Source organism: Harpia harpyja, chromosome Z, assembly GCF_026419915.1.
Source record: "Harpia harpyja isolate bHarHar1 chromosome Z, bHarHar1 primary haplotype, whole genome shotgun sequence".
Classification (NCBI taxonomy): domain Eukaryota; kingdom Metazoa; phylum Chordata; class Aves; order Accipitriformes; family Accipitridae; genus Harpia; species Harpia harpyja.
In genome coordinates this window covers 114,228,716-114,299,470 of record NC_068969.1, presented here as the reverse complement: position 1 = coordinate 114,299,470, position 70,755 = coordinate 114,228,716, and the positions used below count along the sequence as shown (strand labels likewise).

Genomic DNA, 70,755 nt, shown 5'->3' with positions numbered 1-70,755 from the left:
CTCCATTTTTAGCGAAGCGCTTCAGTTGTCACCATTAAGAAGCAGAAGGTCTTTCTATTTCAATTAATTTTATTTATTTATGCTTGTCAACCACACTTTTACACCAGCTGTCTCTGTTTGGGACCATCTTTATTGACTGCTGTCAAAGGACTCCGAATAAGTAAAAGCCTAATAAGTAAAATAAGTAAGATTCATATTGCTATATCTGCAGCCCAGCTTCACCAGGGGGAAGCACTACAGTACCAGGGTTTACATTTATTTTCCTGCCCATTCTGCCACCTCAGTGTGCAGTCGAGAAGCCAGAGATGGAAAAGATATACTAGAAAAAGTTGAAGTCAAAGATAAAAATACCATGTTAACATGTAAAGCGTGTACGGAGCGTACAGAGCATCTTGCCAGCAGCTCCATCCTCGGGGTGCAGCGTGGAGAAGAGCACGCTCTGTACGCCGTCCCCCATCACCAGCTGGAGAGGAGCTGGGGAAAATGCTATTATTCATTTCTGGAGCTGCAGAATTGTTTTTCACTCTTAAAACAGCAGCTTTTAAGACGGCGGTGCCCAGCCTGCTCCTCCTCACCGCTATATCCGCTACTCAAAAACAGTCCCCGTTTGTGGGAGATGTATTTACATATGTATTTTTCAGTGCTCATCCTCTGCCCTGGGAAATTCAAGGACTGAAGAAATGACATTAGCATTGGCCAAAATATTTATGAAGAGGCTGCACACAGCAATAAAGAAAATAAATATCTCCCACTGAGGCCTGCAAGACACTTAGTAGTGAATGTTTGCTGTTGGTTATTAAATTTCAGAGTTTACCGAAACATTTATGTCCATAAGGGTCTTAAGGGTCTTTTCCAACCTAAATGATTGTATGATTCTATGATTAACGTGTATCCTGCTAAAGGCTACTCCACCTCTGCAATATTGGCCGCTGCTCAGGTGGAAGCTTTGTTGGATGAGAGGAGAGAGGACAGTGCCCAAATGCATGATCCCTATCTCAGAACCTATTTTTATCATGATTATCTCCCGAAAATGCGATATCTGACCCAAACACCGTGGGGTTCACGGGAACAAGTCCAATCGCTCCAGTGGGTTACGCACCAAACCTCCCAGGGATGTACCGATCCCACTGAAGCCAAGGGGGATCTTTACACCTTCCCCAGCAGACCTGGCATCAGCCCCTACGAGGAGCTAAAGCAGCTACCCAGCTATCCCAAAAAGCTATCAAAGCCATGGCAACAGTTTCAGTGATGCGGGTTAATTATTTAGGGCTACATGCTTGCTGGAGAAGACAGTCAGTCCAGCCCCATCTCCCTGGTGGTTCTTTCCCCGGGACATCTGTTCACGCCGGTTGCCACTTGATTTCTCAAAATAATTTCATATTACTGCTGTGTTTTCCAAGCTCTGTGTACGCTGAGCATGGCTAGCTTCTGGAAACAGTGTCGGGAGGGGACGTGAGCAAGGAACAGGCCATCTCAGATCACAGAAATTGGAGTGGTCGCCTTCCCGAGGGAGCTCTCCCACAGGAACCAGCAACTCCCACATATGGCAAATGTCCTGATCCTCCTTCTCTTATTTTTAAAAAAGGACTTCAAGTGAGGTTTCCTCTTCCCCGGCCTCTGACATCCCAGCTGAGAAACGCAAAATAGCAACAGCAACACTGGACCTATGTCTTCTTTAAAAACAAAATTATTTGTATAAAGTCAGCATCACAAATCAACACTTTTACTTGCACAATAATGTTATTAGTTTGCATATTCATAAGGCAGAATAAGTTTATGCATCTTCATAAATATTAGGGAAGAACAAATTTTCTATTCTTAGGAGAAAAAATAAATATGGATCTGGGTAAGTGCCTTCTTAAATGAAGCTGTTAAGAAGTGTTCCTTCTTCCAGCACTGTGCAAAGGGGGTTTGGCTCAGAAATTCTTTTAATTTCTTCATTTGGAGGTGGGCTTGACTCCTCTCACAGCTAGTGTAAGTGTATCTCAGGGAGTTTCAAGCTTTCGACCCAAATAACAAGTGAACAAGCACCAGGTCAGCTGGCACACCCCGACACCTCCTCACGCAACAGCACCGAGGGAGAAGTTTTAGCCGGTTCCTGGGATTTTGGTGCTAACGGCAAAATCATCTTTACCTGCAACCTAGGAAAAACTGAGCAATTATGCAAATACCAGCAACATCTTGAAAGTATGTAATTACATTAGTGTGTAATTTTCAGGATTTAGGTCAAAATCCTGTATGCAGATGCAAATAGCCTCACTCACCCCTGCAGCACAGCGTAAGTTCTCCTTCGCAGGAACGAGCCACTCAGCATGGGTCTCCTAAACATACTAATGAACAGCACTTGGCTGAAAACAATTCATTTGTCAAAGATTTCCAATCAGCTGAGGCAAGGCAGTATTTTCTTCATGGCATCTTGGACGGAGGTGGTAAGCTTTACTTACCTCTGGGAAAATGAGTTGATTTGTGCGTCCTGTATAGGCAGTTTCCTCAATTTACAGTGGGATCCCATTAATCTTATATCTGTGTTTCTTATCCGTACCGGGATAAAACATGATGGACATGATTATCCTTGTGGGTCCCTTCCAACTTTAGATATTCTGTGATTCTATGACGTAGAAAGACGGCACCTGGAAACAATATGAACGCCAGGAACACAAGGAGGTGACTGTCCCCACGCAGATGCCATGGGACGAGTGGCTGAGTCCTCCCGCTGCCACCTCGGGCATTGCAATGGGAGGTCCATGTCTGCTGGGACAAGAGACCCAATGCCACCTCCCCTTGCCAGGCCAGGCTCCAGGTGCTGAAGATGAGGGTAGGGATCAAGACGGACTTTCGGGAGGAGAAATAGAAATAATATATATATAATAAGTCCCTGAGTAGGTTTTGTTTGGATGTTAGCATCTGTTTATCACAGACTGCACAGACACTTCATTCCCTTGTATATATACTCCCCTGGATCGCCCATTTAAGTTCATTTTTATCCTGTTTCTAAAGGCAGAGCAGAACCCCTGTTTTAAAGGTGCCGATTAAGTATCAGCGCAATCAACCCCTAGCAGCCCGCTTCAGTGGAGCGCTTGATTAGCTGTGCTCTAATTAACCTCTTCACCTCCCCACTCATTAGCAGGTAAATGTATTTACACTCAGGAGTAGGCACAACTTCACGTATTACCAGACTCTGAATTCCACGATTTTAGGTTTCTGTTCATCATCGCCTACTTGGAGGCCAAGATGTGGTATTTGTACACACGTGGCTTTTACTGGACCCTATGCCAACAATTCAAATCCCCCTGAGCCACCACTTGGAAATCAAAAGCTAAGACTGAGCATGATTTTTCGGAGGTGAGGACTCTTCTCTGCCTAGCAGTGATGGCACCCTAATTAAAATGGGTCAAAAAGACATCCCCATCCCCTGCTCTTTCCATGTATGAGACCAGAGTTGAACTAGTGTGGTTGAAACAGTTACACACAGAGTTGAAATAAAAACAGTACGTAATACAGAATAAGAAATAATATAGAATAATATAGAAATAATAAGAAATAATACAGTAATATGGAATAAGAAATAATAGCAGTTGAGTAATATTTGCTCTTAAAAAGAAGGATTTGGGGTCTTTTTTCATTTGGAAGCCATCCAGCCTCCTGTTGAGTTCGATACAGACCACAGTGAGGGGGGGATGAGACCAGGATCACCGATGGCTTCTGCTCTTTTCTGGTTGAACAGGCGAGGGTTGTGTCTGCTCATTAACACAGCTCCAGGCCAGACAGATTTGGGAAAAAAAAGAACCAACTTCCAAATCTAGGACTTTTACTGATGAAGATACACAAGCAGATGTTTTTTCAGATGTTGCTTGGAAAATAAGGATGTTGAAGCTTGCTACAATACCGTGGCTTTCTATATGGCTACAGGATGCTTGACTCCAGCATCCCGTGCTGGCTGACGATAACCACCCATCACCACCGAAACAGCTGATGGATCACAATGGGCTGCACTGACATGCACGAGTGGGAGGGAAGGAAAAATTCTGTGCCATGGTTGTGTCAAGTTGATTTAACTTTTCAAGCCATCTGTAACTGTAAAAACAAGACGCCGCATCCACAAATGAAGCAGGCAGATGGTGGATTTGGGATGGCAACTATCCTGCAGGGATGCAGCAGTGTGTGATGGCTTCCCTTTGAATTGGCTGTCCAAGAGCGGATCAGATGCCTTCAAAAAGCATAACTCCCTGGCATCCGTGCATATACACTCTTATATTAGCAGGATAAGCCAAAAAAACTGACTTCCTGGGCGTGAAGGACTTGTCTGGATACTTCTCTCAGCCTGAATATCTGGCCATGACTGCACTCCCTATCAGACAGGACAACCTGTTGTCCCTTTGTCCATCTCATTCTGTCACCACCGCAGCTTCCACAGGCACAGCCTGGGTTTTTCTAAGCAGCACTAGAGCTGGTCCTAGACTGATAGGAAATATCCCCAAATAAATCAATAAAACATGTTCACCAAAAAAAGGCTTCAGCAACGCCACATCATGGTGACCCTCTAAATTAAATCTCCCATGGAAATCCCCATCCTGCAGCAGAGGCTCCACCACCAGCAAGCATGGATCAGGCTGGCAGGGATGGGTGGCTGCATTACCTCCCCCTGCTTACTCCAACTGCTTATAAAAATGTCCTTCTTCATTGCAGAAGAAGCTGGATGCCTACCTAGCTGGCAGAGAAAGATTAGATTATTCAGGGTCGCTGCTAAATAACAAGAGGAGATGAAATAGGAAAATCCACCCCAAACTGGAGTGCAGATCCGACCAGTCAGCAGAAAGTTGAAAGGAATGAGGCAAACGGAGAATATCCCTGAAATGGAGAGGAAAAAGGCAGCCAGAGAGCTTAGTGGGTTTCAAAGATCAAGGAGAAATCCCACCTGATCAGCTTAAAAACTCCCAAGGCACTAAATATCATAAATGCAAGCCCTGGGTCTGGAAACTTTGTTTTTGAAGATAAAAGAAAACAGCTGCAATCCAGCCATCATCGCAGAAGCTGGGACATCACTAAAAACATCAAGTTTCACAAGCTTTTCAAGAAAAATCCTGGGGCTTGGCGAGGTTGAGGGTGCCTGGAGGGGAGGAGGACCAGACAGCGCTGCCGAGGCCGCGCGGGAGAGAGGGACCATATGGCACAGAGGGATGTTCGGGGAAGCAGAGGAGGAGGGGAGATGAGCAGATGGGAGGGGGAGCTGAAACGCAAACCGAAGGAGACAGCGTGTTTGGGTTTATTCTGCAGGAAGGGAGACAGCAGCGCAGGGGAGGCGGTTTGAGAGACGATGCTCCCATCCCCGCTGGGGCCGGCGGGCAGCAGGGTGGTCCTTCCCCAGGGTGGACTAAAACCACACCGAATGCAATCAGGCAGGGAAAATACCAGACATGTCTGGATTACCATTAAAACCACGCCCAAATTTCCTTTTGTTACAGAGATACTCAACCTCTCCTCTGCCCTAGCTTTATCCACGCCAGGTCCACAAAGCATCGTGGCAGCTTCTGGACCCCACGTGGGAAGAAAAACGAATGTGAAGTGTATGCTCAACCACAGGGTGCTTCTCTCCTGCCACACATCCTTATCACCAGCACAGCTCACCCTGCTTGTATTTGCTCAGAAAACATTGCTTTCAAAGCTATCATCGGAGCTGCTTTGGCTTCTGCTCCACATGCTCTTCCCAGCAGGAGCATCGCAGCGGGGCAGCATTCGGCAGAACTGGTCCCTTGGCATCATGGTGCGATGGGATCCGCTGCCCGTGGAGGATGCTCCGGCAGCATAAGGACCAAGCGGGTTCTAACCTGGTGCGGGGCATCTCTGATGCGTGGCGTTTCACGCCCCGGCTGGCCAGAGGCCATGCCTGCAATCCACAGCAAAAACCAAATTACATAAACTTAAATTCCTGGCATGACTAGGCTGCCTTGCAAACCCCGCTGCCCTGAAAGCTGAAACAATTAGTATACTGTTTATTCATAAGATTAAACTCAGTGAGGTGTGAAACAGCAGCTGTAGTGTCAAGCACAAGGCATTATTTCGCTGCCACAAAACAGACACGAGCCCAGGCTCCTGGCCGGGTCTCCAGCAATGCTTTTTCACTCACCTGGAATGAAGCTCACAGTCTTTTTTTTTTTTCAGACACACATGGATAAATCCTTGGCTTTAGGAAGGGACCGGGGTGGTCCATCCTCCACAAAGCCTTCCACTGGCAATGGATTTGAAGAAATATTTCCCTTTTATAACCCCATTAAAACTCCCTCCTTATGCAACAAGATCATTATGGGACAGGTGTAAGAAAAAGGATTATAATAAAAATTACATATGTAGAGTCTGTAGCTGGCACAGCCATGGTACACAGCTGACTAAACTGTTGATTCCGGGTTGATCCAGTTATTTATATTCGCAGTACACACGGCGAACTCCCACTCCCCGGCAAGCCGGGTGGTACAGAGCTTTCCGTGCCTTCCCAGGTCACCGCTGGCAGGCCACCCCACTGCTCTGTTTTACTTTAATGATGAGAATTATGTTTCCATAATGCCCAAGAATAAATCAAAAGGTCAAATAATACAGCCAGTATCAGTCATTTCTCAGCCTTCAGGTTAATGAAGCCAATTAGGTCAACCAACCTCATCTCCCATTCCCCATAAACCACCCAGTTCCTCCCTGATTACGTTGCAGTGACTGATTCTTGCCCGGCTGAGTTGGTTTTATTCTCCAGAAATTGAACTTTTGGGTGTGATGGGCAAAGAAGATGGGCTGAAGTGCCAGCGGTGCCTGAGCACTGCACCAGCAAGGACACTGCTGCACAAGCTATGCCTGGGGGACCGCATTTGTCCCCCTGCGCCACATCTTGGAGAAGGCAGAAAAAAGTCACTCCCGATCTGATTTGGGAAAAAACTTTGTTCTGTTCCTGTATCTTATATGGGATTGACCCAGGTCATGGGTCAGTATTAGCAGCTGGGGGGTCAGAAACGATACGCAAAAGCTTCTCTGCTTTGCCACCACATTAGCACCTCCAGGAGAAGACATCACCACCCCGGGGGAACCGGCTTCTGTACACGACCACGAGGCCCTGCTGGGCCCCATCTCCAGCTGCAACCAGCCTCGGATGCCTCCAGAAAAAACAAAACAGGAAAACAAACTCATAAACCAAACCCAGCAAATACCCACTAATTGTGCACTGGGGGGAAAAAGTCCTCCCTGACCCTCGCAGGCTGCTGGCTGGAGCCCAAAATATCACAATTGATCGTAGTAACTGTCAAGCCAAATGATCATAACAATCTCTTCTGACCTCAGAAATCTATTAAATATATTAGATAACAGCTGTTTCCATGCCAGGTGATGTCAAGACAACATCACTGCCCCAGGTCATTTGGATGGCAAAGAAAATCGCCTAAGGTCACCACCGCCTCTGCAGGAAGCCGCGCTCAGATGCTCGGCCGCCTGAAGGCAGAAAGAAACATTTTCTCTTCCTCTGTTGGCACCGATGTTGTCTCAGAACCCCTAGAAGTCTCCAGAATCAGTGTTTTCATCAGTGGTCTGTGCTTAAATACATAGTCATCCCTATATTCTGTATCAGGCTATCTTCTACGTCATGTACATGGTAGATTAAAACGAAGCTCGGGATAAATTGGACTACCTGAAAAATATTCTTACTGGTGGGATATATTAGTCTGTTCAGGCTACACAGAAGGTGGGGGCAGCATTGTTAATCAAACACTTAAAATAGGCTCAGCACTGTACAAATGCACGGGGCTGAGCTAAAACTCCATCTGAGCCATATTTTTACCAAAACAGGGTTTGGCTCAGCACAGCTAGCAAGGAAGAGTGTCAGAAAAGTGGCTTCAACAAAGCTGGCGGATTTTGGCTGAAAAATCAAAAGCTGGTTTTTTTTAACACACACACACACACACACACACCATTTTTAAGCCAGAATTGTTCTGGAGGTTGGCTGAAACATCATGGAAAAAGATATCTGCCTGTCCTACTGACCCCCCTGTGCCCAGGCAGGCTACATTAAGTGATGTGACTGTGGTTCTTTCACTTAAAAACCCAGGCTGTGCGTGTCCAGGACATCAGTGGCCCAGCAACAAAAAACCTGCTGCTTTTCCTATCATGCCGAGGGTGAGAAAAGGAGAGAGAGGCATCGGAGCCCACCGTCCCTGCAGAGAGCTCTTGCTGCCCACAGCCGCTGCCCGTCCGGGTGGCAGGGATGCAGGCAGGGATGCAGGCAGTTGTCACCCCGCGCTGGAGCAGCCTCCCATAGTCACCATAGTGCTGCTGCTTTCCTTTCTGGGCAACAGTTCACTTCACTTCATCTCTTTTATTCACCTTTTTACGAGCGCTTGCAGGGATGCATGCGTGTTTGTACATCTATCCGGAAAAGAGCATTTTTTTTTCCTGGAAATACCTGCATTTGCAAGCATTCAAACATGCTTATTGTTTGCTATGCCTTAATAAACCCCAGAAAACCTTTAGGTGTCCAATACAGGAAAGGAAGCAATGCTGGGTGACAGAAATCACACCTACGATGAATAATCAACCTTAATAATCCATACACTTCATCAACGGATATTAATTTGTATATAAATAGACCTTCAGGCAAAAAAATTAAGGACCCGCTGTTTAGGAAAAAAATCAACCCTCCGCAGAGACACATGCACAGAAAAAACAGGCACAATTTTTCAACAGGTCCAAATGAGATGATGAGACGAAATGGTGCCAGCTGACTTTTACACAACATAAACATTTTATCCCTGTTTTTCCACTGAAATCAATTGCAGGCTCTGATGTTACACAATTTCTTTCATTTTTACTTCTTTTCTTGCTTGGCTCTTTTAATACAGTTTTGGTGCTACAGCCTTGCAGAAAGAAATCTGCAGGCTGAAGAATATGGAGCTATTTCAGTTCGCTCTTTGCTACAAGAAGCAATCTGCCTCCCAGGCATAATCCCAGTCTACCCTTGGTAGGAAACCAGTTTGGTTGCTGGCCCTGTAACTGGATCCACACGGAGAGGTGGTTGGCCAAATGGTTTTCATGTTTACACCAACAGCCAGCCAGAATTACGCTTCTCTTTCCAGCAGAGCGGGTCTGGCTTTCAACCAGAGTATTTTTAATCAGGTCACTCATTAGCATTTCCTCAGGTACCTGCTACCTGCAGCTTTGGTCTCAAAAATGCAGAAGCCACGCTGAGTTTAAAGTCGTTCCGAAATGCTCCAAAGAGCTCACCCCTCCTCATACCCACACAAGATCTATGAGAAAGCAAATACTCCCTGAAATTATGCCTCTCTTCTGAAAGAAGTGAGTAGGAACAGTTTTCTCACCCTACAAGCTTCACAGCTCCTTTAAGTTCACGTAGTCTCCGAACTTTTGCTGCCAAAAAGATGCTGGAAAAGTCTGTAACCCACATCCCTCCTCTGCTTTGCCCGTAGGTACCAGGCAGCAACATTCAACCCCCAAATTTTCAGATGTGCTCCTTTGTGTTTCCTCCAACGCCGACTCCAAACAACTTCCCGGCTCCTCTGCACCCCTTTTCTGGGATGCGCTGAAGGGGGGTGATGCTCAGAGCATCGCATACTGAGGGCATTGCCTCTTGCCCCAGCGGGCTCCCATTGCCCCCCAGAGCTTCACCACCATCCTGCGTATCCACATGGACAGAAACACTCACACAAACACAAAACCGCACCAACGCCTTCATCCTGTTCCCCTCTCTGGCTGAGCAGGATAAAGGCTCATTAGTGGGAAATATATACATACATATACAATACAGGCATATCTTCACCAAGCAGCTAGGCTGCCTTGGTGTTTGCTAGCAATCCCACGCTGGCTGGCATACCCACGCTCACGCCCCCGACCTGTGGTCCCACTGCAGTCCTGGCACTCAGACCCCCATACACACAGAAGAGAGTCCCTCACCCAGGAAATAATTAGAAATGGGTTTTAATGAGCGCACAGGACAGACCGCACTGCTCACACGCAAGGCACAGCCGAGGGTGCCGACCAGCAACCTGCTTACACACAACCAGCTCTTTTCATCCTACTTTTCCACCCTTGTTCTCCCCTCAAAACACCTTGATCCCCGCCTTTGTTTCCTCCTCTAAACATCCCATAAGTCTTGTGCAATCCCAAAATGCTCTACCCCCATGTGTCCCATATCCCTAGGCAGTGACCCCCACCCCACAGTCCAAAAGATGCTCTGGAGAGGGGCTCCGTGGAGGCATCATTCGGGCTTCCCCGCCTGCCACCGCTCCTCTGCGCGCGCAGGGGAGGCTCCGAGGGCACCGCGGGGCTACGGCCGCTGGGTGCGACAGTCACGCCGAGAAGGAATTGCATTTTCATCCCGGATCTCTACGCAATGATGGCAGGAACAGAACGAGGTGACACCGGCTTTGTAGTCCTTCCAAGCCTTTGATGAGGATGTGATCAGCGTTGGGCTGCTCAAAGCACACCTGGCAGCCCCGAGCTGTTAGCTTCCCCTTCCTTTCCTATGTCGCAGAAATGTTTGTAGCCTCCGGCCATCTCCTCCTCCTGCTAGTGAGATCTTGCCCTTGGCAGGCGGTGGGACCGGGGCTTTCTAACCCAAGCGTCTTCCCGCTGCCACCTGCCCTACGTGCATGCTGCGGTGCTACCGAGAAAACGACCACTGGACTAGAGGAATGAAGGGGAAAAAATGGAGAAATCTGAAAAAAGCATGGAGAATTTGGGAGAAAGGAGCAGGGAACAGTTCGTGAAGAGCAGCCAGAGATGGTACGTTGGGGCAGGAGGTAAGAAAGTTAATAAATCCACTTGAAAAGCAAAGTTCAGCTACACAGCCACAGGACGGATTTTGATGCTCTGCAGAAACCGGAGAAGAAACCTCTTTTTCCCCAGGAGTCACTTCTCATGGCTAGGAGCCCTCAGGCACCCTGAGCACTGGTTTCAGGGAGGCAGGTACAAGGTTAATGCTGAAAATAGCAAAATTGTCAGCAGGGCAAATAGCATACCTCAGTAAGGAGATAAACAACACCTGGGCAGATGTCACCGAGGTTAACCTTTGTCTTTGGGAAAGCAACATCCTGATTTAGGGGCTGGCACCAATGGATTTAGATCCAAGAAATTTTTTAAGGTAAAAGCTTCTGGGTGGGAATTAGTTTGACGCTTGAAAAATCGGCAGGTCTTAATAGTGGAGGTGAAGGAAATGTTGTAGTGAGAGATCAAAGCGTACTTTGACTCCACTTTTACCTGGTGACTTAGGATGGACAGAAAGAAAATTACTACTTAGTAAACGGAAAGCAAACCATTGTGAAACAGCCTGACAGCCCAGCTCTAACATCTGGTATGCAATCTGGAAACAACACAAGAAAAATACTGTCTACAAGGCTCCATGATATCCAGAGACATTTCCAGAGAACTGGAAATACGGCCACCCCAAAGCCTTCAACCAGTCCAAAAAGCTCTAGGCAACACTAGTGCAAAGATTTGGCCAACATACATGACGGGCAGAGCGCAGAGGAGGGAAGGAGAGCAAGGAAATGGTCTGGAGAACATCCACTGCTGCACAACCAACGGTCAGCCTAACAATAGTTTTTGCTTATTCTTCGTGTGCTCCTCACTTGTTTCCTAACCAACAGCGATGGGCAGAGCTGGATGAAATCATGGAAACTTTGACAGAGTTCATCAGAAAAAAGGAGCTTTCAGGCCATCAAATCTAATAGCAGAACTTCACCCAGTTACCACGGCTGTAACCTAGTAATTCGTGTATAAATATCTTATACAGATCCACTATTCTTCATTTCAGGTCATCAAAAGCTGAAGACTCTACTGCTCCCCTTTAGTCTCATATTTAATCCTCTTCTCAATGTTTTCGCAAATGCTGTCAAAATAAATTTTAATTTATTTATCAGCTTTAGAGGGCTTCAAAAGCCATGACCAAAGAGCAGAGCTTGTCCGCGGAAGACAACGTGACTGCCATTTACTCTACTTAAGAAAGTCACAAAGAAATACTATATATAATGTACAGTTATGGTCCAGTTTCACTTTTTCCAACACAAAACAAGAGTTTCCTGCCACGGAGGGGACATGCCAATGGATCAGGAGGAGGACGGAGAGAGAAGAGAGCAGGGGGAGCGGCTGAACGGGTTCCTCTGGCTACCCCCAAACCAGGGCACTCCAGCTCCTCGGCTTGGGTGAACGCCCCGGCTGCCCTGTGATGTTATTTCAGAGCAAGACCTACGAATGCGTCAACTACCTCTTTTTCCCTGCCCACTCCCCGCAGCGCTCCCCTTCCCACGGGAAGAAAACCTGGGCGAACAGGGCAAAGGGAGCTGCCGTGCACTGCAACGTGTCCGGACAACGCAGAAATCAGCACTGTCGGGCATATCATGGAAAAAACCCACCACGCAGAGGGAGCCTCTGGTTTCTCTTCCTTCCAACCTCATCAGGAAAAATTGTCCTGTCTTGCCCTGCCTGTCCCCCCGCGCTGTTGGACACCTCCCAAGCACCTGCAGGGAGTGTTTGAAAATACAATGTGGAAACCCCAGAACCCCCAGAAAAGGTCCCTGCAGGTGTCCTTACTATCGGCATGTTAATGCACGGGGCTGGAGGAAGAGGCATCCCTTTGATGCTCCGAGACCTGCAGCTCAAGGCAAGCTGAACTGCTGAGTTCTTCCTCTCACGTGTACCTGAAACCCCTGCCCTTCCCACCTAGAGAAACATAAGAAAAACACATTTATTTCACCATTCCCTTCATTTTGCGTTACCTCTCTGCTTCACAAATGATGGGGGGTTTTTTTAAATCTGAAGTCACCTAGAGTGGACAATGCCAGGAATGGAGGAATTTACGTGGCACAGAAGATCCAGCCACGAGGTCACCCTGGGACAGCAGGTCACCCAAGGCTGGGTGCACCCCCAAACCCCGCAACCCCCATGCCTGTAAATACTTGTGCCTAAGTACAAGTGGGAGAGTTCCCACGGAGCCTGACTTTAGATTTAAAAATGAATGCTACAGAACACCAAATTTAACCTATAATGAAATAGAAGAGGGAAGCATGTGAATCTGAGCGGGATTTATTAAGAAAAGCGTAAGTGGTGGCATTGCACGACACGTTCCACACAGTATGAAGGTCCAGCTGAGCCTTTCTCTACATCTGATTTTATCAAGAAAGGGAAAAAAAGCAGCAAGAACACAAAAGCCTGCGTGAGCCTTATCAACAGCCTGGGGAGGATTCATCCCTGCAGCAATCTCTCTATGCTCTCTCTTCCTCAACCCTACTTTCACCTCCCTCGTAGCACAAGAACCCCTTCTTACCATCGTTAACAATTTTAACCTACGGATTGTTTCAAGCCAATTACATCAGTCCATTATAGGCGGTTTCACAAAGTTGCATTTCTAATTCCAGTAATTTACACTTGGAAACAAAGATATACAAAGGGAAAAGGTTGCTGGAAGTTTTCAAAATAATCAAGAGCTTTGGTTATTAGTGACGTTTTTGAAATACAACCTGAAGCCTAACAGTGGTGTGGTGTCGGGAAAGTCTTTACTGAGTATTTGTGTAGGCTAATGGAGCAAATGTGAGCAGGGGGAGTTAACAGCCTCTCTCACTGCATCCAAGGTTTTTGGCTGTTACCTCTGACCCGAGGTAGGAATGATGTTTTCGGCCCTCATTGCTCAAAAAATATTTCCGAGAACACTTTTTGTCATGACTATGGGCTCCAGCAGACAATTATCTAATTATCGGTTTTACGAGTATTTTCCACAAGTAGATAGAGGGGCTATTGTGTTCATTTATCTATTTGCTAGTTGAAAAGAGGAAACGAAGGCCCCCGCTCGTCTGGAGCCCAGTGTGGGTGCTGTGCCCCCAGCACGGTGACCTAGAGATCATCTCCACAAAGGTCCAGGAGCTCTGCTCAGCTCTGACCTGGAAGGAGGACCTCTGAGGACAAGTGTCGGCTTCCACGGATGGAGCGGTCGCAGCAAGGCAATTTGGACTTCGGTCTCGCTGCGAGCAGCATCCGCCCGGGTGCCAATTAACACCCCCGGTGATTGCAATGACGTGGACATCTGGCTGCCGAGAACAACACGTGCTGAGTCCAACCGCTGCCGTCTGGAGAGCTTTTCCTCTGGTTCAGACCTCGTTTCTTTTCAAAAGCCTTCCCCCCCGGCACCCTACGGGCTTTGCCACGCTTGCCAGACCCATCCTCCTTCTCCTGGACCCATCAGCCACCTGTGGCACAGCAAATCATGCTCCTCTCTTGGAAACCTCCCCTTCCCTGGCCGACGGTGCGCAGAGCGATTCTTCCACTGCAGACCTCCGCCTTTCTACCCCAGCTAAAGACCTGCTGTCCCTCTCGCATCTCACGGTTGTCTGCAGGCTCACAGCTACGTGGTGAATACAGAACTTTTCACCTCTGCCAGCCCACGCTCCTACCCTGGTGTCTCCCTTTCCCAGCACTGGGAACGACGCTGGCATCTGTAACGTAGAGTTGGATTTTTCCCCAGAAACTTTTCTCAGCATAACATCTTCAGGGAGCAGCTACCCCACCCCAATTCTTGCTCCGACGTTCGTATTTCAACCATTTGCACCTGGCTTTCCTTGACTACGTCAAGAACAACCCTGCTGCCCTCACGCCAAGCCTGAAGGCCGCTGTTGAAGACCATTTTCCAGCCTGTTTTTGTGGAGGACCGTGTCACCCTCTGCTTTGTCTTCCTCCCCGGGCTGTCTGCCCGGGCCCACAAACCAGGAGCCAGCGGTCTTCACTCCCGGCTCACCATTTCACCTCAGAGTCAAGGCGTCCTTTCCCATTCCTGACTCTCGGCGATCACGTTTTCAAACAAGTTTCTTTGTGTTTTGCCTGAAAATTTTCACCCGCCACTTGAAGAGGCTAAGGGGCTGAAAAATTGCACAGCTCTAACCGGCGTCGAGTTCCCGCATCAGAAAGCCTTCACCTCAGCGGGGAAGCCCACGACAGAACACGAGGGGAAGGAGGGCAGGGGAAGGAGAGCGTCCATCAAAGTCTTTTTTTTTTTTTTTTGATCTTTTGGAGGGCGGGGTGGGGGATGTCTCACACCGTTTCACCAAGGACAGCTGAATTTAAACCCTTCTGGGTTTAAGCCCAGCCTGGCTTTCCTCACAGCTCCCCAAGACCCGACCCTGAGGAACCGCACCTCACTCTCCTCACACAGCGGCGGCGGGCCACCGCCCCCCCCCCCCCCCTCACACACACTCCCCACCTCACAAGCCCCGCCCAGGAACCGGCTCCGCCGCCCAATGGCGCGCCGGCGAGCGCGGGGCGGGGCCGCGCCTCCTCCTCCTCCTTTCTCCTCGCCCCCCCCCCCTCCGCCGCCGCCGCCCGCGGCCGCCGCCGAGGGGAGCGCCATGGGACAAAAGGCGCGCTGAGGAGCGCGGCCCCTCGGCGCCCAGCCCGCACCCGCCGCCACGCTCGGTGCCCGCCGCGGCATGCCGACCCCCCGCCGCTAAGGCCCCGGCCCCGGCCCTGGCCCGCAGCGCCTTCCCCCGCCATGCCGAGCGGGAGCGCTGCCGCGGCCTCCCCCGCCGCCGCCGAGCCCGCCGAGCCGCCGCGTCTCCCCCCCCACCCGCCGCCACCGCCGCCGCAGCCGCTGGTGCTTCTCCAGCAGCGACTCGCCGGCCTCGGCCTCCGCGGCCTGCCCGCCGGCGGCGGAGGAGGAGGAGGAGGAGGAGGAGGGACGGGGGCGGCCCGGCGGCGGCGGCGGCGGCGGGCGGGCTTGGCGCCGCCGCCCGACCCCCCCGGAGAGCCGGGGCCTGGCGGGGCGGAGGAGGAGGAGGAGGAGGAGGAGGCGGCGGGGGACGAGGGAGACCTGGAGCTGGAGGAGGAGGAGGAGGAGCTGCTGGCGGGGGAGGACGAGGAGGAGGAGGAGGACCCGGCCGCGCTGCTGCTGCTCTCCTCGTCCTCCTCGCCCTCCCAGCCGCTCCCGCTGCTGCCGGCGCTGGGCTCCGTCCTGCTCTCGCCCTCCTTCGATGCGCAGGAGGCGGCGGCGGCGGGAGCGCTCTGCGGGGCGGACGATCCTCAGGGCATGATGGCGGCGATGCTGTCCCACGCCTACGGCGGCGGCGGGGGGGCGGCGGGCCTCAACGGCGAGCAGGCGGCACTGCTCCGCCGAAAGAGCGTCAACACCACCGAGTGCGTGCCCGTGCCCAGCTCCGAGCACGTCGCCGAGATCGTGGGCCGCCAGGGTGAGTGGGGGACCGGCGACGGGAGACACCCCCCCCCCCCCAGTCCACGGGTGGGCGGCCTAGGGGCCTGCTGCCTCTGCCCCCGGGGGTTCGTGGCAAGCCTCTGCCCACACCCCCCCCCCCCCCCCCCACGCCCTTTGGGGGCGGCTGGAGGAGCCCCTCGCCTCGGTAGTAGCTTCGTGGGCGTCCCCCCCCCCCCCCCCCCCCCCCCGGGGCCTACCTCTCCCCTGCCAAAGCCCGGCTTCCCCACTGGGGACAGGGTGCCGGCAGCAGGCCGGCCCTGCCCGGGAGGCGAGAGCGAGCGCTGGGTTCGCTCAGAGCTTCGTTTCTTGGCTCACGGGAGCTGCGAAGCCCAGCGCGTCGTCTGGCCGCGTCCAGGTAGGTGTTGGCACGGGCTTTGGTCTTGGGTGACGCTCGGCTGGTGGTCTGCGGTGGGACGCCGCGTTTCACCCAAGGAACCTGGCAGCGTGCTCTGCAGAGACTTTGGGGTGAAGGCCTCGGACTTGCCTGCCTTGCAGGGCAGGGTATGGGCTGACACTCTTCCTACAGCTTCCCGCCGCGCTCACCGAGACAAAGTGGGACCTCGGGAGCCAGCGAGATGGAGACGAGGAGCCACGTGCAGCCCTCTCCTGTGTGAAAGCCCTTGTCTTTCTGCTGGGGTTGTGGCTTCCTGTTGATCGCTATTGCTACGCTCCGTGGGTCTCTCTTACGCCGTTAGGATAAGGTCATATCGGTGATGTCACGTTCGCTGTTGGCCTTTTATGTGGTCTCATGGGAGCGGTGCTTGGAGGAGTTAGAAAGGTGACGTTTCGTGCCAGCTTCCCGGCGGTGAACCTAATTTTAAAAGCACTTTTTATATATATCAAGCGAAGCGCTGAGCAGCGTCAAGTGTAGGTGTGGAAATGCAGGCAATGAAGTTGCAGCTCTCTTCCTCTTCCCTTTCTGTGTTATTCTTTATTGGTTTGGGGGTGGTGTGTCTCATGTGCCGATCAGCTCTGATAACAAGCAGTTATGCCGTCTGGTCTTCCTACATCAATGTGGCTTTTGTTTCTTTTTTTAATCCTTGAGCGTGGAAGAAATGGTAAAATCGGTCTGCACTGATGTGGGACTAAAGAAATGGCCACTGAGCACCGATGCTTGGGTGGACTTTTGTTTTATTTTAGGCTTTCGGCAGTCAAGGGTGGGTTTTTTGCTGGGTGTGTCAAAGGAGAACCAAAGGCCGTGCTGCAGAAATTGGCAGGTAGCTTCCTCTGATGCAGACAAATCCGTTCTGTTCAGAAGCAGAAAATATCTTTTCCAAGAAATAGTGTTTGAATGTCTTAAGACTTTGCTCGTGTGTCATTGGGGATGGTGGGCGGGGGCGGGGGGGGAGATGGAAAACAGAACTGAAACAGTTATTGCTACAGTCCTCTAAAAGAAATACAAACTATTAGGCTTTGAGGACCGATGAGGCTGCCGTGTTTATTCTGCACCAGATCAGGATTGTTCTCTGTAGTATATTTTTCAGTGCTTTGAGTCACTTAAAAACAAGATAATGGAGTTTGCATAAAAATAGGATCATTGTTCCTGAAGAGTTCATTTGCTGCTTCTGCTTTTATTTCTTATCTGATGTCACACTGTTTGGCTTGTGATAAAATATTTAGCCTCGGTGGGGAGGGATTGTATCATAAAAAGAATGAGGGCTACAAAAGCGGAAGGAGCAGAAGGGAGCAGAGGGAGAGCTAAAAAAATTGTTACCAAATATACTTACAGGAAAGCTTTGCATAAGGAGGTCCTTCAAAATTCTCATTCAAGGGAGACTTATGCTTAGAGACTGACTTACGTAAGTTGTATTAGTTCCACTAAATATTTGTCACATTTCGAAGAAATACTAGTCCTTGCATCTCCTTTTACGGCCCAGAGCTGTGCTGGCTCATTGCATGGGCTAGAGGCTCTTGCTCTCTCATCCACCTGCTTTGCATGTGTCTGTGCTCTAGCCCAGCAAAGTGTCATCTGCTGTAGTGCAGCTTGGTCTGCCTCGAGCGAGGCTGGCCGGGGCCGCATCCTTTGCCAATCGTTCTGCTCTCTCTGAAGATGAAGATGCTGCATATTCTCTTCCTAGCACACGTCGTAACCAGCTGGTTGCATTATCTTGAACGAGTTCAGCTTAAGTTTTATGCCAGACCCCTCTGTGCTGTAATAGTTCAGTATCTAATTATGTAAAGGCGATGCAATTGGAATGTTGCTTCTGATGGATTTTCACAAAGATTAAGTTTATGTTCTTTCTGTTGCTGTCTTTGTGAGGTACAAAAAGAACTTGAAATGTCTGCAGCCCAAAAACATCAGCTCTGAAATACCAGGAATGCTGAGTTTGATCTGGGCTTTGCTGGAGGCCTCATTGCTGTGTCTGAAAGCATGTTTATTGTAAGTCCTAACCCCCTAACTGAAAGAGTAATGATAACCGGAATTCCACAGTTATTCTTTACCCAAATTTAATTTTTTGCACAGAGGAAGAGAATTTCCAGACACTGTTTATCAGACCAAAGGAGCCCCTGATTCCTAAGAGATCTGTAAACAAGCAAAAAACTTACAGTGCTCGCATTTAACATTTTTTTTTTCAATTATGTGCAAGTTTCAGAAATAAATATAGCACTTCAGGTAGTGAAGTGGTGCTCCCACCACCCCGCTCTAGGTCACTGTATTGCAGGTTCCCACGTGGATAGCTGTGCTTACCAAATCTGTGCTGGTCGCTGCGCACAGATGTGGGATGTTGCAGCCATAGAAGGTGTGGAGTGCCTGAAATGTACCTTGTGGTTGATGGTTTTCTTGTGAAGCTACGTTGGAGGCTGCTGGGTTACTGTGACAGTAGTTTAATGTGTTGCTGCTGGAAGAATTTACATCACTGGAAAAGGCTTAAGTAAGATTTTATTTTAATGAATAGTAGGTGTTCCTTCTTTAAAAAAAAAAAAAGTCCTGTAGTATTTCTGAAACCTTATGGGGTTTTGTGTTTTTTTTGTTGGTTTGTTTGTTTTTTTTTAAAAATGTTCTCAACCTTTTTTTATTTCCCTTGCGCGCCCCCCCCCCCCCCCAATGAAGCTGACAGACACTGGTTGGGGTAGTGTAATGTAATTCCTTGTAGTCTTTGAAGTGGAAGAAACGCAAAGGTGAACAACAAAGGAAAAGATATTTGTATCCTTTTATTCTTGTTAAGGCATGTGACTGGGAGCCAGGAAAACTAGATTCCATTCATGGCATTGTACAGGCTTCCTGTATGAATTTGAACTAGCTGTTGAATCCAACCTTCGGTAAGTTGGCCAGTCATCATGCTGATGAGAAAAGTGACTTCCTTTGCTGTCAGCAGCTAAAAATCCTGCATACACAAAGTTGCATTGGTTTAAAAAAAAATAAAGTTGGAGAAAAGTGCTCTTGAGAAGTGGTAGCAAGAAAGCTGCATTGCTGAGGAGGTGACCTTGTTTGCCTGAGAAAAGCTGGCATAGGGCGTATACCCAAAATTATATAAGCATGTATCCAGACTTAAAAAAACTTCTGGAGATCTAACCTGGGAGGTTTTGTTTTAATCTCTAAATCACGTGAAGGACTTGTAAGTCTGCTGCGAATCACCTGAAAACTGTTTCTTATATGTAAAGCTGGTGATGGTGACCTTCTGTGGCAATTCTGCTGTGGTCTGGTGGGCCTTGAAGGATTTGACTAGTGTAACTGGAGTCATCAGTGCCCCCCGCTACTTTCTTTACACTAAAAAAAAAAAAAGTTTCAATGCTAAAAGCTCTTTTGAATAATGCAAAAAGAGGGGTGGTGTCTGAAGACATGAACAGAAAACCTGAAAGATGCTGGAAGGGACAAAAGTCTGTCCTATGAAGAGATGCTTCATCCTTGAGTGTATTAACTGTTTTCAGATAATGATTGCTGGAATATATTTGCTAGTGCATTCCAGTGTTGTGACTATCCAAGTAATGTGATTTTCCAAGTGGTTTTATCCTCGATAAATCTGACAATAGTGTTTTTTCTCCCTAAGACTTCACTCGAGTTGGAGCTACTTTTAACTCTAAAGCCTGCTGCTTCTCTTTCTTCAGTAAGAATAGTTCAGATGATGGCTGCAGAACTTGAAACGGGCAGGGCAGTCTCCAAACCCCAGATGAGTAAGAGGTGGAGGAATGATATCATCCCATTTCACTGATTAAATCGATAATGACAAATCTGCTTTGCATGAGACGGCCTTGCAACTAAAATAACATTTTTATACATATTTAATGATCTTGGACTCCTTTTTGCTCTTTGCTTTTGAATGTGGGCTCTTGAGCAAAATATTACTTTGCTTAAAATAGTACTGTAATTTGAAACTAAAAAATTATTCTGATAAGCTGGTAGCTGATAACTATCTAGTGTAGCTGAACAGCCAAATAAAAACAATAGCTATCACTCTGGGGGAGTGGAAACAGTGCTAAAACAATCCTGGAGCAAATACTTGTGTTAGCTGAGTACAGTACATGGATGTCCTATAGTAGGATAATTATAGTCCTTTCGAAAAGAACTATATGTCTGGTTTTTTGTCTCGATGTGTTCTGTTAACAATGTTACTGAATTACTGGTGATACTTATGTAGCCTTGACTGGTTGTTAATTGCTGACCTGTAAGAAGTAGTCAGCATAAGCATAGCTAACCAGTCTGAATTGCATATTGTTTTTTTTAAAACTGGATGCTTAAGATTTCCACTCTCATGAATAAGTTTAATTTGCATGACTGAAGTCATCACATATCTCGGTGTCAGCTGATTGCCACAGACAACAAAGACCACAGGTTCAGCTAACTTATTTTAAGTGAAAGCTGAAAAGGCAGTTACACTTCAGATTTTTTTTTTTCCATCTTTAACAAGCAGGTTATTAAATGCCATGTTAAGTGGCTTGTTCTAAAGACTGACAGAAGACTTGAGCTATTTGTTGAAATCCAATATAAAAGCTATTTTTCTGAAAAGTTGAAGTCTTGTCATTTTTAGAGCCTGAAACTCCAGAACTGAAACACGTGAGCATACTGTGGCCTGGCACAGGCTGAAATCACTGCTGAGGTTTCAGTGGCCTATTCCTCTGGTGCTGTGTAACAAACATTTCAGTTCTGCTATTTGTCATTTATGCTATGCAAAGATCCAACTCGAGTTGCAAAGTGTGTCAGAAGGGTGCAGGTCCTCCAGCTGGGATCATAAATCCTCAGTCATAAATGCTGCTCTTGTCTGGCTTGTTGGGTGGGAAGCACACCAAACACAGTGCACACTCGGGAGATTTTTCTCTTTGTGTAGTCTGCCAGAAATTCTGTAGATTTTAACGTATGAATACCAGAAGTGAATACCTGCATAAGTAAGATTTTTGGATGAAGCCGAAATTAAAATAATAAAAATCTTGTGACATAAAATGCTAATTTCTAATCCTCTGGTCCCTTTCTTTGTTAGAACACAGCAATTTTACAAGAAAGAGTATGGGTTTTTTTTAAGTTTATAACATACACAAGAAATCCTGATTAATGTGCTTCTGAACTGCACTGGATTAACCTGTCTGTGGCATGAGAAAACAGTGATGAATTTTTTTTTTAAGCTGTTAGTAAAGTCAGCAGATGTTGTGTGTTTCCCTGTCTTAGCCCCTGTTACCCTCTCTTCTAGTACACTGTGGTCTGAATTTCTGGAAGAGAAACTTTGTTCTAAACAAAGTGTTGGATATCTCAAAGATGTTAAATTTGTTTTTGATGCAGTACGTCCACCCCACAGGGCCAATTCCCCATTGCAGGCAAAAAATTTAACAGGGATAGGGTTGCAAACTTGCTGTAACAAAAAAAAAAAAAAAAGGCTGCTGAGCACTAGAACATTTTTATTCAATCAAAAGAAAAGGCCAAAAAGCTTTAAATCAAGTATTCGTTTCCAATTTCAGCTACCCTTTAAGAATGTCTTCCTTTTCTCTGTCTTTCAGGTATTCCTTTAAGTTCATGAGATCTTGCCAACGTCTGAGATCTCGGTTTCCTTCACTGGTGTGAGTCTGTAGTTCTGTGGTCTGCACCAAGTTCTCTGCTTCTCCTTTGAACAAAGACACAGTATCTCTTACTTTTTACCTTCTAGTGCATTTTACATTTGACAATGTACTGTGGAATTTTGTGTATAAAAACAAAGGTCTAGCAGCATTTTTGAATCGGGGATTTGGTGTAGGTGAAGATTTGCATGGTTTTTTTGCAGTCTTCCTTTTATTGGCCATCTTGGCATGCTGTGTGGCATGTTGAGTGGCGGTCCCTTTTAATACCCTCCTTAAGTGCAGGTCAGGTTTCCCAACACTGTTGCTCACACCAATCTGTTTCATTTACTATATCAATGTTCTTAATGAAAACAACTTTCGTCCTGTAGCTATTTTATTTGTTGGACATACTCCTTCTCTTACAACTATTGCTTTTCTACTGCCGTATCTTCCTAATTTTGCTCAGCAGCTGCTACCTTAGTCCTGGTGCTGCAGTAGTGCAAGTAATTAATAATACAAGTTGCTGCCCTCTGGCTCTTTTGCTGCATGTAACTTGTTTACTGAGTTGCCATCTGTCTTGGGAATTGGAGTATTCCTCTGCCTGTGAGATTGCCGATTTGATAGATTGTCCCAGCCTGACATATAGAAGGAAACAATGTGCAGGCTGACTGCTTCATTTTGTACTGGATTGATATATAAATCGATTGATAAATTGATACATACCTAAGAAATCTTCAATAAAGAGCTTGTACGCGGTTCTTGAACCAGGGCTTTTCTTTTCTGGAAGAGGGAAACATCCCTGAGAGCTTGTGAGCAGCCTTCTCTTGGGAAGGTTTCTCAGCATCATCAGAGACTCTTAAAGCTCCACTCTTTTTCCATCAGTTAGCTTGGCAGCAGCAGGGCCAAACAAAGTCCTGCTCCCTGTGGTCTGGCACAGCCGAGTGGCTGACCGTGATTCCTTGGCTTTTGGTTGAGGTACTTGAGATCTCCAGGTCGTCCTCCTTCCTGGACGAGCCCGAGCCCGTGCGACTCCAGCATCTGGTGTGCTCAAGCTTGAAGTGCTTGTCTGGAAAGTATCTTGTCTAAAAACCCTTCTGCAGTTCTAGCTGAATGCTGACAAGTAGGAAAGTCATGTATCGTCTTAGCATTCATACATGTAAAAAATACAAAGCGAAATAAAAGTGGTCAGTTGCTCCTCAGAAATGGGTAAGCATGATGGAATGATAATGGGAGCAGTCTTGGTCACTATATATAGCGTGAGTCATATTGAAATGTTCCACAGGCAGGCACAGGGGTTTGGTAACTGCCACGTACTAAAAGCCTTTGATTGCAGTGGTAAGTTAATGAGGGGGTCAAGAGGCAGCAGGGAAAAAGTCTTTGTAGAAAATGCTCTAATTTTTATTTTTCTTGAAAGACTTGTATGTCATCTTTCCTTCTTTTGGAATAACTTTATCAGAGTGGCTGTCACTTCAGTTGTTCTTTCTCTACACTACTCACTAATTTACCTACTTGTAGCCTTGCTTATTGTAGTGTCATTATAGTTAGAAGTGAAAAATGGTTGTTACTAGTGTACAGCACTTCTGAGGTACAGTTGTGGTCTGAAACCGCTAATACAGCCATGCTCCAGAGCAGAGAGCTAGAACTTTGTTGCCCAGTTTTGGGTTGTAATGGTATCGGTATCGTGTTTTGGATTGTAAATTTGAGAAGAAGTTCTGCTTGGTGGGTTCTCATTATGAAGCATCCCTACTGTGATAAGTGAAAAATTTCATCTGAAAAAATACAACCTGATGAAGGGCAGGAGCACATAGAGTGCTTGGGTAGACTGCGGGAAAAGCCTTTGCCCAGGGACATCAATCTCACAACTCTACGTGTGTGTTTCAAGTGGCCACCTCCAAGGAACCGCAGCCTGGCTACCACCAGGGAGGAGATTGCTTTGGTTTATGTGAACAAAACAGCTGCTGTTTAAAATCGACATATGTCCATGTCCCCATTTAAGCAGTTAGCCTGCTCTCTTCTTTGGGGACTGTCGTCTTCTGTTTCCAAACCTGCCAGCGACCTGCCCCGTGAGCTTGAGCAAATCTCAGCTGTGAGCTGCGGCTGTCTCTCGGTGTGTTCATATTTGTGAGCGCTCTGGCATGTATCATGTCTAGTTGTCACACGGGAGCCCTAATCTTACCAGCTAATTAACCCAAATAGTAATCAGACTATTATCTGTACTGTAGAATGCTAATGGCGAGCTGCTACAGCTGTTGGTGCTTGGTCCAGGCCTGTCTTCAGCATGGATGCTGTGCTCTGTAATGAGGTGTCTCTCAGCTTACCTCTAGCTGTAGAGAAAGCTGCATAAAAATAAAGGAAAACTTGCTTTCAAAAAATTCTATTTGATAATTATCATCCAAGTTTAGGCTGTCTCTTAAAATTGTTTAAAAATAAAATTTAAAAGCAATATTTTTACAGCCTTAATTTCTAAAATCAAAATGCCAGAGGTGTGATAAATAGCTGCCTGAGTACGTAGATCTGGGGTTTTGGGCAGATCAGCATCTTTTGCAAGTGCAGAGAAATTACTTTCTTCATCTTCCTTGACTCAACTAACTATATTCAATAGCCAGTTGAAAAAAAAAAGCTGTCAGGAGTTGAAATTTTCCAGTCTATGAATTAAAACAAGGTGTGAGATGAATTAATTGATCTTAGGTGAAATGCAATAGTAATCAGAGTCAGTCTTATCAACTGACCAGACAACAGGTAGTATTCCATGTGACTTTAATAACCCAATGAAGTGCCAAAAATGTTCTGGTCTTAATTTTCTTGTGTAGCCAGCCTGCTTAAGGAGGTTTAACCATTAAACAATTCAGAATAGGATTTCATTTTATGTCCCAATGGAGCTTCGTCTCTTTTTAATAAATGGAGTATAGATCAGTTTTCTACTGTATAATCACAAACTGGATAGATACTTTTAGCCATGTCACAACTGCGAGGAACACTCTATTTTTTAAGCAAAAGAATGCAGCTTGTACCACCACTGGGAATGAACAGCCCTTCTGAAAAATATGTAGAGCAGTCATTCTTCATGAAGTAGATTAATTTTTCTTTGTTTGTTAATCGGGTGGGCAGTGTTACGCTCTGCAGACCCAGCAGCTATCGGCCTTATGGTACATCCAGCGTTTCAGTCGCTGCAAATCCTTTGTTACCTTAGCTGCAGGAGTTCTCGCTTTCCAAATAAAAGCTCATGGCAACCTGGCAATGAAATAAGGGCTGTACCAGCTTAACAGACTCTACCTTTAAAGCTGTGTCCATATACAACAGTTGCAGGTTCATGGAAAACAAATGCCTGTGCAATCCCCTCTCTCCTTGGCACACCCAGCAATGCTGTCCCATCCTGGACTTCCCAGACCCTGCCCTTACTTTCTAGGCAAGGAGTTAGCCATGGCTCTACTAGCAGCTCATGGTTCCAGCTTGATGTCGCTAATTCTCTTACCACCTCCTTACTTGGTGTCAGCATAGTACAAAATTGATGGTCAGAGAGCTAAAGACGTATTCAGAGTGGAGGCTGTAATGCAGTATTGCCTTTTATCAGATAATGGCAAAGCTACTGAAAAATATATTCCTGTGAACTACGGCTTTCTCTTTAGTGCTAACAAGCTGTGGAGGCCGATCTGTGAGATCTCCGCTTTGCCTGCGGTTGCTCTGGGGCCGAGTTGGAGGATGCCCTGTTTGGTCAGGGCTGTTTATCAGCCCTACCTCCTGCGTAAGAGATGAGTTGGTGCTCATGCAACTTCACCCTGCTTGCTGCTCTTACAGCCCAGGCAGTACTGGTGTCTTCCCACAGGATTTGTGCGTCTCGATTGCTGCAGGAGAATTTTGGTTTTAATCCCCTTAGCTGGGTACTCGTCAGGAGCAGGGAAGGAGAACAGACTGGTATTGCCATTTGATCGTGGTTCACAGGGGCTGCTCGCTGAATTTTTACCCGGTGTGACTTCCAGGCTTCTATTGAGATAAACTTCTTTTTTTTTTCAGGTTGTTTTTTTCCCAAAGCCCTGTGTAACTGGGGAGGCAAGGTTAAACAGACGTGACGGTAAGGTGGTTTGGGTTCCCGTGCGTGCCTGAACCCCAGTTTCACAGCACTTGGCAAGAGTTACAGCAGCAACGTGGGTGTGAGGTGTGTGTGTCCCTGCTTTGACAGGCTGCATTTTGCTAACGTTAGTACTGAGAAGCACGAAGGACTCCCTTCCCCTGGTGTAGCTGTTTGGAAGAGACCATGCAACAAAGGGATCCTCATCTGTAAATCAGTCCTTGTCCCATTCCCAGTTCCATTCCTTGTCCCGTTGTCCCAGTGTGTGGCACTGAGGTGAATTCAGCAGAAGAAACAAACGGGGAAGGTTCCACTTCTCCTGGGCTACTGCCATGGCTGTGCAGAGGAGTCTGCGGGATGCTTTTTTGGGTGGTTCTTGGCTCACGGCAGCAGGTCGGCTGGCGTGGTGCGAGGCAGGCGTGCACAGGGTTCCCACTGCGGTCGTTCGGCTCTGCCGGCTCCGTTGGGGAATTTCCCGTGTGAAGTAAATGGCCTGAGACTGGGTTTGACATTATCTTGTCCTGTTTGTGATGATGAAAGGTGAAAGTCAGAGCAAAGGCTGAGCTGGCCGTCACTGTGTGATGGGTGAGGACTGTGGGTGCTGTGGCTGCTACCCTTAACTCTCACTTCAAGGGGGGGGGGGGGGGAAGATAATCTGTCTTCCTATCACCTTTTTTTAATAAGGGAGTATTTGATTGTTTAAAATTGGTAGTGTATGAGGTAAACAATTCCTTTAGAGCTACCCTTAATTTTCTTGGGGAGTATAATGTTCGTAGTGTGTTGAAAATGTTCGGTCAAGTAATCCTCTTAAGGGAAAAACAGGGAGGAGGCTTGAGAAGAATGATACAAATCAGCTGGCACAGGGTGAACCCTGCCTGCAGGGCTCAGTATGGCTCTGCTCCTTGTCGGGTGCCTGGGCAGGCAAGTGCTAAATCTTTGCCTAAACGAAAGCAAAACTAAAGGGTTTGGCTTCAACTTTGTCAGTATGTACTTATGGCTGAATGTGCTGCTTAGGAATTCTTATACTGCTGAACCAAGTATGGTAACTTGTATTCAATAGACTTCCATTATCATACCAAAACTAAAATTACTTTGAAAGTTTTGATTAAATTGAATTTCCAGTCTAGAAGTCCCCTCTTAAGGCTTTTTTATCTCTGTACTTCAAAGTCTTGGATACAGTGATCTGATGATTTATTGCAAAAGTGTGGGGTGGTGGTTTTTTTTTCCCCCCCTTTGTCTTTCTGTGTCTAAGCTCAGGAGATTGGGAAACTTCTTGATTCATCCTTTGGCCACATGACTTCATAGCTGGCCAACCCTGTGTCATCGTGGCCGCAGCACCTCTGGATGCCATGAATCGTCGGAGAGGGAATGGGATCAGCCGTGCTTTCGTATCATCGCCTCGGTAGTGACTAATGGAGGAGGGTGGGAAACCAGAACAGCTGAGCAAAAGCAAATAGAAAGATTATCCTGCTGGAGCGGTATAATGGGCTACTGACCTTGTGCTTTGACATGAATGTCTGTTGTGGGGTTTTCCAGCATGCCTTGCAGACAAAACCCAGTGGGTATTGACTGACTCACTCAGAAATGTTGGGTTTCTTATGTGGTGACTTTCTTCAGTTCTTTCTAACTTTTCAGATAAAGTTTCAGGGTTGACCTTGACGGTTTGTGGAGTCAGCTTTCCATTAAAGCCAGCATTCTGGTGTTTAAAAGTCTTGTTCTGTCGCTGCAGGGAGTTGAGGCAGCGTTTGGCCTCTGCTTTCTAGGTATGCGACTCATACCCTAAAAGAAAAGCTCTGCCCACCTTGGTCTGTGCCATTCTGCAGCCTGAGGAAGAAAGGCGAGAAGGCTTTTCTTCACACCAGAGCGGTTTGGAAATGTGGCTCTGGCAAACCTATCTCTGGGAATTTGCAGCTGAAATGGGGAACAGAGCTGAAGGTGCAGACTTGTAACTTGATTTGAGTTTCTAAAATATCAGGAAAATCTTGTCTAAAGTGTAAACTATAAGAATTGGTAAAGCACTGTAGAATCTAGAATTAAGTAGGCTCTGAACTGCAGTATATAATAAAGAATTATATAGCTATTTATATATGAGTATGTCTTGTGCTAGATGCTCCCAGTATTCTTTAAATGCAGCCTCTGCAGTTTTTAGGAAATAAGGGTATATACTTGGGTGGAATGGAGTGAATGAAAGTAATCTGTGTAAATTGGAGAATAATTGATACAGATGAGGAGACTGACTTTGGTTTAGGTGTTCCAGTAAAGAGGGCTTTATTGGTGGGAGAACTTCAGCAGCACCATTTTAGAGATCTTTGCGGGTTTAAGGTCTGAGCCCACCATCTCTTCTGAGTAACTGTGAAAGAATGGGAAGCAGGGCGGGCGAGCAGATTTACTTACAGGGAGAAATGCAAACAAAGAGACGGAGAGAGTAAAGGCAAATTGCCAAAGTGAGGTGCTGCTGTCGGTTACGAGCAGGGAAATGGCATGGCTTCAAAGGATGCACGCTTTGCTACTTCCATAAGGCATCTCTTGCCTGTGTTTTCCCTTTTTTTTTACCTAGTAGAGCACTAGTACCCTTCTTGGGCTGTAGCAGGAGGTTGAGGCTTATGGGTTTGTGCTCTCTTGCAGATACTTGCTCTTCGTGCTGAACTTCTTGCTCGGCTCTCGGGTCTGCCTGTGCCTCGCTCCTTCCCTTGCCGGAGCCCTCCCGTGCTCCTCCTTGCGCTTTCTGGTTGGAGGTAGGGCCTCCGAGAGCCCTCCTGACGAGCTGTTGAAGATAATGAACTTCCTCTCCAGCTGTGTCCTGGAAACAAAGGGCTGTTGTGTTCAGCCTTTGTCCTTGCTGTGTGCAGGGGCCCTGCAAGAAGCAGCTCTTCTTCCCTCTATTCCAACCGGCATCTGCATATTTGCTATTTTTTTGTTAGTAGATAGTCCTGAATAAAGCGCATCTTTGAGTGGCTTTCTAACTGTGAAATTGTTATCGCTCGTGGTACCTTGGGTGCAAGGGACTGACAAAACACTGTTTCGAGAGCCTATTTCGGGTACCCAGACAGTTACAAGATACTTCTAAGTATCTAAGTAAGTAAGTATGTAAGCTAAGTAAGTGAGGAAAATGGGAACAAATTTCACTCTGCAAGTGAAATTATGCTGAAAACACTTGATCTGCAAATGTTGCTTATAGTCGTTTCAAGATGAGGCTTGCTATAAAATGACATTTAGTGTGACATGCTTTTGAAGTTGTTTTAATATAGGCTAAATTCAGTTAAGACTGAATCCCATAGACTGTCTTGCATGTCATGGACCTGCTTGCGACTCTCAATTTTGCACTGCCTGCTTTTCTGGTACTGTGATGGGTAAAAGGTGCTTCTGTGTGTACCATGCCAAAACGCCTTAAGCATCTTAGGAAAGAGCCTGCCGCCACTGTGTCCTAGTAAACTTTATAATTCAGTCCCCCAAAATCAAAGACAAATGTTCCATTAACTTTTTGCTTCCCTTTCAGGCTGTATTTACCCAGTTAACAAGAGAAATTCCACGTAGGCATGTAATATTACATAGTAGGCCTTATTTGCATGCAACAAACTGCTTGAACTCCTACTTGACAGTTCAAGGAGCAGCTCCTTCATCCCACAGGGAAGAGTAAGGTTTAAATAACGCTTATTGATAACAAGAAGCAATGAAGAGTTCTCAGTAAATCAATAATTTTATCTATATCCTACATGGGTTGTGATACAGACCTTTCTCTCACTTGTAAATGTTTAATTTGCTTTTAGGTCATGCTTGTCAGTGGAAGGCTAGCGTATCAGCAGACTTACCTGTGTGTTTGTATGAGCCTTTGCTCCTTTTGCAGGATCTTAGAAATAACTGAAGGATACCAAATCAGTGGAAAAAATACAAGCTCAGCAGTATTTCTGGGATAACTATGAACATGTCTGTCATAGAGAAAAAGCCATCCGTGTTTGTTCACCATCTAATAGCAATCGAGGAGATGATGGGCTAAATCAGCCCAACAAACATTGCTAAAATAGTTTGTGGCTGTGTCAGAGGCCTGTTTGGAAATAATAGGTGGAAGTTGTTACCGCTTTCTCTAATGTGGGTTGCAGAGATAAAAACAGCTGCTTCTAGTTTCACCCTACAGTTTCTTCAAACTCTTAAACAGCTTAAAATAGGTGGCTTTCTTGTGGCTTTCTAAACTTAGATGTCTTGCTAAACTTGCATGTGTTTCCTTTGAACAGGTTGCAAAATAAAAGCACTAAGGGCCAAGACAAATACTTACATTAAGACCCCCGTTCGTGGAGAAGAACCCATCTTTGTTGTCACTGGACGAAAAGAGGACGTAGCCATGGCTAAAAGGGAAATTCTCTCAGCTGCTGAACACTTCTCCATGATCAGAGCGTCACGCAACAAGAACGGTCCTGCCCTGGGAGGCTTGCCATGTACCCCCAACCTGCCAGGTCAGACGACAGTCCAAGTCAGGGTGCCTTACCGTGTAGTTGGGCTAGTGGTTGGACCGAAAGGAGCTACAATCAAAAGAATTCAGCAGCAGACCCATACTTACATAGTCACTCCCAGTAGAGACAAGGAGCCTGTCTTCGAAGTCACGGGAATGCCCGAAAACGTTGACCGTGCGCGCGAGGAGATCGAGATGCATATAGCCATGCGTACCGGGAACTACATCGAGCTGAACGAAGAGAACGATTTCCATTACAACGGTACAGATGTGAGCTTTGAAGGAGGCACTCTCGGGTCTGCGTGGCTTGCTTCTAATCCTGTCCCTCCTAGCCGCACCAGGCTGATTTCTAATTATAGAAATGACAGCTCCAGCTCCTTGGGAAGTGGCTCCACAGATTCCTATTTTGGAAGCAATAGATTGGCTGACTTCAGCCCAACGAGTCCGTTCAGCACAGGCAACTTCTGGTTTGGAGAAACGCTGCCTTCAGTGGGCACGGAAGACCATGCGGTCGACTCTCCCGCGTATGACTCCTTACCGACGCCTTCCCAAACCATTTGGACCCCTTTTGAACCTGTAAACCCGCTCTCTGGCTTCGGTAGCGACCCTGCTAGTAATGCCAAGCCTCAGCGCCGAGGGAGCCAGCCATCTACTCCTCGCCTGTCGCCCACGTTTCCAGAGAGTCTGGATCACCCGCTGGCTAGGAGAGTGAGGAGCGACCCACCTAGCACCGGCCACCAAGCCGGCCTTCCCATATACATCCCCGCTTTCTCCAATGGTACCAACAGCTATTCCTCTTCCAACGGCGGCTCCACGTCCAGCTCGCCCCCCGAGTCGAGACGGAAGCACGACTGCGTGATCTGCTTCGAGAGCGAAGTCATTGCGGCCCTGGTCCCCTGTGGCCACAATCTCTTCTGCATGGAGTGTGCCAACAAAATCTGTGAAAAGGAAACGCCATCGTGTCCCGTTTGCCAGACAGCTGTTACTCAGGCAATCCAAATTCACTCTTAAATATATATAGGTATTATTATATATGGACTTTTTAAAACTCTTAAAGGCATGGGTGTAAAGGTACCCTCTAGTAAACTTCCTAATGAATTCTGACTGTTGGGCTTTCTTGGGATTAGGCTGAAGTTGTTAGTAAATTTCTACTTTCTCAAAAGGCTGCTACGGTAACACTAAACCTAGGTGGTCTCTGTCCGGTTCAGTGTAAGCAGATGGCATGTTTAGCAGAGATACATCTGCTGTGATGTTATGGCACAGTGAGGGGAAGTTTTCATCAATTACACAACTGAAAAAAAACAAACAAACAAAAAAAAAAAACAAAAACAAATTTTACAGGCTTTCTAAAGGATCTCTGTTAAGCGTTTGACTTCTGTGTGCTGGCAGCAATGAACCTCGTCGCCTAAACGCAGAAGTACTCGTCTGCCGTGGAGGGTTTGTGGCATTATCAATATATCAAACAACACTTCCAATGCTGCCTTCTTTACACTGCCAGTTCTGAAAAACAGGTTTGGGGAAATTATTTTTGCTTTGTGCAACAACTTATGCCTAATTCTTCAGCATTGCAAATACCTTTTTTTAAAGCATAGTTTGATTTATTGAAATGGATGATGTTATTGGCAGGTTCAGATAATAAATTACGGTGAGGCGGGGGAGAGAAGCTGCCCGACGCACCTCCGTTTTGCCTGACGTGTTAAGGGCAGTATGTTCAGAGGATCAGGAACGTGTCAATTTGTGAATTCCTACCCACTGCTTTTCTTAATGTAATGTGGAAAAGTCTGGCTGGCTTCATCCCATTTCAGTAAGGGCTTTGGGATGCACATACTTCGACTTACAGTGAGGATGCTGACATTCCGTTCGTTAGTCTGATCAAGCTGTTCTTAAATGACATTTTTTAGAGAGTATATAGTTCAAAATGTGAAGCATTTTTATGTTCAATCCATATTTGTCTTGCACATATATAAATATATATTTTATTTTTAGTAAGGAAAAGGAAAAAGGGGGAGTTGCGTATGTGCCCTTGTATTATTCATGACAGCAGCTGTGACGGTGGCCCTGCAATCAGTTTACTTCATTTCAAAACTGTCTTTCCAATCATAAGGAAAAAAAATGTCTTTTGAATGCGCTTCTCACATTTCAACCTGTGGATGTTTCTAGCTTTTTCATCCTCAGTACGTTCCCAAATCTGTGCTGGCATATATTAAAACAACAAAAACAAAAAAAAGACACAAAGTGGAGTTCTGGTGGATTTTTCTATTTTTTTTGAAGCATTATTTTCCCAAGACAAGACAAAGCTTTTTTCTCAGTATAACAAAAAAATTATATGTGTATTGAACTAGTAAATATACAGAAAATTTTATTTTTTATTTCCACTTGAAGAGTTACATTTCGTATAAAAGTTTACAAATAACGGTTTTTATTTTATGATTTTCAGTATAAGAGTTGCCTTGATGGCATATTATGTACTGCATAACTTTAATGCTATAATTGCTTGTAGAATAGTTACATGTCAGTATTGAAACCTAATCTCTAGCTGCAGTCTTGTAGATATGAACAAACGTTCACCGAGCATGTATTTTGTATTTTATTGCATCGTACACCGCAACTAATAAGCCAAGGAATCGACAGACATTAGGTGCGTGTACCATTTCTATAAACCACAAACTAAGAATGATAAACTATCAATATAGTTTAGTATTTGCTAATTTTACTACACTTTTTGTTATGTATATGTAGGGAGGTCATAGGGATTATAAATTCAATTTGAGTAAAGTTTAAAAACCATATATTTTATGATAAAGGGCCTTTAACTTATGACGGCCAAAGCACTGATATTATATATTTGCTGTAAAGAGAATTATAAGAGTTTTATTTTTCTGATATTAAAAGTTACTTAATAAAGACTTGTTTCCATTAACTTGAATGTTTTGCTGTCTTCATAGTTGTCGCTTGGAGCAGCCTGTGGAGGCTGGGGCTGGCTGACATCCCTCCTTCCCTGCCACCCCCCCACCACGGGGGTTTCCCAGTGCTTAATACGCCACGGACCTGACTTTGGTGTGGCTGGGTGACTTCACGTGTGAAGAATCTGGTTTTCTGTTAATTTCTGGCTTTACATGCTGCCTTTAAAAAGCAACTTGGGGTCTTCCAGAGGGCACAGCCGCAGCCTGCTCTCCTGGTCGGGAACTTGCATTTCAGAGTTATTTCAGTGTGGCTGCAAGGTAAACTCCTGGTGCTTGTGTTTGTGATGATCACCCAGCAGCAGGAATCACCGAGTGGTTTGGGTGGGAGGGGACCTTTGAAGGTCACCTAGTCCAACCCCCCTGCCATGAGCAGGGACATCTTCCACTAGATCAGGTTGCTCAGAGCCCCGTCCAACCTGACCTGGAATGTTCCCAGGGATGGGGCATCAACCACCTCTCTGGGCAACCTGAGCCAGTGTTTCACCACCCTCATCGTAAAACATTTCTTCCTTCTCTCTAGTATGAATCTCCCCTCTCTTAGTTTAAAACCATTACCCCTTGTCCTATTGCTACAGGCTCTACCAAAAACTCTGTCCCCATCTTTCTTCCAAGGCCCCTTTAAGCATTGAAAGGCCACAATAAGGTGTCCCCGGAGCCTTCTCTTCTCCAGGCTGAACAACCCCAGCTCTCTCAGCCTGTCCTCACAGGAGAGGTGCTCCAGCTCCCTGATCATCTTTGTGGCCCTCCTGTTGCATTCCTTCCCGGTCAGATGGAGATTTGCACCCTCTGCCTGGTGCAGAATGCTTTAATGTTTCCTTCTAAAGTCACCGTGTCCCTGTTTTGCCATGGGCCACTGTCTCTTTCTGGTTTTGCTGTTGGAAGGAGCTCTGCTGTGGTCTGGGTTAGCCTGGGATTTGCGCTGGCTGATGGAGCGTATTTGGATACTTTGGTGATGTTCGTACAGATTGATTCTTGCTCCCTGTTGAAGCATCCTTCCCCGTTTCTTACCAACGGGGACCTGTGAGAGGGAGCAGTTCCCCTCTGGGAAGGAGGTTTGCAGCAAAACGGAGCACCTGGACCGCTGATGGACATTTCCTTGGGATGGAGGAGAGTGACAGCACTTAATAGGAAAAGGCATTTTAAGGCCGTCTGGCTTCAAAGGTGGGTATTTATAAATGCTGGTTGTAATGCTGCCAGAGGCTGTTTCATGCAGCCTGGTGCTATTGATGGGGACCCTGGTTGGGTCTCGCTGGTGGGGTAGGTACAATGGGGTGCTGCTAAATTTTTTGGCAGAACTTATTTGTGATTATTCTTTGGGGGGGGGGGGGGGGAAGCTGCTCCTTCCCAGCAGTACACACTGACTTGAATTTATCCTGCTTGGCCAAGGATTTTAGATGCCCGAGGACCGCTTTGCCTGAGGGATGTTTCACCCCTCCTTCATCAGCAACTGTTCAAACATCCCTGGGGTACGTGGAGGTGGTGGAGCCCATGCATCTGCCCGTGGTCCTCAAAGCCACCGTCCCGGAGCTCGTGTCCTCAAACCTAAACTTTCTGTTCACTTTCTTTAGGAGGATGGCAAGGAGACTTAATTCTTTTTAACTGTCTTTTTAATTAGTAAGTCTTGGGAAGAGATCAAAGAGTATTTCAATTCACTTCACTTGGGGCGGTTTTAGCGTTGCAGCAAGAGGCCTCAGACATAAAACCTCAGGCAGTGGGGAGATGTAACCTCCTGACTTCTAGCTGTACATAACCATCTTAAATCCAAACCCCTCCGACACGTTCTATTTAGCAGAGCAAGTAGCACTGCGGTTACTTAGGAGTTGCATAAGACAGGCACGGGCTTAAAAAACTCCAGTTCTCCTCAATTTGCTGTCGTGAATTTATTTTTCCATGCTCAGGAGCACTTGTGATGAGTGAGTAACCCGCCTGGAATTTTAACTCTTGTTCATGGAAAGGGAAGCATTCGCCACCGGGCATCGGCATGAGCCGGTCTGCCCTGCTGCCAGCTGGGCTGGTTAGGACAGCTAAACGATTTTAATTTTTTTATTTCAAGGTGGAAGTTTTAAGGAAGCAGTCAGCTTGTATTTTGCCTTTCAGCCCCCGAAGCTTTCCCGGCTGGGCTCTGTGCTGGCCCGGGGGCTCCTGTAGTGGCTCTCCGCAGGCAGGGAGGGCTCCGGTGAGGCTGGTTTGGCATCGGTGAGGCTGGTTTGGCATCGGGCAGAAGCCCCGCAGGACCTTTATCCGGCAGGGTGTCTCGCAGCCCTGACCTCCTGCAACAGCACCTGGCTGGTCCGAAAGCCCAGTCCTTTCCCTGGGAAACCTCCTCTGGCTCCTTGTTGGGAGCGAGGGGGAGATGGGGATGGGAGATGTCTCGCAGCTGCCAGGGAAGGAATGCGGGGTTGTTTTTCTGCTTCGCTAGCAGTTGTATGAACCTCGGGGAGGGAAGCAGAGCAGGCTGTGCCTGGAACGGCACGTCCCCCTGCTCAGCATCTCCCGGTGGGTCCTGAAAATCAGCCAGGGTTAGGCTGTTCCTGCTCAGCTATCCACAGGGTTCAAACTTGCTCCCGGGGACAGTAGGTACCGGTCAGGAGCTGGCAACAAAATGCTTTAAGTTTAAAAAAAAATTTTTTTAAAAAGCCCTTTTGTGCTTCGTGCTGGTCTGTCTTACATTTCTGCGAGCAGTTGGGCTCGTGCACCAGGACAGGGAGCTGCACTCAGAAATCCTCTCCCTTCTTGGAACCAAAACTCTCTTCTCCACGTCTTGTGAGGATGCTCACGTCGGCTGTAGCTCTGGCAGAGGTAGAAAGGCGATGCTTCCCTTGGGATGAGACCGCCAACTCAGGAGCTGACCTGGCTTTTTGGGGTTGGAATGGAGAGTTTGGGGGAAAACTCACCTGCGGGTGAGTGAGCTCGTGCCTCGGGTCCCAGGAAGGAGCTCCCTGCCCACGGGCACCTCTTAATCCCCATCCTGCAGCATTTCTGCTCATCAGCCCACTGGAGCTGCCGGGACAACAGCCGGTGCTGGTAAGGTGGGGAGCAAGTTTGGTGGCAGAGGCTGCAGCAAAAGCTCGATCCTTCTGCGGCTGGGACCTGTGGGCAGGGTGGCAGGTTGGTTGGTGCAGGCAGCTGGTGGCAGGGGGAGGCACGGGGCCGAGCCCCCAGCCCTGACTGTACAATAAGCAAGGCTCAGGCTGGTGGGATCCCATACTGGTGCCGCAGGGCTCCGCTCCTGAAAGAAGCATGACTGGTATAAACAAAAAATGAGAGGGTTTTGTTGGTGTTTTTTTGTTTTGTTTTTTTTTTTTCCCCCCCAAAATACCCTTGGTCCAATTTTTTTCCAAAGTTGCAGCGCGTTTCCAGAAACGGCTTGGGTAAAGTTTAAAATAAATGCAAAAGGAGCTGAAGGAGCCAGGGGTGCAGGTTGTTGCAAAGAAAACACGTTGGGCAAATGAGCTGCACCAAGGGGCTGTAGGAAATCCCACATGCTGATGCTGGCAGGCAACTGCTCCATAGCATGAAATACAGCATGGGAGTGTTAGGGACGGGGGGAGGAGGAATGCAAAGCTGCAAAAAAAAAGCAAAAGGAAATGCGTGATGCCATCTCCACGCACCCTTCTGCAGGAGCAGCTATGGAGCAGCATGCCTGCAGCTCTGGTTCTGCTGTGGTGTGGGTGGAGGAAAAAAAAAACCCCATCCACACCAAAACACTCCCAAAACCCCTTATTTTTTTGCAGGATTTCAAATTGCTGCAGCTCGCTGTGCAGGTTTGGCACCATCCTGCCCTCCGTCCCGGGGCGGGTTGGGGGGTCATCCTGTTGTCCCCCCCCCTCCAGCAGCCAGGTAAGCACAAAACCAGTCATGCTCGTGGGCCCGAGCTGCCACTCAAGAGCTGTTGACCACCCTGGCCATCTGCTCCCTCCAATTGCCGGCGCAGCTGAGCACGAACATCGTTAGCGTACGAGCTCGTTTAGGAAGGGTCACAGTTCAAGTGCTGGTGACATCTGACAGTACAAACCCCCCTGCAGGCTGCAGCTGGGGAGCAGGACCAGTGGGGCATTAGCAGGGCATGGGAACAGCATCCACCTGCAGCAAGGCTGCAGATGAGGGTGACAAAGGGATTTCGCTGCGAGTGTACGCTGTACCAGCAACTGGCAACGGGGCCAGGGCTCAGCTGGGAGTACCAGTTTATCCCCAGTGCTGCATCCCCCCACCAGCCCTGTACAGCATCTCCCCCATGCCCCGTACGGCGTGCATGCTGTCAGTGGGGGCGGAAAAAATATGTGTTTCTACAATGTTTGTATGCGCAAACCAAGGAAAAAAATGGAAAAAAAAAAAAAAAAAGCAATCCAGACTTGTGATCTTTTTGCCACAAATGGGAAGCCCATGCTTCACCCGCAGGACGACTGGTCAGGAGGAGCTGGTGCTCAGGCTAAGACTTTTCGGTCCTGCTTTAGCTTTGTGGTATGGATTTATCCCCAGCCTGCAGCCGTGTGGTCATGTCGGGGGAGTTAAACATGCAGCATCATGTGCCAGCACCCAGCTGCTCAGTGCTCTAGAGGATACCACCAGTGTGAGATCCAATGGTTTTACGTTGGCCACGACCAGGCAGCAGTTACAAAAGGGTTGCTAACAGCATCAGGAGGGAGAGTCTGGAAAGCTTTCTGGCAAGGTAAGGAGCTAAAACTGGTTTAAGGTGGCAATGGGTGAGCTTACGGAGGGACCGTGCAACTGAACAGGAGAGTCTTGGCGACAGGGAATTAATCTGTGGGGAGAACTTGAGTATTTGGTGTTTCCATACATCCAGGAAGATGTTTCAGGGGGAAGTGTCACCATTTGCATTACAGTTATTTAGGGGGTTCAGAGGGGGTTTCTGTCTTTTTTTTTTTTTTTTTTTTTTTTTCTTCCCTTTCTCTAACCATGGGATGCAGTCGCTTACTGAGATCAGCAGAGCCCCAGAGCATTACAAATGCATCGCCTGCCTCCTGCTTTATTCCTAGATCTCATGACTGGAGGTGGTTGGTATTTTATTCATTTACTGGGAAGAGTTCTGCAGGCTGGTGACTGCAGGAGCGGATGGAGTAGAGTTCCTGTGCACCTTTTAACACAGGGTGGCAATCACTCACCGACACGTATGGCTGCGGAGACCTGGTACTTGCTCTGGACTGCGCTTGGCTTCGGGTTCGATGCTGGTTGCACCCAAGTATCTGACATGTAGGACTCCGAGAAAAGGACCGATCCTCTGAAATGACAGACAGTCCTGCCCCGGAGAGCTCTCCTAGCCATGACACAGTTCAAGACCGCAGCTAGCAGTTTTGATAACTGGCCAGAAACGGTAAAAGCTGTCCACTGAATGAAATAAGGAAGCCAGAGACTTGAATCTTTACCTTTTTTAATCAAAAACATACTCTGTTACAGAATTTCAGGAAAGTTAACTACAGTATATTATCCACAAACTAGGTCTAATGAAAAACATACAGTAAGCTACAAAGGAACTACTGGGAATTCTGTTGACCGCTTATCAAAAGGCAATGGCTAAAAGAAGAAATGCTTAACTAGGCTTTCATGCTCAAAAAACCCTCTCACAGTGAGTTTTGGGTTATGGGTACTTCACAGCTCTCAATCCAGCTGAATCACAACTTTGTAGCGCTACCAAACTTCACCAAAAAGACACAGAAAAAGGTACTGGAGCAAGAAAGCGCTAGGTGATTTTGGTGAGCTTGAAAGAATGGAGTCCTGTCAATTTAGGAGCGATGTATCACTCACAAGGCACAACAACAGCCAACAGTGCCAAAACCTCTTGAGATTTTGTCGACAGTAGTTCTGCCTTCCACCAGGTCTCACCAAGTGAAACTTTCACAACGCTGAAAAGTCAGGTCGGTTCTTAGGGACCTCAGCAGCATCGTATGGCGGCAGCTTTGACTCGGCATGGTCGCACCTCCCAGATCATTTTCAGAAACACGCAGCTGAGAATAGCGTTTTGGAGGCGGATGACATAAGGAAAAGATATGTTCAGCACCCAGCTCCTACCCGACTGGTGGAGAAGCGCTTTCCAATGGATTTGTTTCCCTGTCCAGGACCAAAGTGCTGACTAGCTGCATCAGGGGTAGAAGCAACCGGCTTAGCGCTCATGAATAACGCAAATGCCCTATGACAGGCAACCTGCAAACCTCAGTCCCAAGAACAGCGCCAGGGTCCTCAAAAACCTGTCGCCAGTCACGGAAACACTCCCGTTCCCAGCAGGACCAGGCAAGGCCATCGCTTTTAATGTTGAAGTCTTACTTTAAAAACAAAAAGAAAGTAACCTCTCAAAAATTGTGTCCTTAACAATACCTGACAACTAAGCATCTTGTAATTTTATAGAGCAGATGTTAAGTAGCATGGGGCCTGACAGGAGGAGAGGGGGAGGAAAGAGGATTTCTTAAAGGAAGTCTGAATCCCACTTAGAGGAAGACCCATCTGGCTGTCTTGAACCGGTTAAAGAAGTGACCAGCGATCCCAGTCACTCTGCGTAGCAGAGTAAAAATGCAAATCAAGGAGACAGTCCTTTCTAAAGCGCTTACTCTTCAAAGAAGAGATTAAAGATGTCTCAATAAAGACCACCATCAAGACGTAAACAACAATTGAAGGGTTCAGAGGCAGAAGCCCCCCCTATATACACTGGCATAGGAATTTTTTCATGGTTCCTAGTAAAAGAATTGAGGCAGTCGTTCCTGAGCTACGCAGAGAGGACACTGTCGTCTTTAGAAGTGTCACAAGAAGTAAGATGGTCTCAAAGGTAAGGCACAGGAGTTGGACACAAGTTCAATGACTACTGCTGCTACAGACCTGTTTTGTGACTGGGGGAGACCCTTGTCTCCTTTGGACTGTAGGTCCCTCTCTATAAAGCAGCCAGAGTACTTCCCAGGTCTTCAGTACGCTAGAGCCGTTAATGAAGTGATTTATATCGCAGCCAGGGGGGGCCAGGTCCCTCAGCACGTCGTTCTCATCAAGCCCAGAAAAGTGACGTCAGGAACAACCATTTCTAACCAGCACCGCTTAGCAGTTATGGCTCCTTCCAAGGGATTCCTGCTAGAATTAAGTAAGTATTTTTAAACCATTCCAGAAAAAACGTTTCCTCTCCTACATCTCTACCTTGTTAACTTTAAATGCCCTGGCTTTCAAAACAGTAACACGGCTAAAGACGTCTAAACCTTCCAGTGCTAATCCCAGCCCTCCAGTACATGAAGTGATATGACAAAGTACTCCAGCACAACGCTTTTTTTGAGGAGTACATAACTGAGGGTGAGAAACACAGGGGTAATTACTTCATCAAAAGAACTAAGCGGAGTAGAGATGGGAACAGGACCGCAAGGAAGGGATTGCTAGCTGAAAAAAATACTTGTTGAATTCACTGAGTTTGAGACAGTCAGAGCTGAAGAGGAGACGCAATTCTGGCATTCTTGACATACCTGCCTGCGGTGCGTACGGGGATCATCACGGCTGTCAAGGAGCTGTAGCTCTTTTTTGAATCTCAGAAACAGACATAAATGCAAGCCTGTCAAAGATTCAATGTGCTGCTGCTGCTGAAGGGTTTCCAATCCATTATGCACTGCCTTTTATGCCTTGTCATAAAAGTATAAAAATTAAGTTAAAGGCATATTAAAAACTGAGAATGAGGTTCTCTCATTTTGCCCTTTAACAGTTACAACTGCATCTTACCGGTAACTGCCCGGTGGATAAGATGAATGCCATTTCAGTATTTTTACTGCCTCACACAATGTTCAGGTTTCTCCTGATGTGGGGCCTGTGATTTCTTGGTTCTGATTAAACTCATCTGACACTATTTCATTGTTCTACTCTGAATGGTTTTGGCCATCTAAATACTACACTGTAGGTACCATTCACTGTAGGTAGAGACTTAAGGAGGCTTGCAAAACATCTGCAAAAAACCCTAGTCTTAACAGCTGAATTTTTTCAGACTGTAATACAGGCAAGAATACCAACAGGCGGAAGCAATCTTTCACTATTTTATCAAAGTTCGGCACAATCAAAACGTAAGTAACTGGAACAGAGGGTTTTCTGTGAAGTAGCCATATACAGATCAGTCATCAGAAGCTAGATACTTCCCAAAAGCTGAGGCACCTCGAACCCGGCAGTAAGAGCACGGCAGACAATTCAAAAGGGAGGTTGGCAAGAAGAATGTGTAGCCAGGCTTTTCATTTCTTCCCCCAAAGCAAGTTTTCCGTTGTGGATGAAGCGTAACCAAGCCGCTGGTTAATAAGCTTCTTCTGAGGTTGTAGTCAGAATCCTCTACTGGAAGTGTTCCTCAAGAATCTGAAGAAGCTTGCTTTTCGGACAAACTGGATCAGTAGGAGACAAAGGAAAATGAAAAAGGTTTTTAACTGAAAGCAAACACTATTTTTCCAAACATCAAGAAGTTGCCACATATGAGGAAAGAAAAGTGATCTCATTACAAGTTAGTCTGAAGAAGGCAACACTGTTAATGTAAATACACTAAAAACTCAGCCATTTCTGGCCATCACTCCAAAGTCATCTGTCCTCTGTGCTTCCACACCCATGACCGAAACAATGACTGCTGACTTCTTCCGTAAGAATTTCAGCATATGGGGGAAGCAATACCTAAACACTGCGTGTCACAGCCCTCTACAGATTCCTGAAACTATGCAAGAAACTTGGCAAAAAGCTTCTGAATAATCTCTTCCAAGACTTCTACTCGTGTTAACCACTACGACTGTGCTGCCAGGTCGGCTCAGTACAGCACAGCAGGCAGACCGAACTGGCAGCGCTTGAAGGACTTAAGTTGGAGTCTACAAACTTCTAAGCCTGTTTAACTAAGCTCCAACTCCCTACACACCTGCTGAAAAATAAGGAATTCCTGCTCCCTCTTCCTACCCCATCAAATAGCCAAAAGAGATATCCTCAAGACATGCTTTTATTGAGAAGCAGTGAAAGTAAGAAAAATTGAACTTGCTTCCTGGCAAGTTTAAACCAACAAAAATTCCTACCACTGTTGGCTGCTGCTGCTCATCTTGCAAAGAAAGTAATCCGTCACTCAAGATCAATGGTTTCAAGGTGCAGAATTACATAATAGAAGCAAACTAAATTTATAAAAATGAGGGTTTTCATAATTTTATTTATACTATTAACTAGAGAGAAAGCATACATATTGTATCTGTCATACAGTCAATACATTTGCATTTTTTCTACTATAAATTCTCTATACAAAGTCATTGCCAATTGATACGGTCATTGATGGCATAGGGCTTAAAATAACCAAGAGGTATAAAAACAAGTTTGCCATCTTGCCCTGAGTGGAAATGGTGAACAGATACAAAAACTGGATCCTAGATATTGATGTAATATTATACATGATTTAATGGTATATGCAAGTAAAAAGAGTCATGCAACTTTTTAAAATACCTGCCAAGTTTTACTTGAGTAAAATCATAGAAGTCAGTAGTAGTTATGAAAATATGTTCCTGCCATTAGGTACTCATTATGCAATTTCAGTGGCAACTTTGCAGACTGGGTATTTCACGTTATATTTAAATTGAGTGCCAGCACTGAAAGTATCCATTTCCTTTAGTGTTTTAAAACTCACGTGTCTATATAAATAAAAATCTAAGATATCTTTTTTAAAAACTAGTGAAGGAAAAGCCACATTTCTTTTCCTTGCTATTTTTAATCAATGCCAACAACGTATGTCTCATCCCTCACTTTTTGGCAGCTTCTACATTTTAATCTGGAAAAATCATAACAAGATAGTCAACAAAATAAAGAAGTCTTCTGTTAACTATTGTTCCCTAAAAAGAACATCACAAATCAGTTGGAATTTTAAAGTTGCTATAAGGTAAATGTTTGTAACTATTAGAAGGAATTTTCAGATATAAATATATATATAATATATATTCTGCATACAAAAGGCTCCTGTGAGGCTTATCACCAAGATGCCATAATAGAGAAGGAAAGTTTCGAAGGGAACAAACCCAATACTGTAAAGTCTCTATAAGGCGTTTACCTTTCAATTTAAGCCCTGAGCCATGTATTATGACAATTAAGTTCTGAAAATAACTGAAATCCAAATTCTGCATGTTCAGTTTCTTTCTGCTAAGAGCAAGGCGGCAAACACATTTTTAAAACCTGGTTTTAGAAGATTAAGCAGAACAAAAGTAAAATATATCTTCAGGTTATAAACAGAATTGTATTTTACAATCCACCATCCTCACAATATAATGGCCCACAGCAGTGCAGCAGAGGGATCTCAGTCTAAAGGTTGTGGGTCTGCAATAGGCATGGTATGAAGTACTTCATCTAGAAGCTGGAGGGCACGGTGTAAGTGAATTTCAATCCAGCACGGTGTCTCTTTGATGCTCTGTCTTGGGTAATCAGGTCCCCAACCTTTTACAAAACTCATCCTGAGTATGCATAAGCGGCGAAGGTCATCTACACCAATTCCAGCAGCAGCTGACAAACCTAAACAGGAGAGGTTTCAAGTAAGTGTTCACAGACATGTTCTTTTATCATCTGTTTGTTTAGCCATTCCTGTTTGCTTGGCTCTTCCTTCATGCACAGTTCCCTCTCACCACAGCCAAGGCCAATCCACATTTCTACATCTTTGCTATAATGAATGCAGCAATTATTTTGCATTTCTTCCCATTAAAGCTTTTTTCATCATTCTGCAATCTTGAAAGGGTGCTGAAATATAAAATTCCTTATAATAAAGCAGACATGATGAAACCTAGTGTCTTATGTGATACAATCCATGTAAACCTTATTCAGAAAATAGTCAAACAATACTGATTCTTGAAGTTTGCCAAATGCTGCATTTTCAGCATGAGAACTCTGACTGACCACCTGCAGGAAGCTGGATTAACAAATTACACTACTTACATCTAATAAAATAAAAAGATTAATACAGCTGGCAAACTTCAAATTGCAAGTATGGCTAAGACAAAAGTTAAATACATTCCCCAAAATGCCTTCAGCAATTTGTAGGATAGCTGGAAAAAGGCACATGGCAATACAGGGAGTCCAGAAAACACTATGGCACATCATAAAGCAGCCCGAGACATGTAAGTGCTTAGACTTTTAAAAGTACTTAAGTACAATTTCAAGGATCTAGAATTTAGTAACTAAAAAAACTCTAACCCGGAAGAAGAGGAAAAAGCGAAGAGGAAAAAGCGAAGAGGAAAAAGCGAAGAGGAAAAAGCGAAGAGGAAAAAGCGAAGAGGAAAAAGCGAAGAGGAAAAAGCGAAGAGGAAAAAGCGAAGAGGAAAAAGCGAAGAGGAAAAAGCGAAGAGGAAAAAGCGAAGAGGAAAAAGCGAAGAGGAAAAAGCGAAGAGGAAAAAGCGAAGAGGAAAAAGCGAAGAGGAAAAAGCGAAGAGGAAAAAGCGAAGAGGAAAAAGCGAAGAGGAAAAAGCGAAGAGGAAAAAGCGAAGAGGAAAAAGCGAAGAGGAAAAAGCGAAGAGGAAAAAGCGAAGAGGAAAAAGCGAAGAGGAAAAAGCGAAGAGGAAAAAGCGAAGAGGAAAAAGCGAAGAGGAAAAAGCGAAGAGGAAAAAGCGAAGAGGAAAAAGCGAAGAGGAAAAAGCGAAGAGGAAAAAGCGAAGAGGAAAAAGCGAAGAGGAAAAAGCGAAGAGGAAAAAGCGAAGAGGAAAAAGCGAAGAGGAAAAAGCGAAGAGGAAAAAGCGAAGAGGAAAAAGCGAAGAGGAAAAAGCGAAGAGGAAAAAGCGAAGAGGAAAAAGCGAAGAGGAAAAAGCGAAGAGGAAAAAGCGAAGAGGAAAAAGCGAAGAGGAAAAAGCGAAGAGGAAAAAGCGAAGAGGAAAAAGCGAAGAGGAAAAAGCGAAGAGGAAAAAGCGAAGAGGAAAAAGCGAAGAGGAAAAAGCGAAGAGGAAAAAGCGAAGAGGAAAAAGCGAAGAGGAAAAAGCGAAGAGGAAAAAGCGAAGAGGAAAAAGCGAAGAGGAAAAAGCGAAGAGGAAAAAGCGAAGAGGAAAAAGCGAAGAGGAAAAAGCGAAGAGGAAAAAGCGAAGAGGAAAAAGCGAAGAGGAAAAAGCGAAGAGGAAAAAGCGAAGAGGAAAAAGCGAAGAGGAAAAAGCGAAGAGGAAAAAGCGAAGAGGAAAAAGCGAAGAGGAAAAAGCGAAGAGGAAAAAGCGAAGAGGAAAAAGCGAAGAGGAAAAAGCGAAGAGGAAAAAGCGAAGAGGAAAAAGCGAAGAGGAAAAAGCGAAGAGGAAAAAGCGAAGAGGAAAAAGCGAAGAGGAAAAAGCGAAGAGGAAAAAGCGAAGAGGAAAAAGCGAAGAGGAAAAAGCGAAGAGGAAAAAGCGAAGAGGAAAAAGCGAAGAGGAAAAAGCGAAGAGGAAAAAGCGAAGAGGAAAAAGCGAAGAGGAAAAAGCGAAGAGGAAAAAGCGAAGAGGAAAAAGCGAAGAGGAAAAAGCGAAGAGGAAAAAGCGAAGAGGAAAAAGCGAAGAGGAAAAAGCGAAGAGGAAAAAGCGAAGAGGAAAAAGCGAAGAGGAAAAAGCGAAGAGGAAAAAGCGAAGAGGAAAAAGCGAAGAGGAAAAAGCGAAGAGGAAAAAGCGAAGAGGAAAAAGCGAAGAGGAAAAAGCGAAGAGGAAAAAGCGAAGAGGAAAAAGCGAAGAGGAAAAAGCGAAGAGGAAAAAGCGAAGAGGAAAAAGCGAAGAGGAAAAAGCGAAGAGGAAAAAGCGAAGAGGAAAAAGCGAAGAGGAAAAAGCGAAGAGGAAAAAGCGAAGAGGAAAAAGCGAAGAGGAAAAAGCGAAGAGGAAAAAGCGAAGAGGAAAAAGCGAAGAGGAAAAAGCGAAGAGGAAAAAGCGAAGAGGAAAAAGCGAAGAGGAAAAAGCGAAGAGGAAAAAGCGAAGAGGAAAAAGCGAAGAGGAAAAAGCGAAGAGGAAAAAGCGAAGAGGAAAAAGCGAAGAGGAAAAAGCGAAGAGGAAAAAGCGAAGAGGAAAAAGCGAAGAGGAAAAAGCGAAGAGGAAAAAGCGAAGAGGAAAAAGCGAAGAGGAAAAAGCGAAGAGGAAAAAGCGAAGAGGAAAAAGCGAAGAGGAAAAAGCGAAGAGGAAAAAGCGAAGAGGAAAAAGCGAAGAGGAAAAAGCGAAGAGGAAAAAGCGAAGAGGAAAAAGCGAAGAGGAAAAAGCGAAGAGGAAAAAGCGAAGAGGAAAAAGCGAAGAGGAAAAAGCGAAGAGGAAAAAGCGAAGAGGAAAAAGCGAAGAGGAAAAAGCGAAGAGGAAAAAGCGAAGAGGAAAAAGCGAAGAGGAAAAAGCGAAGAGGAAAAAGCGAAGAGGAAAAAGCGAAGAGGAAAAAGCGAAGAGGAAAAAGCGAAGAGGAAAAAGCGAAGAGGAAAAAGCGAAGAGGAAAAAGCGAAGAGGAAAAAGCGAAGAGGAAAAAGCGAAGAGGAAAAAGCGAAGAGGAAAAAGCGAAGAGGAAAAAGCACCCTGACACTCTCTTCTTCCTCTTCTCAAGAGTATTAGGTTTCCCTAAACCTAGTCACGGACTTGTCATCCAGTAATCCCCATTATTTTGAGTGACATTTTTAAGAGCTTAGATCTCAAAGATCGTTTTTCACGCTCAGGTCTAAGCAGCCAAAAGTATCTCCATTTAAAGTAACAGGGTTATGCTATTTGATGTCATACATAACACATGTTCTGTTGTACTGCAACACTTCTTGCAGTACAAGTAGCCACTTCCATATCCAACATTCCCTGAAGACTACAGAGTGAAAACTGGTGTGTGGAGCAGGTACAAAGTGAACGAATACAGACTTACCACGATGCCACCCCAACCCCACGCTGCCCCAATCCTGCTACCTCATTCCAAGTTCATTTGTGTTGTGGCAGGGGCAGTGGGTGGCTGGGTGGGGGGATGCTGTTATGAGGGAGAGCTGTGTTATCAGTTTTCAGGTAAGGACAAAAGGGGACCAAGCAGTTCATGTACTTACTAATGGCTGGGGCTATTCCACCTACTGATCCTGGTCCAGGGATGTTTCCGGCTACTGCTGCAGCTTGAGCAGCAGCAGCAGCTTGGGCAGTGGCAGCCTGCTGTTGCATCTGACGATGACATTGGCGTAAATCAAACACCTTAAAAAAAAAAAAAAGTATCAAACCATGTAGACTTAGCAAAATCAATGAAGGAAAGAATTCCTCAACTCCCACCCCCAATAACATGGACCTCTCTGCTCTCACAAAGCAACTTCTACAGTCTCCCCATACACTTGGGTAAAAGCAAACCTTCCCTGCCTAGTTTAATTTCTAACAGAAATAATCCATTAAAGCTGATTCTTAGAGACTCTTCTCATATGACATTACCACCACTGGCAATACCAGAACGGGGCTGAGCTGAGCAGGCTAAAGTAGTACCCTGTGCGGAAGCGACTGCGGGATCAAAGTCTGATGGATGTTACAGGCTGATGAAATACTGACTTTTTAGTTAAATCCCAGGATTTCAGAAAATAGGCATGTAAATAAAAATGGAAGCCAACAAGTTCTGCTTAACTTTGTCAGGCTTTATTCTTCTTTGCTGCTTTACTGAAATGGGTTAGTCTATTTAAAAGAAATATCAATAATTGATAGGCCTGAAGTTTCAGCAGCTAGGTTTCAGATCGGTGGCCTTTTACATCTTTGTCATCAGGCTTGGCACTAATATATACAGGAACTCATAACAGAAAGCTCATACATAGAGGCCAGTGGGGCTTCTTTCACCTTCATTACACAATCTGCCTGCAAAACTGAGGATTAAAAAAAAAAAAAAAAAAAATTCCTGCAAACTTCAAGCAGTTTATCTCATTCAAGAATGTTTAGAAGTGTGACTTGTCCTAAATAAAGTTTCAAGTCTGGCAGAGGCATGCCCAAGTAAAAATCTCCTGAAAATAATGTTTCCACGCAACCATCTGTGACCTCTGGATCACTTCATGTTCATAACACTTTAACACACACTTTACTCTTACACTGCATTTATACAAACTTTCCCAACTTTTCTTGTTTTGGAGAGAGAGTAAGGAAACAGATAACCTATGCTAAGAATTTTAGTAGCAGTTAATTTAAAACTGTCAGTCTAAAAATACAAAAAACTGCTATCAAGATTGTTTGTGATGAAATACAAAATTAGTTTCTTTCGTACTATCTAGGTAGTAATATCTTCCTGTTTAGAGTAATTTTAAAAAGTCATCTTAAGTGACTTGTCAAATGGAAAGGTTTAGGTTTTTTTAAAAGGAAAATCAAAAGCAATGTTACATTTATTTCAGCGTCTCATAGCTTCCCTAACATTCACAAGAACTAAGTGCATGCTGTTGTCCCCCACTATTTTCATCCAGGACCATCAAACCAACCTTTATGTATGCACTTGGGTAAATCTTGTGAACAGCATCCCCTGGTGCGCGCCCTGCTTCTCTATCCAGGTAGTAACTCTGAACGAAGACCGCGTGGTCACTGAGGCATCTAACCCACACGTCACCTTCTCCTTTGCACTCCAACTGCACCCCTTTACCTATGTGCAACCTTAAAAAGAAAAACAGTTCCAATGCACCTGTGTATACATACTATAAATCAGACCTTGACTAAATAAACCATCAACAATTCTCCAGCTCTACAGTCATCTGTGATACCTTAATTTACACTCCACTCATACAAGGACTTGAAATCGTAGTTATTATCTTGGGTATAAGCTAGTATATAGTTACACAAAATCTGTAAAGTAAGAAACCATCTGTAATACCATGTAAAGATCTACTGGAAACAGAGAACATAGAAGCAATGATATTCAAGTAGCAACTACCACACTCACTGACAACACAGAGCAAATGCATTCAGTTCTGTTCGAAAGTGTAAAATCCCACAAGTATGCTAGTATAGAAAGTCACTCAAGTACATATACAAAGCCACATTTTAAATGCAGAACTGTATGTTGGTTTGGATCACATTACAGCAATCTAGCATTTTGATTGTCACAATGCGACATTTCTGAAGACATGGAATCATTTCCTTTTCGTTTCAAAGAGGAAAAAAAGTTGCGAGATTGCTTCGGTTCTCTATGCTTCCACATCAAAGCCTAGCACATGCATGGTGAGAATGAATGAAAATCCAACTAGCTCTCTATCAACCTTCCTTTGCTCCTTTGACAAATCTATATATTGCAGTTATTCTCACATCACTCTGTGGTGCGGAGAGCTAATATTCAGCTTGCATACATAATGGCACGAGTTGCTAATTTTATCCTTGAAGGCACAGCCTTTGAAAGCAATGAAAAGCAACGCGCTATTGCAAAGCACCGAAGGTCTTTGTCACACAGTTCACATTTTGAATGCATTACAGTAGTGGCCTAGAAAGATATACTCTGCTATAGTTAATTCAGTTAAAAGAAACATACCGTCCTTGTAATTTCAAAAGGGAGGCACACACTGAAGGCAAACCAAAATATTATCAAATACCACAGACAGCTGGAGCTTTTGGGATCTGCAGAATACCTTGCTCTCTCAATGGCTTCTGTTCTATGCACGTTGGAAAGCTGGCCCAGGCAAAAACGGTCTCCTCCAGAAGGATCCACATATCCATCAACAGTAACAATTGGACAGCTTGAAGGGACCTTAAATGTTTCCCCAACTTGCACATCCATTTCAAAATATGCGATTGAACACCAATATTCTGGAGCTAAAGAATATATACAATTAACTGACTGAAAGGCACAAAAACCCCCTATAAGCCCATTTCAGACAATCAATTAAGCCTTCTGCAACTGCATTTGTCATTCAGAGTAAGAGTGCACATTCACATAAGCAAGTTCAGATAGACAAAGATGTCTGCTAGCACAGAAAAATACTACGTACTGCAACCAACATGGGCTTGTCATTTTTATTTAAGCACATGTCAATGCTAGGGTTTTTTGTAGTTAAGATCTTACAAGTCCTTGCACAGTTTATAATGCCAGCTAGATTTTGTAAGCCATCTGCATTCCTGCACCTTATGACTATAGCTTGATTTTGTCTTCCTTTAGCATAAAGTAGTAATACATACATGCCTATTCATGGCTAGGCTGATTGGAACTAACTCTCAAACAGACCTGGCTTAAGATAAGTAACTACTTCCTAGGTGAAGTCAGTTTTCTCTTTCCTCCCTGCAAAGTAAACTGGATTTGGAAAGCAGGGCAATGGGGGAGAAACATCAAAGATGACATACTGATCTTGTCTGCACACAGGAAAATCAGGCATGGGATAAAACAAGGAAGCATTAAGCGAGGGAGCAGAACAAAATGGCATGTTTTAATAGCAGAGAGGTGCCTTTTAACTCATACTATTTTAAAAAGAAAAACTGGCTACAAAGGAAAGATGATACTTGGAAGAAACTACCATGTGAGGAAAGGAAACTCTGACTCCGCTACTGAAACGCACTCAAGTAAGCGAGGAAACCTGACAAAGCACTCAAAGTGATTTTGTGTATGTGTATCTACTGCTTGTGTGCCACCTGGGAGCAAATGGCTTGTCAAGCCTTCTGCACGGTTTGTTGTGTGTGCTTTTAAGTGTTAGAGTTTCTCTCTTCAGACACATTAAAACCTGAAGTTGCCATAAGCTGAAGTCACTGGGGATCTCGGGGACTCGGCACCTTTGCTGACTATAAGGGCCCATTTCCACAAAAGGTTAACACAGCCGGCACTTAAGCAGCTTGTTGGGGAGGGCAAAGAAAATCAGTGCTACAGTGTACTCAAAATAGGGGAAGCAGAAGAGCTAATGTGATGGGACCTAAACACAGCAGCCTGATAAGCCAACAGGAAAAAGAGCTCTCCCAGTGCCCTAAGTGGTACTCATCCATTACAAACAGCAGCACCCAACAGCACACCTACTTGTCCTAAACTGTTGCTCTGGTTTTATTAGAATAAACCAAGGTGCCTGAATTCCTTTCATTTGTTTTATCTTCAAATAAATACTCAAGTCTCTGAGGACTGAATAGGATGAAATCAATAGGTGAATCAATAGAGTGAAAGAGACATACTAAATAAGATGAAATACAATTTAGCTACAGTTAAGTTCAGCCAGCAATTATCAACACTTTCATTTCTGGTACTGATTTAGTCACTGACCAATGAATAAACGAGTTAAACTTTTAGGTTTTTCAACTATGCAGCTCTCCCTGTGCAGGCAACAGCTTTGCTTGCTGTTGTTAAAAATGGAATACCACCTTGCACCTGCAACAGAGCTAACTTGTACCGCAAGACAAGACCTCCTTGGTTCCATGAACCACTACCATTCATGAAGACTCTTGGAAAGAGCAAGCTTCTAAGCAAAGGTCCAAAAGAAACTTTAGCACCAAAATGCTAAGGAGGGCAATACGTATCTTTCAGGGTATCTGGCTGTGATGGTGGACTTCTAGACTATAGATCCAAGAGGGCTTTGGCATGACCTAAAGTCCATGATGTTTCTAAAAGCAGGCAAAAGTACAGCTTCAGGCACCCTGCAAAGTTTAGGATCGAGGACAGAGTTCAGACACCTCTAGGGTAGGCACCAGCTCAGTGTGGGTTTGAGGATTGCAATTTTTTACTTAGACATGTAAATTAAATTCCGTTTGCAGCCTATGTCACCATTCTAAGACACAAAATAGTTCCTCTCCTCCTTTCCTCCCCTTTTGAATATATATCTCACAAATTTCAGAGTACTTGATACCAAAAAAAAAAACAAAAAACCAGACTCAAAACAGAAAGTTATTAGCTTCCACAATATTAGCACTACATGTTAGATTTTACTCACCAGGATGATTTGATATAGGAGGCTGGAATGCAAGTTCATTGTGAACTGGCCCTTTAAAAGAAAACATGCAATTTGTTTTACACAAGGAAAAATAAGGTTTTCTTTCTTAACTTGTTTTCCTATGAAAAAAGACTTGTGAGGATGCCAGATGTTATAAATCCCAGTAATTTCTGAATCAATTGGCCAAATCTGACAGGGGAGAAAAATGCCTACAGAAGAATTACACTCTTAGAGGTCTCCTAAAAATTCAGAAGTTGAGTAGAGCAAAGAGCTCCATTAGTATCCCAGGAAGAAAGGCTGCATGCTGCTCAAGCCAGACCCAGCTCCAGGAGAGAGCAGAAACCAGATGTAGCATGGAGATGTAATAGAAATAGGACTTAGGCTTCACATCTGCCCCACGTTGAGCAAGGTGAGAATCATTGTAGAGAGGCATGTGATATAAATCTGTCAGAAACCACACTTTCTTAGTTTCATCAATCACAGAACAAGTTGCCCAGCATGCTGTGAACTTGACCATAAGAAACACTCCCTGAAGACTGAAAAAAGCCCTAGAGAACTCATTTTCTAAAGGAATAAATACTGAATACAGTCTTTGTATCGGTCAGTTTATTCTCTCCACTTTTATAAACTAACTAGGTCCCTTACAGGCAGCAGAGAACAAGAAGGAAAGACTTAAAACATAGTATTATAAGTAACAGCAGCTTTTGCAACAAGATGTCAAAACAGGCACAATGTTGGTAGGTGTCAAAACATGCGGCTTTCTGAAGTGAGAAGAGGCAGCAGCCAAGAAAAGCTCTATGTGGTTATCACCAGCCAGTTACAACTATTAATTATGGAAAGATACACGTACTGAGAAACATTTATACAGTATCTACAGCACCAGTAAAGTCTTTACATCCTCATATTTCTGACAAATAAGATGACAAATGAAGTGGGATCCTAACAGAACAAAATAATGAAACTTAATAACCGTATCTAAACCATAATTCACTTGATAGAAACAAGCTGAAAAGTCATTCTAACATTAACTCAGTATATTCTCCCCTCCACTAACAACTGCTACAAACAGGTGATCTGGTTAAGTACTATATTAGGAAATAAAGAACCATTCAAACTTTTTGCCACGAAATTTAGAAAAAACTTTAACTGAGGGAGGGGGGTGTGCGCGCTATACTCTTATGATGCATATACTGTGCTAGACACTTACACTAGAAGTTTGATCACTTTTTTTTTCCTTCCTATCTCCTGTACCTTAAAACAAGAAGTTGTGGTCCTATTTCGTAGATGAAAAAGATTTTCAAGTTTGTGTGCCAAATGTATTCATGAATCAGGTTGTAGCAAGACCACTTTATTGACAAGTACTTTACTGCATGAGCTTTCACAAAGTTCTTTTAAACAGGCTGGTGTACATGGACACACATCTTCCAAAGCTTAATGTAGATTGTTACATCATTAAGACATGACTTCAGAATTTCTAGAAAATAAAAACAGCCAGGAACTTCCAAGTTTTAAAACAAGAATATCCAAGCAACACATTCTGAATCAACTTCTTTTTCCCCAAAGGAAATATTTACTACTGGATTGCAAAGCTTTAAAAATAGAGGTTTAGAAAGGAAATGCTGGTTTTGTTAGGTACAGTAAGACATCTATAATATAGATGGTATAGCGATCTGAATTTCTAATCTCTGCTGCTTTAATGGAGAAAAGTCCATCAAGCTCTTACATTTAACTGTCAGAATATACTAAACACAGTAACGGTAGTTCTATAATGAAAAAGAAAAAAAAAAAAAAGGATTTGAGGGTAAAGAATAATCACAAATGAGCCCCCACCATTCAACAAAATTGAAAACAAAGTGATTTGAAAATCTGCACTACTTACAGTAATGTCCAGGATGCATAGGTGGATGATGCTGAAGATGGCCATTCTGGTGGTGAGGTATGGTAGGTGTGTAGGCTGCCGTCCGACTTCCAGTCCAAGTTGTAGTACTATCTAGAAAAAGAAAGGAGTGGTTGGTTTTTAAGGGAGTTTTTTTGCATCTCACTTCTAATCCTCTATTTCTCCTGAACATTTGGAAACTGGTTTTAGAAAACTAAGAAGAGTGCACATATGTATATACTCACTGTGATGGTAAGTAGCTGGCTGAGCTGTAAACCCATTCTGCTGAGTTCCTGGCTGAGGCCCTGAAGCAATCTGTAAGAGTCCATCACTATGGCTACCTGTCAATATACTGGTAGGTTGACCTGGTAAAAGAACACACTACCTATTCATGAACGTTCCAAAATTTTAATTAAGAAGAGCTCAGCAGTACTGGGTAGGAAAATACACCCAACTAAGGGCACTGCAATACACAGTTCCTACAAGTTTGGTTTCAGTATTTTTTTCCACCCACCAGAGTGTCTTAGGAAACTTGAAGCAAGATGCTCTGCATCAGCTGATTTTGATTCTGACACCCTTCATGTGTTAGGAGTAGAAGTATGCAGAGAACTCTGTTTATCAACCGCATCTTTGTTTTGTTCACATCTCGTTTTTCAGTTTGAAAGGAAAGAAGAAGAGATGTCACAGGTTTTATTGAATAACATAGCTGGAGTAGATTTGGTATGAATCCAAACAGGCCAACAGTAGGTCCAATAAGTTGCTTATTTTCAGCATGTTATAACTACTGTTCCTAAGGAGGACACTCGCTTAAATTTACATTCCTCCAAAACATACTGAACAGTATGTTATTTTTAAAATTAGTGCTTGAATAGAGCTGCATACATCACTGGACTCCTTCCTGAGAAAGTTGCTGGGATTTTTTTCTCCCAAATGAGTATTTCAAGAATTGTCTAAGCTTTAAAGTAAAACTACAGATATTTCAGAACAGGTTAACAGAGTTTGATTTTAAAAGGCTTCAGCTCAGCCATTAACACTAAACTGACCAGCAGTTTCACAAGTACACTTGCACTCTCAAACTGGTGTGGCTAGCAGAATTTTAACACATTGAAAACTTGAACTAAAACCTAAAAATGAGCTTTTTTTCCTGTCCACTTGGCTCCCAACAATTATAGCACTGATGAAAAAAAGTTACTGACTACAAACTGCTGTGCAAAGGCAATACAATTAAACTGCCTATCCTTTTTTCTCTCCTGGAGACAAATACAGACATCGTATCTCAGCTTGGCAAAATCACCATTAGTTTTAGCAAAAAAGTTGTCAGCTAAAATTAAAGAACATTATCAAAACACTGTGCCACCATAATTCAAATTTGATAACATGAAATCCATTATATTCACACATCTTTGGTATTAAAGTGACAAAGAGTATGTGAAACCCTTCCAAACTTCAAGGTTTCCCTACATCAGGGCTGCAGGACACTGCATACATAACCGCTTCACTGTCCTGCTGGAGTGAAGAGTGAGGTTTGATGTTGGTAAACCAGACTCTTCCACTTGTAACAAATACACACAAAAAAGTAAGAAAAACTTCAATGCAGCATTCCAACGGACTCGTGAAAATATTAATTGGGGCTGTTACTTTGGTAGTACAGTGGGCCATTATAAAAATAATCAAGTTAAAACTGTAAGACTCATCTTGTCAGGTGTGGAACACTAAAGAATTGTCTGAAAACCTCTCGATACTGCCACCTTACAGTATATCCGTTTGTTGTACCACTTGCTGTTGTAGTAAAACAATAAAATTCTTCCATTCCTACAGCAATTATTCCAATAATAGCCATACTGTTTTGTCAGTGGTCAATAGTTTTAACATCGTATTACTGAACCTTTGGCATATCCAAAACAGTCTTTTAACACTCATGTAGTGTCAGTCTCATTGAAAAAAAGACTGGGTCACCAGGAAAAGTTGCTCAAATTATGCTCCAAGTTAAAACCTCTATGTTAACACTTACGAGACTGCCTCGATCACACTGCCCCACACTTTATCAGTGTAGTGTGGCAGCAGCACAGTTCCAATGCAAGATCTACTTTGGCAAAAATCAGTGGTTATCTTTGAGCTTTCTCACGCTCACAGTTTAGTATTTCATATAATCTCGATGATCTTACTTGTTGAAGCCACAGGAATGTTGGGAAAATTAGTGGTGCTGGTAGTGCTAGCCTCAGTAGGAGCTAACATGGCTGGGGTGCTATAAGGCTCTGTAGATGCCCTGTTACTTGGTGGATGCTGGATGGTTTGGACTGAATGGCCTTCGGCAGAAGACAATGACGGCTGCCCCTCGTAGTCATGAACGTATTCGTCTTTCACCAACATGCTTGATGGAGCTGCGAAGAAGCAAACGGTTAAACTTGCAAAGCAAATCTATTTTCAGGATTTAACTACAAATTGCACTGCTACTTTCAAGCAATAACAATGCTATTAAAACTACTGGGGAGAGGATTTAACCTATATAAACATTGCTAAAGCACTCCTCTAAATTACAAATAAACACTTCCAAATCAGCAGCAGGAAATTTCGAAGCATAACTGGATGGAAAAACAAACTGTTTATTTTGCTCACTGCTATCAAACAAGCAGTTTAGTCCCACAGTAGAAGACTCCAACAGCATTTTGTTTTCTAGTCCATCACTGTGTGATTGGACATGGTTAATAAAAGGGAAAAACATGCTTTTTGTCAAGCGCCTAATGTTAATGCAGTAGCTAACAAAGCAATTCCTAGTATACAAGTAAGAACATACATAAAGCTCCTATGAAAAATGTAATTCACGAACATAGCACATAAAAAGCTTTATGCATCCCTTAAGTAATTTTAAGCAACTCCCATCCAAATTCACTAGAAACATCAAATTCACATTCAAAGACAATATAACACTACTCTATATTTAACAACATAACCACTAATTCAGAATATTGCACATACAGTGTAAGGAAATTACAACCATCGCCACTACAAGAATTTATTTCTGTATATCCTATTGAGCATGTTCAAGTAAAACTCTTGCACTATATTAGCTCCCATTCTCATTTTTAAAGCAGCTTTAAATATATTAAAATCTGACAGTAATTTTCTGTTTCCTGCTGCAAAAACAGTAGCACGACAAGAAAACACTTATGTATTTAACTACTGGCTAATAAACTTTGATTCTGTACAAAAGGATCATTTTTCAGAAGACACAGGTAACAACGCAAATTAGCAGAGATGAGCACACAAGTTAAAGCTTGTGAAGTTAACAGTTTGTTGGGTTGCTTGGGGTTTAAGTCATTTTTGCTTGAATACTTCTAATAATGTGCTAAAAACATTGGATTATCCAATTTTCCTTCTCTATGAATTTCTTCTGGAAGGAAAAAAAAAAATTAGTTTTGAAATAAAGCAGTTACCAGCTGGCTGCACAATCTCAGATTTCTGAATAATGTTCACTGGACATTTAATGTCCAATTTCTCTCAAGTTTCAGGGAGAGCAAGAATATTAGACTGCTTCATTCAATTGCATATTAATTACAGAATTTCTATTATTTTCTTGTTAAGCTACTTATTAAGTTATAACCACCTATTATTCCCAATTCAGTTAATTAGTATATCATACAGGTGCACACATTTTGGGGTGTTGGTTTTTGGTTTGGTTTTGTTTGGGTTTTTTTAATCAGCAGCATTCAACAGTGAGGTTTTTGTTTTTCTTTTTTGTTGGGGTCTCTAAGTTGCAGGCAATGAAAACAGAACATACCTACAAGCTGAGCTGAAGCCTCAATTTAAAGAATTTATTAATACTTGCCTCTCATATGATACTTAGCTGGTTTTCCAAAACCAGAGAGACAAATGCATTTCCATCTGCTCTCTATACTCCCTCCCAAGGAGATACGCAGGAATAAACTGTGTACATACTGAAGAGTTTAACACAGTTTGTGCACACAGAAATGCAATAGTAAACAGAACTACTTACCAGAACTCTGTAGTGTCAGTCCTGAGAGATCTTTAAAAGGAAGAAAAAGAAAAGGGGGTGTGGAGGATTGTATACACAGAGATCTTCAACAACATTTGAACATTAAGTTTATAAGCCTTTACAAATTAGTACTACAGACTCTACATATTATACCCCCTCCATCACAACACAAGACTCGATGCTAAGTTATTCCTAGGAAACACATTAACTGTAAGAACTGTGTGCAAAGCCAACAGAAAGACTTAAACAAAAGCCACAAACTGTTCTTTCAAATTTGGAATAAAGGTAGAAGAATAATTCCATTAAGAAGATGGACAAGAGCATATGAGAATAATTTATAATTAGATCATTAAAAGTTAATGTTTCTAATTTAGGCCTGTATTTTCTACACTCAAAAGGAAAACATTTTTCCCACTGTTCCATTTTAAATCAAGAGTCTACTTACCGATGCCAGGCGATACTACACGCTCATAATGGTAAGGATTTACACAGACACTGTCACATTTTAAGTCAAAAGCATACTGACAATATTTAACATGCTTGAGTTCATTTTTATGAAGATCAGGCCACCTCCAAAGACGAGCGTAAATCACATGAGGGAATCCCTTGCGACCAGCCACCTAAAAAGTTAGACACAAAAGTTGATTGGGAAAGTAGCAAGACATTTCCCTTTACTTAGCGAGGAGCAAAGCTGGAAGAGGACAAACAACAACACAACCTCTCTCCATCATCAAAATATGAAAAAAAAGGTGGTGTACAGTTTACCCAAGTTCTGTACTCAACAGAAATAAATTTCTATTAGGGTTTTGCTACAGTTAAGTCAACACTGTGATTCTTAAGAAAAAATATTGGATACATAATGGCAGAAGCAGAATTTGTGCTTAATGTAGTATGTATGGTCACCTTCCCCACCATGGATGATGAAGGAGCTTTGCCCCAGAAGAAGAGGAACGAGGCACTAAGCTACACTATAAGGAATTTACAAGTAGAAGAATGCCAATCCATTATATTGGGAAAAAAAAAAAAAAAAAAATGCTTCTAGGGTAGACAGAAAGCTAGCCAGCAAACATGACATCTGTCCTGGAACAAGGAAATCGCAACCCAAGCTATACAGGTACTGAGTACTGACGATTATAAGGCTAACATAAATCCTCAGTGCAGACTCCTTGGAGTACCTTAGCAAGGGATCATAGGTCTTTCTTCACACTGCTGACCAACACAGAGCTAACAGAAGCTTGTAGTGAAAATACCAGGATAAACAGCCGAATTTGTTACGTGACCCTGCTTTTTACTGCCACACACACACTCGTTTAGAACGGCTGATCCAACGCCTTCTGCTCCTTTTGAAAAAAAAAAAAATAATCAACTACTGCAGCAGTCCAGAGCTCCAGCCACAAAACATGCCTACAAATGGGGGCGAAGGGGGATGAAAGAGAAGAGCTACTCTTCCTCAACACTCTAGGATCCTGCATCACTCACTTTTGCTCCAGCTTCACTAGGAGGAAAACATCTGATTTTCACTTGTACTAACCTGAAGCCTCCCATCCAGCGTTCTCTGTATTGTAACACACTTGCTAGGATGAGCTCCATTTGTGGTTATAGCTGTAATCAAAGAATCCAATTCATCTTTTTTCTCCTTTAGCTTTTTAACTAAACTTTCAATTGCGCGTTTTGCAAAAGTTTCACTCTCTCCACCTTGTCGATGGCACATCAAGCTGTGAACAATGCTCAGACAAGCATCATTACTTGTTGGCGTGTTAGTAATAGACATATTGTCCATTTGTCACAGCTTTTTCTTTCAGATCAAATGTCAGTTTGGGGGGCTGTTATGATTTTCAAGCTGATGAACAAGAGATGATCCAAGTTAAGTGTTAGATGTACTGTCTCTTGGTAAAACCTAGGAGGAAAAAATATCTACATTAGAATTGTTTTTAACAAATTGCAGATCATGTTTCTAAGGAAGTCTGTGGCTTTTTGCTTCTTTTATTTTCAAGCTAAGTGCAGGATATTAAAAGCACATGAAAAAACTGCATTGCTTGTCCCATGATAGCTAAAACATGCTTAAGACACTGCTTGCACAGTTTTAGATATAAGATTATATTTTTCCCCTAGTAACAATATTTAAATAAAGATTATAGTTTATATACATGTACACATAGTATGTACATATAGAAAGGTAGGGATTATTAGATGAACAGGCTCTGAATCAGGAAAGGAACAGTGACAATGATTTCCTATGTTTTATACTGGTAGGATGACACCAAGTGAAAATACTGACTGGGGATCAAGGGGCATTGATTTAAACAAAATTTGAATAGTGAAGAAGCATGAATGCACACCAGAATCATCTGTCATCTTTATTTCATAATCCTGTTCAAACAGTTCAGCCGTGTTCTGACCTCAGACTACCTCTATTTCTCTTCACTAATCAGAAAGGCAAAAATTGTACCTGGCCATTAGCTTAATACATATTTATGTAAATTAGTATCGTGTGTATCTTTATACAGGAAAATCCCAACTGGCATATTTGTCTTTAGTTGTTTGGATCCAGCTTCTTCCGGATCAAGACAAATCAACTGAAGTCACTAAAAAAGCACTTCCAAATTGTCTCAGACAGAACTGTCTTAATTACACTAAATACAAGATAAGGAATAAATCCCTCCTAACACATTTGGCCTTTAAACTCCATTTGCTAAGAACCTGCAGTGGTTTCTGGTCATGAAGTCATTCTTCTCAAAGCCAGCAGACCTCATCCTTTTGAAGTTTCCTTTAATTCACAAATTAGAAGAAGAGCTGGCCTGATTTTCTCAATTCTGAATGAGCTAATTACTACGCTTTATCTTGCTTTATCCAGAAACATAGGACAGCAGGTTTTGTGCACTCACAGAAAAGTAGTCTATTGTCAAAGAGCTGCTTTGGTCGATCAAGCAGCTCTGGCTTCAGGTAGTCGTCCACTAACACCATTCTATGTGGTCTGACTTTCTTAAGACACTGGCAGCAAATACACCTAAGTGATTTTACTACGTTTACGTTTTCTGACTAAGCTTAAAATATAAGCCCTTCTGAAACTAACATGTTGTTCTCAGCAATGTAAATAAAATAGACTTGATTTCAATAGTTAAGGGAAAAAAGGTTTGTTCACATTATCTGGGGAACACATCCAGTCAAAGACCTGTTACTGCACTGGAATTTTCCATGTTATTAGAGGTACAGTAGTAGCAGCTATTTATTGGAAACAAACGAGTTGCACAAAAATAAGAGTGGGATGTTACTTTAGAAAGTTAATGCATCACACAAATTACAGTGTGAATGCATGGCTTTCCTTCTTGTACAAGGAATATTGTAACACAAATCCAGCACAATTATAAAAGAAAACAAAGTCTTCCCTATTTAATATTTTCTCCAATTTCAACTTGAATACAGCATGCTTCGGTATACTTGGAAAAAACACATCGCAAATCCTTGCCCCCCACTCCATCTTCAATAGTTTTCTTCTTTTGTAAGGATGCTTCTGGACCTAATTTCTCCCAAAGGAAAACAATTACCTAAAAGTTTGAGTGAGATCATTTTACCTAGCTATAGAAGTTTCTCTCTCATTGCTAGGTTTTTTTGCACTTCAACTCAATAAGCCTCTTTTAAAAGTCAAGCTTAACCTGCCAGTCATTCTCCATGGCAACTCACACTCGCATAAATCCGTAAAAGCTTGCCAGCTAAAACAGAATAGAACATCATTTTCCTTAAATATAAAACAGCATCCCAGATTGATATGCATAAGTAATCATAAATAAGTGACTTGATAAAGCCATTAGCCAAAAGAGCTTTAAATAGATGCTTAAAATTAGACATGCAGCTCTATCTTCTACACCCCTAAAACCATGAATGAGAATTTTGCTTGCTGACTTTCAGAAGACTAAGATCAAGCAAATAAATCCTTATTTAAGTGGAATGATCTTCAGAAATGTTGAGTCACCCCTCAGCTGCCACTGCGCTCAATAGGAGCTTCTGACTGTTCAGCACTTTTGAAAGCCAGGCCACTTGTTTAGGATTTTGAATACTGTTACACACTGCTGGTGCGTAACTGCACGGTAATTCAGGAGCCTCCCTTAAAAGCCCCCTCTACAGAAATCCTGTATTTAATCTCACAATTTTGATCCCCAGAAAAAGGGGGCGAGGTCAGTGGCTATCAATCTGGCACATACTGATAAATGCTGCAACGTATTTCTTCTGAAGTACCAGAAGCATTTTGCAGACAAGCCAAGTTTTTACGTTCCACAAATTTAGTTTCTCATGAAATAGCTCTACAAGCCTATCTTTCACTGAGTCACACATTCAAGAGGTGCCTTAACACCTTCTTACTATATTACTTTCATGTGTGCAAATAAAAGCAAAATGCAATCTTAACGCGTTGTATTTTTAGAAGATAGCCTTTGAAGATAAGGTTCCAGCATGCCCTCAGACGGAGTGCTAGATGTTCTGCAAAACAACAGTATGCTTGTGCGATTTAACGTTTACTTGATGTGAGCATGAAACTTCGAATTTGTTCCTCAGCACGCCCAAGTAGGTGATCCCACACTACAGCTCAAGCTTAGATTTACGGTGGAATAAGTAGGGCCAAATCTTTAGAGCAAAGATCTTCTTACTTCCCTCCACTCAGGGATTTCACGGAAACAGCAATGGGCGAGAGAGTGCTTTGGGGGAAAAGGGGCAGAGAGAAGAGACAGGGAACAAGAGAAAAGCAGCAGCAGGAAACAGCGCTTGGAGTGAAGTACTCAGCTTCACCTACCAAGGAAGAAAAAGGTATTTCTCTCCCTTCTGCTATAGTGTGATGCAAGCAGAACACAGAAGAAAAAAAAAATAAATGGGACAAGCTAACCTAAAATGCTAACAAGTTACAAAGTTATAGAGAAGTATCTCATTATGTTATAGAAAGTAATTTATTTCAATAACTAAGTATTAACAGGTATGTTACAAAACAAGTGAACAACAGCTAGTGTTCTGCAATAGTCTTAAGTATTGGAACAAGAATAAGATCCTCTAAAGAGGAGATAAATCTGAAAGACAGAAGAAGTTAAGATTGCCAGGTAATTAAAAACACCTCTGATGATCTGTAGCGAACCCACTGCTATCTCAGAGAACCATTAATTGAAACTCTTCATTCAAGACTGATGCAGACTTGAACAAATACCATAATTCTTCCGTACATCCTACTTCCCCACGGCTGCCTTGCTGAAGGGTGATGTATCTCTTTAGCCTGTGCAATGAAATTCAAAACATGAAGCAGCTGTCTAAAATTAAAAATGCAACACTGGTGCCACATGCCTCATTTTCATGTCTGTGGATAATTCTGCCAGAAATGGTTACCTGAACAATAGAAATAGATTCCAAAAACACAGGCATCTATAATAGTATGCTACCTCATATAACTAAATTCAAATATATTATTGACTTAGCTACGTGGAAGTAACATTACTGAGCTCTCACACTAGTGCCCTCATTGCACTTACATTTATCTCATGAGCAGGAAAGCAAAATAAGTACCATACTAACTCAAACTATTCCACTGTTCTCAGATCAACTGCTACATTCCCTCTCTCAAAACGGCGATCATTTTACTAGCGTGACTAGAGAACAGAGACCAGGTTTAATGTTCAGCATCTTCTGCAAAAGCTGGCTCAGAGCTCCAGGAGAACATTCCTGTTTGTGGAAGCAAGGTGCTGCTGATCAACTGGAAAAAACTGAGCAAAGTACAAAAAGCAGATGAGATCTCACCCAAAGGGATAATCAATGCATTTACGGAACAGAAAATTAATATTCCACCTTGTTTGCCAGCATCTCTTCAGCTGCACCAGCAAGATAATATTATAAGCTAGCACGGCTTAAGAACAAGTCCTTTTACATGCCAAAACCCACGACTTCCAAATATTTGCAGCAACTCTTCAGGCAGCATACTAGGCATTCAAGAGATATGATCATTTGGAAGGCCTCACGTGAGGCCCGAGAGTTGCTGAGGTGTATTTCAATTTGAAATTCTTCATCAAAAAAGCACGCAGATGCACACAGACGTAGGCAGACTCACACGCACGGTCTGAAGAAGGTACAAGGGTTTTAGAAAGAAAAAAAGTTCTTCCCCTTTTCATAGTTAGAAAAAACAGACGGACTTGATGTCCTTGCTTTTACAGAGGTATTACTACAGTCGTACAGAAGCTCAAATGAGACATAAGGGCAAGGGCTGCTAAAAAAATACAAAGACTTCACCTAGACCCCCGTCAATGTGCCCCTAGCCATTCAGCCAAGCAAATTTTGAAACTTATCTGAAAAATCCCTTCCTCCAAACAATTCCCACTTCCAATACTTTAAAGCGGTTGAAATTTGCCGAGAAGTTACAAATCCAGATTTCTTAAAAAGAACTCACATTCTTTTCTACATGCTAAGAACAACCTTAAATGAATACTTTTTAACACTCACAAGTCACTTATCTTCCCCCTCTCCTCCCACAAAAGCCACACTTTGCAATTTGGGGAGAACGATCAACCCCAAACAAGAAAGGGAAATAATACGCTTACACAGACAAACCAGGCGGTTATGGATGGAGCTGGAAGTCAGGGACATAACCCAAAGGAATATGATCCAGGCAATCAGCAATCCAACAGCTTGGGCAAGACGGTTAATCCAGGCCCGACGCTGATATGATACGCTACCCTATTCATTTACAGTAGGGTTTAAGCCAATCGCAGCTGTGGAGGGATCAAATTCACCAAGAAACTCAGTCTAAAAATGTGACAGTCCAAATGCCACTGGATAATTACTTTAAGATATGGGCAAAAGGCCAAAACCCCCTCCATGTCACTTTCTTAGCATGTGTTTGTTAAGTTTCCACAGCAAACTAGGTATTTTCCAAACAAGAGACAACTTGAGACTCTTGGAGACTTCATTATTTGCAGGACAAATTATATGAGAAATCGTGTGATTAGGAGTGATCAAGTAACACTTTGTTTTAAAAACTAAGCTGCTAAGAATTGTGAAGTGCTGTATTTAAAGAAAAAAAAAAGTTAAAAAATACAGCACAGCCTTGGCACAACTGGAAAAATAGTTCCTGGAGGTGTCAGGGCAGCAATCGCTCTTTGAAAAGCTTTTGATGGAGAAAGGGAAGCAGTCTTGCAGATCAGAAAAAAAAAAGAGGTTCCAAATACAGATGTGGTGCTGAACAATCAGAGATGCTGGTGGGAAGACTGATAAACATGCCAAACAGGGGAGGCAGGGGAACATGCAGCATACACCAACAGATCAGAAGTGAAGGAAGAATGCAGAATAGATTTGCAACCGCATGCATGAGAAGCCTAAAATAAACAGTTGTGGTGGAAATCCAACCAGTCTGCAAAGTTAAAATCAAAGAAAAAAAGACTTCACACGTACTAAGTATCAGATGACACATTCGGGGTTCAGGAAGCCTTTAAACAGCAAGGCTGAGATAGATTTGCCATCTTTTCCTACAAACTGATCAGATAACAGTCCTCTGTCACCTTAGAGCATTTCAAATGATCGTCAATACACTATTGTTGAAGGTGCCTTCCACCTGAACTATTCTATTCTAAATAATAGCAACACAGACTTTTAGCAGCAGTTATGCAAAAATGCTCTATGATGCACGTAAATATATAAGCCTGAGAATTTTTAGTGCTGGTATATGCCTGTATAAGGGCTGGTGTTATAAACATGTACAGGGATGCTAAAGACGGTAACGCAAGCCAAGTTAGTGTGTCTAATGGCATTCACCAGGTACAATACATCATTTCTGTCTACACTATGAATCTTAAGATAACTTGGCCATTATCCATTGTAGCATACTGCAGAAGGGTCTAAGGAAGTCAGCAAATTTGCAGGTAGATTATCCTTTGTGACAAGCCATGATTTAAGTGAATATTACCACTATGGCCTTCAAAAAAAAAAAAAAAAAAAAAAAGGCTCATAACATCCAAGCCTCCAAGTAAAAAAGAAAACACTGTATATTGCAGTAACAAAGACCACAGCCAGATCAAGGCCTATGGAGCCATATGATGTCAAAGGCAAAGATGTACAGTCTGCAATTCTGGGGAGTCATATACTGGGGCAAGGAGGGAAATGAATTAATGCAAAAAATATCCTAATGACCAAAAACCTATTTCCAAGTTGCAGATATGAAGGTAATTTTTGGACAAATGTATATAAGAAAAAATAAGAATTGTTTGCTTGAAGCTGTCACTGATGCTCTGGGAGCACGATTTACCAGTAACAGCCATCCCAGTCACAGATTTCCAGCATTTTGATACCAGGCAGTGATGCAATGCTAACGAACTGGCTAATTAGAATAGCGTACAAATTGACATCTTGCTAGAACATTTCACACGAATAAAGGACAAGAATGGCTCTTGCATAAGCTGTTGCCTCCAAAATTAGACAAACACAAAGATGTCAGAAAAGCAGCATATACATTTGATAGCTTTTAACCACTGAAACATTACTACAGAGTTTTGCTGTTCAATAATGCAGTGGTAGAAGTTTTATGATAAACATGATAAAGAAAAATCCATAAACCAATAAAACAAAAGGCAGCTTGTGATTTGATGAAGATATGAATAAGTGATTAAACTGCAGATACTTTCCAGCACATTAGACTATTATCTACTTGCCCAAAGGGTGAACAGGAACAAAATGTTTGTAGACATAAGACCAATTAGCATTAAAGAGCAAGAGACAGAGTACTGAGAAGGTACTACACTCACACTGTTCTGTACAGTAAGAGCTAACATTCCCCAGAATACTATTTTTGTGTGTGTATCTGAATCATCAGTATCAATTCTGCTCATCTCACTGTCAGTAGCTACAAAAATTTAAGACACATGACAGCATAAAAGGAGCTGCAGAAGAGTTTTAAGACAACTCTGAGTGGCAATCCTTTCATCTTAACATAAATCCACGGTTAAAAAGAGCAGCCATTTCTCTGTGGAAGAAACTGATCTGATGTAGGTGCCCAACTGCAGCTCTCAGCATCTTTACTCCTCTCAGCTTCCACCTGTGCACTTCAACTGCTTTCAAAAGCACTTACAAATGCAACAGACTGATCCTGTGAATGGAGCAAACATTCCTGCTGCACAAGGTTCCGGGTTTTTTAATCTCGTTCAAGAAGCTAATACAACAGTAAAAGACACATCCAAATCCCTGGGTTTGAATGTGTGGGGGGCAGGACACAATGAAAAAGGTAGCACTACTATGCTGATGTGACTACATACGCACACGTTTTAAATCCTAGAAAGTTGCATTTTTCATTCTCTCTACTTTTTATTTTTGAGAAAGCATACAGCTGAAAAAAACTCCTCTTTTCAATACAGGCTTCTGTATGGTCAGAGAAGGAAGACCACTGCACGAAAGTGGGAAAGGCAGTAAACTCCTCTACAACTAGATCTATTTCCACAAGAGAGATCTAGGCACCTCACACTACCTCATCTCCGAGAGGGCACCCTTGGTGTCCTACCGAGCAAGAGGTCATCCCCTCCTCATCCTAGCACCCGGGGTTAAGGAGAGGACGAAACCCTGGGAATGGCAGGAGAGACCACGTTCGGAAAGCAAGTGGTGGTAGAAGTCCTTGCTGTTGGAAGACGGAGCAAACCTGAACTGAACTATTCCTCAGAGTATCCTGCAAGACCCATCTTCTTGCAGAGGGCTTCCTTCAACAAGGACAAATAGTCATTTGTCAAAACCTCACAAACAGAGGAAACAATTGTGGCTATGCCAAGCAATAAAAGGAAGAGTCAAACCTTGTTCGGGCAGAAGTGGTGTGATTTTTCACTTGTACATAATGCTTCGATACCCTAGCAATAGGTGTATTAGATAACATCTGTTCTTTATTGTAATCTGCACAGGGATAATGTTCTCTGCATTTGTTCGAGCTTAAAAAAAAAAAAAAAAATCACCTCTGGGCAACGCAAGCATGGAAAATTCCAGCCCCAACCAAAAGTAGAGTTTTTCACAAGGTTAACAACATAGGAAAACAGAGTCCTAAAATTCCAGCAGGACCTTAACAACAGCACGGCGAAGGCTGCTCCTCACCAGGACTGACCGATCTGCTCTCAGCACCTTTGTTCTCCACTAAATCTGTTGATACCTCTCAAAACTCACATCCCTATTGTGTTAGCTACGCTTGAATGCATTATGTAAAGAGCCATGTACTTTAAAAAGAAATTCTAATCAGTTTGAGACACTTACTGCTTCTCTTTAGGCTTCAGCTCTTTGAAATAAAGTTTCTATATCAATATTAAACAAGCATGCTTATGCAACAAGAAAATCAAAAGAGGTTCATGAATGCAAAGTGAGAAGAAACTCCTTCCAGTAGCAATCCGGCCAAGATAAGAGGAGGGCTAGAAGGACAAGTTGCCTACTTATCATGACGCTGAAGTACGAAAACAGGTTTAGTTTTATAGGGCAGTATAGCTATTTCAACAACCTTGCACGGAATTACCTCCATTACTGAACGAACTAAAAACAGTACAAGATTCTTACAATTTAAAGGATGACAGCTATCGCAGAGTCTGAAATCCCTCCTGCCTGTTGACAGTGGCACACCATTCCTAACCAAGATAATTTGAGAAGCGGTGGTAAAAGACACCACGATCCTACTCCGACCGTATGTGTTTGACAACAACGGGTTTGCAGCAGTACAATTTGGGCTCTAAGTAATAACACACCTAACCCACAGCGAGATTACCCCATAAATTAACGAGCCTTCCGTGGTAAAACCTTAAGACTCAACTACGCAGCACGTCACAAACCTCCCCAAAACCCCACACCCCCAGAAACGGGGATGGGAAGGAAAAGCAGTAAGTCAAGAAGGAATAATCTTTAATTAACACCCTTTGTGCTGAGCAGCCCCGCGCCGTCTGAAAACCAGCTAAAAGCACCGTTCCCTGTTATTGCAAATAAGATGGCAGATTTCAAAGAACTAAACGCGAAGCGGCTCACACAAAACCACCCAGGGCATCTTCCAGCGTGCAGGAAGAGAGCACGAAGAGAGCGGTCTACACGAACGGCAGCGGGGGAAAGTTTTAACTTGGGGACAGGCCGGCTGGAGGGCCTTTAGAGAAGGGCACCGAGATTTTTAAAAAATAATACTAAAAGTTTGGGGGCGGGGTGGGATGATATATATACATATATAATTTTTTTTTTTTTTTCTCGCTCAGGGAAAGCGGGGGAGGTGAGGAAGGAGAACCGGGGAGGAGAAACCCCCCGGTGGAGGTTGGGGGGGGGGGGGGGGGTGTTTAGCCCCGGCTCCCCGGAGCGGCAGCCGGCACACCCCCGAGGCGGGCGGGAGGAGGAAGAGGAGGAAGAGGAGGATGAGGAGGAGGAGGAGGAGGATGAGGAGGAGGAGGCAGGCTGCGGGCGGCCTGGGCGGGCGGGCAGGAGCCGAGAGCGGATGTTACCTGGGCCGCGGGCGGCGGCGGAGCGGCCGCTCTCCGGGCGCGGCCTGCGGCTGTGGTGAGGAGAGGAGGGGCGGCGGCGGCGGCGGCGGTGACAGGACGGGGGGGTGGCGGTGGTGGGTGGTGAGGGGGGGGAGGAAGCCTTCCCTCGCCTCAGCCGGCCCCGGTGCGGCGGAGCGGGCCAGGCCTCCGCCCCCCCCCCCCCTCCCCGCCCGGCCGGCCGCCCTCCCTCCCCTCCCCGGGCTTGCGGCCGGGCCGGGCCGGCGTTCAACAGGAGGAGAGGGGGGGGAGCCGGTTGCCGTGTGAGGGCCACCCCCGCCGCCTCCTTGTTGTTGTTGTTGCTGATGGCGGCGGTGGCGGTTGTTGTTGTTGTTGTTGTTGCCGCGGACTCCGGCCGCTCGCGCTCCGCGGCCGCCGCCGACACGTCCAGCCGCCAGCGCGCATGCGCGACATCCGGGTAACAGACACCCCCCCCCCTCCGCACCACCGCTGCCGCTGCTCCAGCCCAGCGCCGCCGCCACTGCGCCTGCGCGCCCGCCGCCCCGAGGTTGTCGCGCCGCCGGCAGGTGGAGAGCGGAGCGGGCGGGCGCGTTGGGGGTTTATTTTTGTGGTTGGCGTCCGGCGGCGCAGCGCCGGGTGGGGCAGAGGAGCGCTGGTGGGACCGCAAGGGTGGCCCCCCCCCCCCCCAAAAAGGCACAGCTCCAAAAATGCAACCCCAGCAAATGCGCAGGCGTGACCCCTGTAAGTGCAAAAACCCGAAAGTGCAATCCCCAGAGACGCGAAGCCCCAGAAACGGCAACCCCTGTAAGTATAAAACCCCACAAATGCAACCCCCAGAAGTTGGATGCTCTGCAAATGCAACCCCAACAAATACACAGGGCCACAAATGCAACCCCCAGAAACGCAGCGCCCCTCAACTGCAAATCCCGTAAATGTATGGCCCCGGACACACAACCCCCATAAGCGCAAAGCCCTGCAAACGCAACCCCAACAGACGCACAGTCCCGCAAGTGCAACCCCGCAAGTGCAAAACCCCA

The 70,755-nt window shown here is 44.4% G+C and overlaps 2 protein-coding genes and 1 long non-coding RNA gene across 6 annotated transcripts; 1 reads left to right on the top strand and 2 right to left on the bottom strand.

Annotated features, from left to right (window-relative positions):
• Positions 1-13,049: 13,049 nt before the first annotated feature.
• On the bottom strand, positions 13,050-15,945 carry LOC128136919 (uncharacterized). Its single transcript, XR_008233525.1, has 2 exons — positions 15,836-15,945; positions 13,050-14,888 (listed from the first exon to the last, which is right to left on the bottom strand). It is a non-coding gene; the product is annotated as an uncharacterized LOC128136919 (long non-coding RNA).
• MEX3C (mex-3 RNA binding family member C) lies at positions 15,351-33,625 on the top strand. The gene is made up of 2 exons (XM_052777306.1): positions 15,351-16,211; positions 30,491-33,625. Exons 1-2 carry the CDS (start codon positions 15,518-15,520, stop codon positions 31,714-31,716), a joined length of 1,920 nt encoding a protein of 639 aa, XP_052633266.1. The 5' UTR covers positions 15,351-15,517; the 3' UTR covers positions 31,717-33,625.
• A 5,415-nt stretch (positions 33,626-39,040) lies between these two features.
• Positions 39,041-70,155, bottom strand: SMAD4 (SMAD family member 4). 4 transcript variants are annotated; one of them, XR_008233389.1, is made up of 13 exons: positions 69,722-70,155; positions 59,803-60,168; positions 58,717-58,891; positions 58,272-58,301; positions 56,443-56,658; positions 54,523-54,642; positions 54,281-54,391; positions 52,402-52,452; positions 50,131-50,314; positions 48,997-49,165; positions 47,611-47,749; positions 41,414-44,141; positions 39,041-41,372 (listed from the first exon to the last, which is right to left on the bottom strand). XR_008233389.1 is itself a non-coding variant. In XM_052776215.1 (13 exons), exons 2-12 carry the CDS (start codon positions 60,049-60,051, stop codon positions 43,930-43,932), a joined length of 1,656 nt encoding a protein of 551 aa, XP_052632175.1. In that variant the 5' UTR covers positions 60,052-60,168; positions 69,722-70,155; the 3' UTR covers positions 39,041-42,007; positions 43,895-43,929. The 4 variants fall into 4 exon arrangements, 3 of the variants coding, with proteins under 3 accessions (XP_052632175.1, XP_052632174.1, XP_052632177.1); XM_052776215.1 differs by having other exon boundaries at positions 39,041-42,007; positions 43,895-44,141; XM_052776214.1 differs by having other exon boundaries at positions 39,041-44,141.
• Positions 70,156-70,755: the final 600 nt, after the last annotated feature.

Excerpts from the sequence above, each read along its gene's own strand:
- MEX3C (XM_052777306.1), top strand. The coding sequence starts at position 15,518 with ATGCCGAGCGGGAGCGCTGCCGCGGCCTCCCCCGCCGCCGCCGAGCCC. Across the intron at positions 16,212-30,490 it reads CGAGATCGTGGGCCGCCAGG|GTTGCAAAATAAAAGCACTA; the intron begins GTGAGTGGGGGA and ends TCCTTTGAACAG.
- SMAD4 (XM_052776214.1), bottom strand. The coding sequence starts at position 60,051 with ATGGACAATATGTCTATTACTAACACGCCAACAAGTAATGATGCTTGT. Across the intron at positions 47,750-48,996 it reads ACCCAAGTGCATACATAAAG|GTGTTTGATTTACGCCAATG; the intron begins GTTGGTTTGATG and ends TTTTTTTTTAAG. Across the intron at positions 44,142-47,610 it reads TGGAATAGCCCCAGCCATTA|GTTTGTCAGCTGCTGCTGGA; the intron begins GTAAGTACATGA and ends TCTCCTGTTTAG.